A 72,089-nucleotide genomic window follows, 5' to 3' on the forward strand; every position below is an offset into this window, starting at 1 on the left:
CATCACCTGTTCGTAAGTTAAAAATACTTCATTTTTTCTATTTTTCCAAATTAACCCCCCCCCCCATTCCCCCTAGATGATTAATTCGGAAAACTAATTTAATCTGGTCTGGTCACTGATACACCTGCCAAGTTTTATCGTCCTAGCTTGCCTGGAAGTGCCTGAAGTAGCAAAACCGGGACAAACAGACAGACAGACAGACCGACAGAATTTGCTATCACTATTTGTCACTTGGTTAATATCAAGTGCCATAAAAACGACAATAGAACTTTCGAGTAAATAACTCTGTATCTTAAAAACGGCAATAGAACTTTTGAGTACCAATCCAATGAGCTCGCTTCTAAGTTTATCCAATCAACCTTTCTATACATACCTTAAATGCCCCTAGGGCACAAGTTATAACCCTTGTCCTGGTGCTTCGGGGTTGTCATCCTCAAAGACATTCTCATGATTTTTGGAACTTTCAAACTACGTTGAATAAAAAGGCTATCTCAAAATTTGATTAGATGTTTGTGGGGAAATGGTGGGCGTGGGAGGGAGGTTAGTTGTCCTCCAATCACTGTCAACTATTGAAAATGGCACTTGCTCTTTAAACTTCTAATCAAATGAACCCTTTTCGAAGTTTTTATGACAACAAATGGCCATCTGAAAATTCCTATCTAATGTATTTCGGGAAAATACGAGATTTGGGGGGTATCCACCCTCTGAACACTTTGAATCTTAAAAAGTGCACTAGACTTTCTGATTACCAGTCCAATGAACCCTCTTCGAAGTTTATACGATCACTCTTTCTATATATACATTATATGCCCCCAAGCCATAATTTACAGCCCTTGCCCTTAGGACTCTGGAGGTGGGGAGTGTCATCCTCAAAGACATAATTTTCGGACCTTTCAATTACGCTGAATAAATCACTATCTCAAAATTTCGACGTTTTGGGGGAAATCCTGTTCGCAGGAGGGGGTTAGTTACGCTACTATCCCTTTCAACTATTGAAAAGGGACCTTGCCCTTTCATTTTCCAATCAAATGATCTCTTTTTGAGGTTGCTAAGGCAACAAAACGCCTGCTCAAAATTTCTATCAGATGCAAATCGGGAATTACTAGGTGTGGGGTGGTGTCAACCCACGATCACTCTGAATCTGGAATCGGGTGCTAAAACTTCTGCCCGGAAACCAAATGAGCCCTCTCAGAAATTTATATGATTACTTTTTTTATATGAACCAAATACGGCCTTTGTCATAACTTACAACCCTTACCCTGAGGACTGTCGGAGTATTGTCATCCTAAAATTCATTATTTCTGAACCTTTAGACTACGTTGAACAAAAAGCATAGCTCATAATTTTGATTGGATGTGTTTGGAAAAGAGTGGGGTTGGGAGGGGGATAGTTGCCCTCCAGTCACTTTTGACTATTAAAAAGGGCACTAGCCATTTCAATTTCCAATCGAATTCGAACTTAAATATCTTATATATTCAGACATTAAAAAAAAATTGAATAGAGAAAGGAAAACATAATTCAAACTTATTACACAGCTCTCAAATTGACCCTCTTTTTTTATTATCCTATTGAACTAAATACAATGAACAGGCTAAAAAAAGAAATGTCACAGGAAAACCTGGTCAAATAGTTTGTGATAAAAACTGGAAGTAAAAAGTAGCTTGGGCCAATATTCACCAAAAATATAAATGGAATTCTCATGACAATTGCTAAACCGACAGTATTGGCTTTTTATGCTGATTCTAAGTGTATAAAATACTTGCCGTTTATTGTTAACCACCCGAAACTAATAATCTGAAAAAAATTGCCTGAATTTGAAAAAAGAAGAAACACCCCCCAAAAAGCAAGCGATCTTATTGAAAATCCCTTTGTTAGATACACCATATCAGAAAATCCTAACGTAAAGGTTTCAAGCTCCAATCTTCAAAATGTGAATTTTTGTATTGCTTTTCAGATAAAAAAAACATGGTCGATGCATATTTATTTGTTTTACTTTTTACCAGGAGTGATCAAACCGATGGTCTAAGATAATTGAGAGAGAGCCTATTCAAACGCAAATTTAAAGTTCTTTTTAAGAGACCATACAGGTTGGGCTAGGGGAAGGTTATGTTTTCTGCCATTTTAGGGCACCAAACTACAAATTTATGCCAAAGGGAACGAATTTGGAATCAATTTAAAATTCTGAGAAGCTAGTTGATTTAAAAATATCAATTACTGTATTTTAGACTTCCCAGTTATAAAAGAAGTAATGCCACACGATGGCAGTACCGGATTCAACAAATTTGAGTCGCTTTATTTGTAATAAATTTATCCTACATTTGGTAATCTGTAATTGTGGATCAGCTATAATGGGGGTGGGAGTGTCATTGTTTAGGTGGGGATAGGGTAGATTGGAAAAAAGTGCATTTTAATGGACAAACCGCTTACTCTTCAAGAGGCTTCAGATAAATGTTAAAAGAGGTAGGGGGAGTTGAAATTAATTAATATATTCCTCTATACAGCTAGAGTATTATATTTCCCTATCTACCAGCACAAAGGTGGAAAAGGCAAGGCAGGTCATCATCAGCCCCGTCAGGAAATTTTTTTGGGTGGCAAATGCTGCTTTTAGCTTAGTTTTCAGGAGTTTAAATGGTAATATTTTTCTTTCACTATTTATATGAAGTAATTCAATGTATTTACACAAATACATGTAATGTATTTATCGATAAGAAAATCCTATTTCTGAGTTTGTTATGGCTTCAATTATGTAGAAAATCAAAAGTTTCACAGAATTTCTATCCATACTAACAATAATACTCTTTTTCATCCAACCGAATTCTTCAGTAGTAATAATAACAAGGCCTTTGTACCAAAATTAGTATTCATCCCCAATAATTTAAGTTCATTCAAATTTATCCAGAATTTAAATAATAAATTTAAACGTAGGATGGTACTAGTCAACGTACAATTACTGATTTACAAATTTTAAAAGTAATTAACCAGGGTTTTAAGGGGCCGACACCTCAAATTATATCTTGGTTAGTCCTGGGTGTGATTAAGAAAACAATCAAAAATTGAATAATAAAAGAGCTTTCCATTAAAACAAGTAACAGATTTGAGACCTATTTGAACAGATTATTTTTTATGTAAAGGGGACTGTCTCCTCTTTAGCTCCTTACTATTTATTGTGAAGTCTGGCTTTTTTCCAGCATTTTAAAGAAAATTTGCAATTGGAAAAAAAAATTTAAAGCACTAGAAAACATTTGCTTAATGAGCATTGTAGAGAAGGGGGCAGTCCCCCTTATATACAGAGTAATTTCAATTTATTTTAAATTTTAACCTTGCTCCTTACTTTAGTTAAAATGCATAAAAAAACAATCAATATTTCAGTGATCTTCGTTTTGATTTTGATGAGTAATCAAACAGTTCGTGGTAACAAACTGCAAGTAAGGAGCGACCGGCTCAATAGTAACCAAAACAATAAAACGGAATTTTGATACCAATACATACATAAAAAGAATTGGCTTTTTATGTTGGTTCCAAATATATAAGTTATATAATATAAGTATGTCTTTTTAAGTTAACAAATTTGAGTGTTGTTTACTTATAGTTTTTGTTATTGGGGTGTATGCATACATTTTTCGGGTGGGTAGGAAGAAAGAATTTTCTGCTAGGAGGATTTTGCATGGGGATAATTTTCCATGGAGAGGGAAGTTTTCAGAGGGTGAAATTTCATGGGAAATTTTACACTGGGTGAATTAAGAGAATTCCAATACAAAGTTTCTTTATATGTCTTGCTTTCTCTGTACCAATTTAATTTTACGCGTGTAGATTTTAAGGGTAATTGTCCGGGGTAAATTTTCGTCAGGATTGAATTATCCAGAAGATATTTCTATGGGGAGGGAGATTTTCCCATGGAGGTGAAGCCGGATATTCTGGCGTTATTTAAAAGCGATTCGAAATTAAATTAAAAAAAAAATTCAACTTAAAGTAAGGAGCAACATTAAAACTTAGAACGAACAGAAATTCTTAGGTATATGAGGGTGGTTACCCCCATTTTCAACACTTTGCTCTTTACGCTAAAGTTTAAATGTTTTACAAATTCTTTAAAAATGACTAGCGAAAGACAACGGTTCTTTAATTAAAACAATAAATAACTTTTTTTTAAAGTCCTGAAAAACTGTAGCGTGAAGAGCAAGGTGTTGAGGAGGGGACAATCCCCTTCATAAATGTAATAATTTCTGTTCGTTTTAAGAAGCAGCATTCTGTTCATGGGAAATATTTCTAATTATAGCGACTTTATAAATCACCTTATGGGTACTCTTGAAATACAAGCAAAAGTTGAAGCCATATTTTTAATCAAATTGTCCCTTATTAAGAAGTTTTCTATAATTATACAGACTTTCTAGTGACTTGCACTAATTACTAATAATCAAATACATATTTAGGATTACCATAAAAAGCTGATTCTTTGTTTTAACGTTATCAATAGTTAGGCTCTTATACTTTCGTTATTGACAAGGATCGTTATTTACTTACCATTAATTACTACGAAGAATTTTTTTTTGTTCCAACCAAATCATATAGAAAAAGTGTTTGTGGAAAACTATAAAAGGGTCATTCAGTCACAAACTAGAACGAATATTTTCTTTATTAAGGATCAAAATCTATTTGAACGCAGCCAATAATGGGGAACACACATTTTGTCCATGGATTTTCCCTATTCCGCTCTCTTTCCTTTGGTTTCCTCATAATTACTTTATGCTCCCAAATTTCCAGGAGACAATGCCCTCTACCGGTGCCCAGGTTTATTCCCACCTTGCTTCTAATGAAGAAAACTCAACTATTTCCAGTTATAATCAACTTGAAGTGAACGTACAAATTGACATTGTAAATTCGCAAACCGTACCTTGTGTTTCGCGTAATGACATCAGTAATTCTCCTGGATTGGTTGATTCTTCAAAAAATCACTACCACAAATTCTACAAAAAATACAGCTCGTGATACTGAACTGTAAGTAAGATACTGAACCCAGTTCAATATTAATCAAAACTCTAAAAAAACAGAACTTTGATACCAATAGATATTTCAAAAGAATTGGATTTTTATGCTGATCTCTAACATATAGTTTAATTAAGTGTAGCTTTATCCATCAAAAGTTACGAGCCTAAGAAAAGTTCCCAGATTTTTGAAAAAAGAGGGAACCATCCCATAAAATTCAAGTGATTTTCATACCATCAGATCAGATCAATTATCTTATCAGAGAATCCTACTGTATAGATTTCCAGCTCCTATCTGCAAAAATGTGGAATTTTGTATTTTTTTTTGCCAGAAGAAAGAACGAACAAAGGTGTTTAATTATTTGTTTTTAAGTGCTCATTTGAACGGACACTAATAATTATAGTACCCTTTGTAAGTGACCAAAAAATGGGAGGGCAATAAGGCCCCCTCATCCGCTCCTTTTTTCCCAAAACAGTCTGATCAAAATTTCAAGATAGCCATTTTGTTCATCGTAGCTGAACGACGGGTTTGTGTTATATCCATAGGTATAGTTATTGGGCCAATAACTATACCTATGGATATAACACAAACCAGTCAAAGCCCCAGGCAAAAGGTCGTTAAGCTATAAAATTTGTCCATTGTTTAGGCATAGTATTTGTTATTGGGATGCATGCATATATTTTCGGGTGGGAGCAATGAGAAATTTTCTACTGTTTTTTTCCAAGGGGTAATTTTCCATGGGTAGAGAAGTTTACAGGGAGTGAACTTGTTAGGGGGAATTATACACTGCTGGAATTTGCCAAAATTCTTATACAAAATTCTTTGATATGTCTTGCTTTTTCTTATCCGTTTCAATTTTACGCGCGGAGCGGTTCAAAGTAATTGTCTGCCGTAAATTTTCAAAGAGATTGAATTGTCAAGAGGATATTTTCATAGGGAGGGGGTTTTTCCGTGCATGTGGGGCCAGATTTCCTGGAATTATTTAAAAAACAGTCATAAATTAAGAGCAACATTTAAACTGAAAGTAAGAAGTAACATTAAAACTTAAAACGAACAAAAATTATTATGTATATGCAGGGGGTTGCCCCTCCTCAACACCTCGTTCTTTAAGCTAAAGTTTGAATTTTTCCCAACACTTTAAGAATTACTTCTGAAACTCAAGGGCCATTCAATAAGGCGCTTTTTTGAAAGTAATACAATGTTTAGCAAAAAGAGTGAGGTGTTGAGGAGGTGGCAACCGCCTACATATACGTAATAATTTCTGTTCGGCTCCTTATTTTCATTTGAATAAACTTTTTTTTTTATTAGAATCTAGTGAAGACAAATTGTCAAGCAATACAAAAACGACTAGTGTCTTTGAGTCCCATACCTGTGAAAATTACCTAAACAAAGACGTAGAGATTGTCAATACCAATAAACTAATTATTAATCTTGAATTTCTTTATGATTGCTTATCTTATCTTTCCAGCACCAGAAAAGTAATGAAGATAATTTATTCTTGAAATCTAGAGTTCAATCAATCAATTAGTTTATTTACTCAAAAAACTTACCACAAAAACCACAAAACCACAAAACACAAAAACAATTTAACCACAAAAACCACAAAACCTTACCACACCTTACCTTACCACACCACAAAAACAATTTAACATAGACTCCCCTGCGAGGCTCTATAACCAGAGAAAAAAAGAGGGAAGAACACAAAAATGAAACAAATAGTAAAAAAAAAGATATTTTCAATATAACGCATTTCAACCTTTCGAAGACTCAACTCATGCACACACAACACACACACAAACACACACACACATAATTAAAAACTCACAACAATACACACAACACACACAAAACAAAAACACACAACAATAATTGAAAGTCTCAAACATTAAGAGATTTTAAGAAACCCAAGCAAAGGGCGATAATTAGCCACATTATTTCGTTGTCCGCCTTTACATAAAACAATTACTCTAAATCGCTTAAGAGAATTGAGAAAAGTCCCGTTTTCAAAATGAAGATTTATAATCTCCGTGAATGGCGAAATAATTGAAGGAAGAATGGACTCAGCTGGCTCAGTTGGAATGCATTCAGGGTCAGATGACGAAGAACCTTTCAAGCTATTTACAATCCTGGCCACTTTAAAATCAGAAGCAGTATACAACACAATCAATTTGAGGCAAGGCAAACCAAGATAAGATTTGTAATCTGGTTGTGACTGTGAAAACCTAACTGAAGACGCGGTAGTTTTTCAATGTTGGCAAAATATTATGTACACGGTTCTTGAACAGATGGAACACCCTCAACAACTACATCACCAACTGCAAGATTTGGAGGGATAGAAGGAGCTGGAAAAGAACCTTACAGGACAGAATTGATCTCTTGCCGGGTTTTTTGAACATCTTTCTCACAATCCAAGAACCTTTTGGAATAATACAGGAATTTGGCCTTCCGGCACAAGGAGTTAAATTTGTTAAAATTTAACAAATTTTAGTTGCTGGATAAATAAAAACAAGAGCTAAGAGCTCATATGGCACTTGTGACGGGGCAAGAAGAGCTAAGAGCCAAGTTAAGGGGCCTGTTAAGGCCCCTCCTGCCCCCTGGATCTGCCCCTGTTCCTATTTGACGAAGCACCCATGCTTCCGATTGGCTTACAAAATATGGATCATTTGTTTTGTCCATTCTAAATCTAAACTTGCCATTTGGTGGGAAAATTTTAGTTGCTGGATAAATAAAAACAAGAGCTAAGAGCTCATATGGCACTTGTGACGGGGCAAGAAGAGCTAAGAGCCAAGCGATCATATGGTATGAGCTCTAGCAAAATTCTATGAATCAATAGATTGATTTAAAAGGAAAATTAGGGACTTAATGCCGGTCAGGATTTAAAATAAGAGCTCTGAGTCATGAATTTCACGTTTCCCCCCCTCTAACTCCCCCCAATTTCACAGGATCTGGTCGGAATTTAAAATTAGAGCTTTAAAGCGCAAGATCCTTCTAAATATGTCTGCGATGGTAGACTCGTAAAAGGAATTAAACTTTGAAAAAAAATCATGTCTTCTCAAATTTTCCATGTCTTCTCAGCTAAATGGAATCTGAGGCGGATCAATTCAGTCAGAACAAACCTAAGAGAAGCTGAAGCAGATGCTGGAGTATTTCTACACAACGTTTTTTCATGGCTAAAGCTGGAAAGTACAGGAAAATAGTCTGAAATATCACTCACTACAACAGGATTGCAAACCGAATTAAGAGATGAAACAATATTATCAATTAAACACGCTGACGTATCAGTTAAACGTGTCGAAAAGGGAACCTTTTTGGGACCACTCATATTTCTAGTTATGATTACCAATATTGATCAGGAATTCTCCCAAAGGTGGAAGTATGTGGATAAGTTGTCGATTAAGGTCAATTACTGCTCTCTAGCAGTATTTTGGCATAGTCCCGGCTCGGTGTCATCTTAGCATATCAATTCTTTAAAGTAAAGTTATGCTTTCAGGAAAAAGAGCTAGAGGAGAATTTTGAATATGGATAAATAAATAGCTAAAAATACTTACTCGGTAGTCAATACAACCATTACAGTCACAATGCCAACTTGTCGATCCGCAACGTCCCCATCTTGTACAGCATGGGTAACTCCCATCTGGATCACACTGGGCAACTGTTATATTGTCTGATAAAAGATATAATGTCCGTCCATAAAATCCACACTTACGGTCATGTCTCCAGAGTGAATGGTTATCTAAAAAGTAAAAAAGAAAACAATGGCGCTTAGAAAACGTGCTTGGCCTACACACCTTCTCCACGTGGCAAAAGATAAAAGAATATCTTAGCGTTTAAAATCATAATAACTCCTTATTTTGTAAGCATAAAACCAACATAAAACTTCCAGGCGTAAAAAAAATCACCATCAATAAATAAATGAAATACAAGACAAACAACAAATTAGAATAAATAACCAATTCAAACTCAAGACGAGTATAAATTCACATGAATAGGGCTGACAACTGTTATGCCTCCAATAAAATAGCATAATTTTGTAAGAATCCTGGGGGAGAGGGGAGGTAAATTTGGAGCCAATTTTTCCAAATCAAATGAGAATGACAGAGGAAACTGCAATTGAGCTTTATAGTAACAAAAGAGACAAAATAGAAAACTAACAGCCACTAAGATTGCTTAGATTAGACAGGCTTATCATAGTTTTGATAAAATTTTCGGAAAAACTAATTCTCAACTGAAAAGAGGGGGGAACTGGGGTTTTTTCTAAATAAAATGAGAATGAAAGTGGAAACAGAAAAATAAGCCACATAGTAACAAAACAGACAAAGCTATAATAAAAAAATCTAACCCTTCATTAAGAATGTTTGGATTATGCAGGTTTGTTAAGCATTCCTCAAAACATGCCCTGTTAGTTTCAGATTCATACACTAAACTGTTCCTAAGATAATATTAAGCCCTTTAGAAAGCCTACAGACAGACGGCGAGTAGTGATTAAGTTCATTTTCACTCCCAATAAAATTCCTTGGATGTTTCATTATCACACCCTTACACATAGTTGTAATAGTAGTTACAGTAGTGGTATTGGTGTAACAAGGAGTAGTATTGATAGTAATATCGGTAATGCTGGAAGCAGCAGTAGTATTAAGTGTTGCAATGATAAGTAGTTGCAATACAATTTCCTCAATTCCTCAAAAAGTTTTAAAATTGTCCCTAACTCTCAGTTTAAATTTTCACCGGCTAATAGCTTTCAAATGGTATAGTTAGAGATTTAATACATGCATTTAGAATCCGTGGAAAAAGTTAATATTTTTGCCATATTTATAGATATCCTAATTGTGTTTTTGGAATATCGATTAACATTTGGCAGTCTTTCTTTAGTTACATTTTGTAACTGTTCTTTGTAATAAAAGAGCAAACAATACAATTTTGGAAAAACATGTTTCTAATATAAATATTTTAGGTATTCGTCACATAGTTTCCATTTAAAACCTTTGAGGTCCAAAATGTTTTCACTTAAATTTCTTCCTTTTCAAGTACCATATTTCATAAACATTCTGAAATGATATACGGAAACTTGAGCAATAGCACATTTAATCACTGTTACTGAACGTAAAATTTTAGCAACGGAATTAAAATGAGTAATTGCGATTACTGATGAGTAATTATAGATGAGTAATTATATGAGTATAAATGAGTCAAGTGAGTCAATTACTTGAGTAATTGCACATTTAATCACTGTTACTGAACGTAAAATTTTAGCAACGGAATTAAAATGAGTAATTGCGATTACTCATGAGTAATTATAGATGAGTAATTATATGAGTATAAATGAGTCAAGTGAGTCAATTACTTGAGTAATTGAACATTTAATCACTGTTACTGACCGTAAAATGTTACCGCAACGGAATTAAAATGAACAATTTTTTCCAAATAGAAGAGATTGAAATTTGGGTAATATCGGGGCAAGCGTATTCTATAAATTTCAGAAGAATAATCTTATCACATCATTACTTCATGACTGAGGAAGGAGTATCTCGGTATGTTGGTGATAAAAAAAATTCTAAAAGTTAGCCCCTCCACAAAAAGTACTTCCCAGAAAACAGGCCCCGTCGAAAATACCCCCCTCCTCTCTCTACAAAAGAAAACAACAAACTGTAAAAGAAACTTTAAAACGTTTCATAACGGTCCAATTATTTTCTACTTGCTAATGCTTTCCGAGAAAGCAGTTATTTCTGGTTTAAGCAGTTATTATGACAGTAAAGAGCAACAATAAACCCCAAAATAAGCAGAGTTTATTCCATAGAGGAGAGGAGCTGCCCTTTCTTCATCCACCCCATCTCCTCATGGTTGCAGAAACTTTGGAGGGTGCTCATTACATCAAAAACCAAGATTTCTAGCCCTTTTTTATAAGTTGAAAGGGATTGTAGACTAGCTAATCTTTTCATTAAACAGGTAACAAAATAAAAGCAAACTATATCATATAGATTGTCAAAAGGGTGGCAAGGCAATATCACAATAACAGCTTACATTATAAAGTTAGACCTTTCTGGGCAAGTTTTGGCAAAATTTTGAAATAGCCAGAAGAAACTATTTGTATACTTTTTATAATGCCTCTACGTTTACTGTAGCTAATGCAATTAAGAGCATTAAGATGAAACTTTTAGGGAACATTTAGGAGAAGTTTCAGTTAAAAGAAAAAAATTATATGCATGGAAACATCAAAAGGGCATATAGGCAATATCATAGGCAGTACTGCTCAATCACAGCTAGTAATATGATTGATATTTTATAGGAGCTTATTGGATCAGAAATTAAAAGTTCTAGTGCACATTTTAAGAGTAAAAAGGTATTGGAGGACAATCAGCTCTCTCGTTTAGCCCATAATTTTCCAAACACTTTCAATCAAAATTTTAAGACAGGCATTTTGACAACTTAGCTGAACAGTCTACTATACATATATCTCTAGGGTTATTGAATAGGACAACCTCCTAATGTTATACAATTTACCCATTATGCTTAAAAACTAAATATTGCGTTAAAATTAAATCAAAACACAATTTTTTTAAGCTAGTTGCCAATAAGACATCTCAGCAATATCCCAAGAACGACTGAGGGTATTAAGTTCAATTTTTTGGGGCTACTTCTATTACTACTTTTGCTCATTAAATTTGATTAAATCAAAAGAGTGTAAGTTTATCCATGTTGTCAAGGAGCATAGGTAGAATTGTTTGGGGATGTTATTGAGTTTTATTTTCAGATCAACAAGAGGAGTTATAAAACTAACTTAAGGGTGAATCCTGCTAAAAAAATTTGAAAAAGTTTTGTGGTAGATATAAGCTAAAAATGTGACACATTTTTTTGTGCAATGCTTTGTTCAATATGCAATTCAAAATAATACCCCTTAAGGGGTATTGGCATGAAAATTAAAATTTCAAAAAGGTCAAGAGCGCTAGAACTCACGACTTTCAAACACATGTGCCCAATCTGATTCGAAATTTATGTAGCCACTCATTCCATATAAATTTTATATGTCCCGGGGCATAACTTACAACCCTTGTTCCTGGACTTTGGGGGTTGTGTCAACCCTGAAGGCATTGTTGCAAGCTCCTTATGGAAATTACACAATTCCGATTCGATGCGTTTGGGGAAAATAGGCTGTCTGAGAGCAGGGAGTGGGGCTAGTCACCCTCCTTCACTTTTGATTAAAAAAATAGAACTTTAAATTTTCAATCAATTTAGGCTTCCTTAAAGTTTACACAGCCATCCCATCCATAACAACCTTGAATGCCCTGAAGCATATATTACAACCCTTTCCCCCAGACTCTAGAGAATTTTGTCAACCCCAAAGGCCCTGTTATGTGATCTTTGGACTGTTTTTGAACAAACAACTATTTCAAAATTCCCATTGGATGTATTTTGTGGAAAAAAAACTTAAGGGAGGAAGCTACCTTCGGATCAATTTGACTCCTAAAAAGGGCACTTGAGTCTCTGAGTTCCAATCTAATGAGCCCTCTTTCCTAAGCTCATACGACCCTCCTTTTTATAAGAGCCTTATATGCCGTTGGGGCAAGACTTACAGCCCTTCCCCTCATGACTGTGGGTGGAAGTTGCCATTCTCATATATATTTACTGGACCTTTCGACTACCCTTAATAAAATGACTATCTCAGAATTTTGATTGGAAGTGTTTGGAAAATGATTGGCGTTGGGGGAGGGATGGCTGCTCTCCGATCACTCCCGAAATCTAAAAATGGGACTAGAGCTTTCAATTTTTATTTCCAACCGAATGAGCCCATTTCACAGTTTCTACTAAAATTCCTTGTTTACAGAGTTCCCTAGTCTAAAAACCAAAAAATAAAAATACATTTTGCCCTGATCGCTCTTTGCTGTGGCAGCGCTATTGCCCTATCTATGGTGCTGGCGAAACTTATCTATGCTACGTTTATAATGATCTTATTAATTCGAATCGTTTTAATTTTTGTTCACCAAATCATATTTCAAAACCTAATAGGATTTCTGATAATAGTAAAAGTTTGTTTTTATTTTGCATATCATGTATATCAAGTATATCATGTAGATTGTCAAAAATGTCGCAAAGCGATATCACAATAACAGCTTACATTATAAAGGTAGACCTTTCTGGGCAAGTTGTGGCGAACTTTTGAAATAGCCAAAAGACGCTATTTGTATAATTTTAATATTGCCTTTATGTTTACTGTAACTAATGCAATTAAGAGCAATAAGATGAAACTTTTAGGGAATGTTTAGGTGAAGTTTCAGTTAAACAAAAAAATCATGTGCATGCAGGTATTAAAAGGGCACATAAGCTATATCATAGGCAGTATTGCTCTATTATAGCTAGTAATATCATTGATATTTTATAGGAGCTAATTGGATCAGGAATTAAAAGTTCTAGTGCACATTTTAAGAGTCAAAAGTAATTGGAGGACAATCAGCTCTCCTGTTTAGCCCATAATTTTCCAAACACTTTCAATCAAAATTTTAAGACAGGCATTTTGTTCAACTTAACTGAACAGTCTATTATACATATATCTCTAGGGTTATTGGGCAGGTAAACCCCCTAAAGCTATGCAATTTACCCATTATGCTTAAAAACTAAATATTGTTTTAAAATTAAATCAAAACACATTATTTTTATGCTAGTTGCCAATAAGACATCTCAGCAATATCCCCAGAACGACTGAGGGCATTAGGTTCAATTTTTGGGGGCTACTTCTATTACTGCATTTGCTCATTAAATTTGTTTAGATCAAAAGAGTGTATGTGTATCCAGGTTGTCAAAGAGCATAGATAAAAATTTTCAAGAATGTTATTAAGTTTTATATTCAGATGAACTAGAGGAGGTATAAAACTAACTTAATGAATGCTGTTAAGAAATTTTGAAAAAGTTTTGTGGTAGATAAAAGCTTAAAAATGTGACACGTTTTTTTGTGCAATGCTTTGTTCATAGAATTTGGTGATTCAAAACAGTTCGTGGTAATAAACTTTAAGCAAGCAGTGGTGTGGGCTAGCAGTAACCGAAACTCTAAAGAAAAAAGAACAATGGTAAACTTTAATCAAGTTTAATGTTAACGAAAAAAAGCTCCGAGCCTGAGAAAAATTGCCGGATTTTTTAAAAGGCAAAAGAATACCCCTCAAGGGAGTAGTGACATGAAAATTACACTGTCCAATTTGGCAGATCAGAGAGCAGTATTGTAGAGGTTTCAGTCTCATATCTACAAAAATTTGGAATTTCGCATTTTTTTTTTTCGAGGAGGAAGCTCACGGATACGTTTTTTTTATTATTTCGGGGTTTATATTACCAAACGGAACCCCCTGCTCCCCCTCCTCCTCACCACGAAAAAGTCCCCCTGAAAACATCTGTACAATTCTCAATAATCATTACTATATGTAAACAATGGTCAAAGTTCGTAACTTGCAGCCCCTCCCCTGGGGACTGTAGGGGATTAAGTCGTCTCAAAAGACAATTATTATGTTTTTCGACTATGCTGAGCAAAATGACTATTTCAAAATTTTGATCCGGTGACTTTGGGAAGAAAATGATTGTGGGAGAGGGCCTTTTTATTTTGTCACATAAAAAGCGCACTAGAACTTGTAATTTACGTTAGAATGAGCCCTCTCGCGACATTCTAGGACCATTGGGTTGATACGATCATCTCTGGAAAAAAAACTAGACCTACGTTGCCCAGGCAACGTCAAGTGTTGCGAGAGCAACACTTTGGTTTTGTTTCTTCGCCATCGATCAGTAATCACATGATCAAAGGCTATTCCTCAGCGTTAAAAAAACAACAACAAAATACTATCGAAAGAAGGGACTAAGCTGACTTTGCAGCCAGTTGAACTTTATCCTTTTCAATCGTAGACATCGTGACGGATGAAAACTCGGAACAATATCTTCTATAATCTAGTTGGTATTATAAAGCTATCCCTAACTTTTCAGGATCAAAATACCACAGATGACATTCTATTAATTATTCTGAAACTATCTCATTGTTTGTGCTTGTTTCTTCACTATCTGTTAAATGAGGAAATTGTCAGCCTATCGAAGTTTTTAAAATTGTATGTTCAAACAAGAACGCAATCAGTTATCACCTGACCAAAGGCTATTCCTCAGCGTTGAAAAAACAACAACTACAAAATAAAATCGAAAGAAGGGACTAAATTGACTTTGCAGCCAGTTGAAGTTTGTCCTTTTCAATCGTAGACATCTTGACGGATGAAAACTTGGAACAATCTATATATATAAAAATAAGTTGTCTGTGTGTGGATCTGTGGATCAGGTGACGTCATGTTTGTTCGCATATGACGTCTGAATTATTTCACACTAATACAAAAGAAGAAAAAAACTAAAAAAGGTAAAAACTACAAAAAAAAACTACAAAGAAAAAAAAACTAAAAAAGCTAAAAAACTAAAAAAAAACTAAAAAAAAGGTAAAGATCTAATAACTAAAAAAAAACTGAAAAAAATAAAAAAAAGGCAAAAACTACAAAAAAAATAAAAACTAATAAAAAAACTAAAAAAGCTAAAAAACTAAAAAAACTAAAAAAAACTAAAAAAAGGTAAAAAACTAAAAAAAACTAAAAACTAAAAAAGAAAAAAAATAAAAAAAAGGAAAAAACTGAAAAATAAAAGAGAAAAAGAAAACTAAAAAAATATGAATAAATATATATAAAAATAAGTTGTTTGTGGGTTATGTCTGTCTGTCTGTCTGTCGAGTGACGTCGTGTTTGTCCGCATATGACGTCTGAATTATTTCACACTAATACAAAAGAAGAAAAAAAACTAAAAAAGGTAAAAACTACAAAAAAAACTAAAAAGAAAAAAAACTAAAAAAGCTAAAAAACTAAAAAAAACTAAAAAAAAAGGTAAAAAACGAAAAACTAAAAAAAACTGAAAAAACTAAAAAAAGGCAAAAACTAAAAAAAAACTAAAAACTAATAAAAAAAACTAAAAAAGCTAAAAAACTAAAAAAACTAAAAAAACTAAAAAAAAGGTAAAAAACAAAAAAAAACTAAAAACTAAAAAAGAAAAAACTAAAAAAAAGGAAAAAACTGAAAAATAAGAGAAAAAGAAAACTAAAAAAATATTAATAAATATAAAAAATATAAATATAAATATAATACAAATTAGCAATCAACAAAGCACCAAGACACAAATGACGACCGGGACACAGGGAGTATAAATGACGACCAGGACATAAGTAAAAAAAAAAACTAAAAAAACTAAAAAAATGGTAAAAACTACAAAAAAACTAAAAACTAATAAAAAAACTAAAAAATCTAAAAATCTAAATAAACTAAAAAAGAAAAAAAAGAAAAAAGGAAAAAAATAAAGGAGAAAAACAAAACTAAAAAACGAATGTATATACAGACCGGGACACCGGGATACAAATGACGACCGGGACACAGGGAATATAAATGACGACCGGGACACAGGGAAACAACTACAATGGGGACGCCGGGGGGCACAGGGGGATATAAATGACGACCGGGACACCGGGACACAAGGAATATAAATGACGCCCGGGACACTCAAAGAGAAATCACAGACTGGAACACCGGGACACAAATGACGACCGGGACACAGGGAATATAAATGACGACCGGGACACAGGGACATAACTACAAAGGGGACGCCGGGGTGCACAGGGGGATATATAAATGACGATGGCGACTCAGGGAATGGTCGATTAGCAATCACCATCAACAAAGCTCAAGGGCAATCATTAGAATCATGAGGTATAGATCTGAATACGGATTGTTTTCCCATGGACCATTATATGTTGCATGTTCAAGAGTCGGTAAACCTGACAATCTATTTATATGCACAGACAATGGGACAGCAAAGAATGTTGTATATTCGCAAGTTTTACGTAGTTAAAAACATATATATATATATATATATATATATATATATATATATATATATATATATATATATATATATATATATATATATATATATATATATATCTATATTCACAGGTGGGACATAGGGACACAACTACAATGGCGCGTAACGACTTACGCGCGCGGGGGGGCTTGGGGGGGGGCGCGAAGCGCCCCCACCAACTAGGTGTTGGGGTGGCGCGAAGCGCCACCCCAACAGCTAGTATCTTATATAATCTAGTTGATATTATAAAGCTATCCGTAACTTTTCAGTATTAAAATACCATAGGTGACACTAATTATTACGAAACTACCTCATTGTTTTACGTTATCGTTTGTACCCGTTACGTAAACATTTAATTCTTTCAGATTTAAAAGATCGAATACAATGTGCACCAATTTGCACAAATTGTGTTGCGAGAGCAACAGTTTGGTTTTGTACCGTATTTTTTTTTTCTTTGCCGTCGATCTCAGCTTATTCCTGGAAACTGGTAAGGGTCCAACCTGTGCAGTTTTTACGGAAAGTGTGGACCTCAGGCCGGATTGATGAATATGACATTATATTTTGGAAAGCTCCGCAAAACTCTTGCCTGGGGCTACAAAGGATGGTTTTTGCTTGTCCGAGAGCCGGAGCCTATGGTGTGTAAAGTGAAGTGGAGTTATATAGCCTATGTCAGAAAGGATTATCTGAAGTTGTGCAGCCAATCTTTCGTTTCATCAAACCATGTTTCTCCTTTCGAGCGGAAAGCTCCGTTCTAGCAGGCAAGCAGGCAGGCACCACTTTCATATTAAAGATGGACTAAAATCTATAAGTATTATATATATGCGATAGTTACCCGGCCCCACAGCCAATATATCTTCTTTGAGTGATAAATAGAAAAATTTACAGAAGCAAAAATGTAGCATTTTCCCACGGGTCCGAAAGTGCTGCCATCTATTGTTTCTACCCGTTTCTGTTCGTGATTTCAGCTGAGTTTATCATTTGGTTTTTCGGACTTGGGATTGCAGTAGAGATATGGTATCAGATGTGCCTAATAGACTTTAAAATTTCTCTCATTGCTAAAGAGATTGGAGCTTATCCTTTGCTCCTTTCAAAGTGGTGACGTTAGAAAGTTGGCCTACGGCAAAAAAAATCAACTTTTGAACTAAGACAGATAGGATTTTTTTTCGACAGCAAGCGATAGCTCTTTATGAGCTGATCAAAGTATATGGCATTCATTTTTGGTACAAAAATTCCTTCATGGGGTATACCTGTTTGAAAGTTTCAAGGGGCTAACAACTTCAGTAGTAAGGTACACACTGAAACGAAATGTAGGCCGATACAAATTGTGAAACATACAGAGGACTTGTAAGCAACAGTCGGCTGTTATGTAATAATCACCTTCGGCAATGAGGGGCTAGTAATTTTTGCTAGTTGGTGTATCTATTATGTGTTTCCAGTGTATTTGATGGTAAAACCAATTTGGTTCCAGTGGTAAAACATGTAGGGGATTTGTAAGTAATAATCTTCTGTTAGACTACAGTCAGCTTCAGTGATGAGGGCTTTGCAACTATGCTAGTTGGTGTACCCGTTTATTTGTTTCCGTGATGCCTATCACGGGAGAGAGACTTATATGCAAGAATCGGTTCACTTTGGGCGAGAAACGGCTGTTAGCTTACAATCATCTTTGGCAATGAGGGGTTTGCCACTTTTGCTAGTTGGTGAACCTATTATTTGTTTCTAATCCTCTTTGGCAATGAGGGCTACTTTTGCTAGTTGGTGAACCTATTATGTGTTTCCGGTGTATTTGATGGTTAAACCAATTTGGTTCCAGTGGTAAGACGTGTAGGGGACTTGTAAGTAACAATCGGCTATTGGGCTACAATGATCTTCAGCGATGAGAAGTTTGCAATTTTTTCTAGTTGGTGTACCCATTTATTTGTTTCTGGTGAACTTGATGTCTATCACGGGAGAGGGAATTGTAAGTAAAAATTTCCCAACTCATTGTCGTCTACTACCCAACCTTGAGAGCCCCCCAACTGAAGGACCAGTTACTAGACTCCGACAAATAAAAAAGAATTGTCCATAGTTACTGACTTGCTCAGCCTATAGTACTGAGAGATATCGCAAATCATTTGTTCCATATTTTACCCGTCATTTTAATAATACTGACGCGACTAATATTTAATGTTTGATTCATATGTGTTTGATTAATATAATGTTTGTTTAAATTTTCCTGTGAGTGTTTTTGAAGGTATAAACTATTTTTGTCATGACATGCTAATGCTAGCTCCGGCTATTGTAGTGAATAAATATATTCTATTCTATTCTATGTGAGGCATTTCTGAGCCACTTGGAAGCTCAGAATATAAAACCTAGCTGAGAGAACAGAGTTCAGGTTTTTATTCACCAATACATACAAATTAGAAATACAATACCCTTAATCCCCCTCGTAAGACTTCGTGACCAAAAGTCTAATTAAGAGTGTTAATCTCTTAGTTAATAAACTAATTTTTAAATTAAAATTTTACAGCCGACACCTATCTCTGTCATTATTTTTAACTTCCCGCTTTTGTTTTGGGTTTCGAATCTTTGGGTCAGTCTTTTAACTTTGTGATTTGAAGTGCATTGAAGAACTGTCAGGATTATTCTTACTTCAAAAAAATAGACCATAGCTTGTTGTTGCTTCTTTTTTTTTTAACATAGCTAGGCAAGAGTAATCTCTTCCTGTGATGGTTGAGGCTTATAGGCTAGCCTTCTTCCCAGGGTCAGTTTTAAGATAGTTTAATTGACTTTTTTGTTTAATGAAAACCTTATCAATTGCATGTTGATAGGGTAACATTTTAGACAAGCTACTTTTTACTATCGTGGAAAGGGTATAGAGTAGGAATATAAAACTTTCAGTAATCAATCCAGGGCCAAAACCATACACTGAGAAGGTAGTGCCAAGCTACTATGCTAACCCTCTTCTGATTTCTAATTCATAGAAATTGGCCTAGCCTACTTGAAAGGTCTATTATTTAGCTTATTTAAGTCTGATTAAGTTTCTAGCCAATCTAGCCAAGCACTTGAAAGAATCAAGGTCAATCTTTTGTCCAAATATTATCGTTTTTACAGCTTCTCTTTAAACCATTTCGGGCATCATAGGTGGCGCATCATGACAAAGCAAAATGTTTTAGATGCCACATTAATTGCATCATTTCACAGTTGTATTTCATATCCATCGTGAGTTGCTTCTTATAAACAAAAACCGACACCTCTCAGCAGTGTTCCTATGACAATGTTACAGGCATTGTTATATAACTTTTTAAATATAATGATATTTTCGCCATCTAAATATACTCAACTGTTCAAAATAATTAGGAACATCTGAAAATAAGGTAATAATTTGGATTTAATATAGTTACATAGCTAATATAGATTATAGTTAATATAGTTATATAGTTAATATAGAGTTACTATAGAGTAATGATACAGTTGTCTTGGAGAAATATCGAGAAAAGTAAAAATTACTAAGAAATACTTGAATTCGTTATCTATTTTGGAGTTAGAGACACCTAACGACAGCTACATTAGACTCAGCGAAGAACAAAAAAGTTTGTTCTTTGTATGTATAGTTTGTTATAATTCTATTTCATTTTCCAAGCTTCAGAAAAGAAACTGTATAGCAATGACCGTACAGCCCAATTTTGAGCTCATAAGTAAAAATCGATTTGCTCTACACGGCTGCTAGTCAATATGTCCAAATATTCGGAATTGCCTCCACCAATTTCCCAAAGAACTGCCCTCAAACCAACTGTAGTAGATTTTATGCCAACCCTTTAAAGATACAGCCCTCTAGATCTTGGACTAGTGGAATGATTGCCAATGATATTTCGATAGTTTTTTTAATACTAAATTTTTGTTATTACTAAAGCAATGTAAGGGCATTCGTCTTTTTTCTAGTTTTGTTATCCTTCATTTTTGCGCTAAGCATTATAGTGATATTTTTAGTTAATTATTTTAAATATTTATTTAATTAATTATATTTCTTACTTCTAATTGTTGATATTATATTGTATTTCGAGTGTATTGATTTAAAGGGGTATTGGAGTATCGTATATCAATTTAAAAAGTAAATAGCGGAAACAAATGATTTTAATATACAATGATCTACGCCATTTTCGGATATTTTCTAACCATATTCTATTCCATATTCATAATGTATTTTCTAGCCATTTTCTAGGCCAAGTTCTAAGCCATTTTAGGCCATCTAGGCCATTTCATGGATGAAAACATGTAAATAATAAGGTTATGTAAAAAAACATTCAAAATAAAAAATAACCGAAAAAAGGATATAACAATTATTAAACAGCCTGAATCAAATGCCAACAATTCAAAGGCTACAATTTCTTAGCCAAAAATTCCAGTAATAATGTTATATAAAAATAGTTATGAAAAGAAAAAATTATCCGTAAAGTTTATCTTCTTTGCTATAGGGAAGGGGAAACCCCCTCATATACAGAATAATTTCTGTTTTAAAGTTTTACTGTTGCTCTTTACTTTCATTTGAAAACAAAACTTTTTTCTTATTTAATAAGTGTATTATTAATATATGTACCAATCAATAAATTATTAAACTAATCAAAATACTAAGCCTTTGAGTAAAAAAAGCTAAATTATTGGTTTTACATACCTATATATGTTATGTCAGCCTACTGAAGATTGTTGATATATTTCATTTGTTGAAGCATTTTTGTGATTTCCCTTATGTGTTTTACATCCTTAATTTCAAGGCAAACACTGGATCTCCATTCAGCCTACGATGCGATAACCCAACGATAGAGACAGTCGTGGAGTTCAAATACATAGGAAGTACCATCCACAACTCAGGATCATGTCAGCGAGAAGAAGTCAAGCTAAGAATCGGCCAGGTTAATGCGTCCTTCAGAAAACTCGCAAATTTGGTGCAGCGGGAAGTACTCTGTCCAACCCAAGTTGAGGCTGTTCAACACCAACGTTCTCTCGAAGCTTTACTATAGTTCTGAAACTTGGCACCTAGATCAACAGCTAGAAAGGAAACTCCTCGCGTTCGAATACACGTGCTTAAGGCTTTTTCTAAATATCCATGGTCCCCAATTTAGCGAAAGCTACTACACGACAGAAGACGTCCTAGCCACTGATAGCCGAGGTGATCAAATACAGGAAGTAGAGATACCTCAGGCATGTCATCCGCTTGCCCAAGACTCGACTACCAAAGGACGTCCTTCAGTGGCACCCACGTGGAACCAGAGGAAGAGAGCACTCCAAAAACCTAATTTACACAGCTGCTGGGTTGACCTCACAAATCTCAATACCTCAATCCAATCCGAATGGGAGGATGTCTGGGCGGCTGCAGTGATAAGGTATGAGGCAAGGTTAATTTGGAGGACAAAAAATTGTTTCTTTTTAATTTGTAATGCCACTTTTCACTCTCATCAGAGAAAAAATAAAACCCGTTTTCTTATATAATACATCTATAAAAATACGTATCAAATAGTAAATTATTAAACTAATCAAACAAACGAGGAATTTTGTAAAAAAAAATCTTGGAAATCACGCGAATTTCGGTGATTATTCTTGTGTTTAAGCGTGTTTTAGATCAATTGGTTTATTTTTATTATGTCGCACTTTTATTATGTCACAATTTTTATTACGTCACATTTTTTCTTTTAGTCAATAACATTTTCTTTAAACGTATATCAGAAAGGGAAGCCAAAATAACCCCAAGATCAGAGTCATTGTTGCCAAATACCAGTAAACCTTATGCAAAAAAAAAAAAAAATCGAGCAAGCACAAAAAGGTTCTTGAGTCAAAACATCTTACAAATAACTTATTTTTGTGGAATAAACTTAACTAAAACATTTGATTTTGTGCTACATTATTTCAACATTATTCTATTCCTAATATTATTTCATTTTTGAAAATGACCTACCCAAATAAGAATCTGGAGAAATGATGCAGCACTGCTCAGATCATCAATGGAGGATCTTTGGCATGCATCACTCGTGAGGTTATCATGGAGAGGCACCGTTGTCACCTTTTGCGCCAGCCGGCGTGGGAGAGACTTAAGCATTCCAAAACATAGGGAGGGTGGGGGTGGGGTGGAATATCGTTTTTTTTCAATTTCTTCAATGAAAATACCAAAGTAAGATGTTTTCAATGAAAATTGCCCAAAGAGAGAGTTTTTCAATATCTAAGAAGGGAGCATATACCCCCCCCCCCAAAAAAAAAAAAATGACGCCACTGAGCTGTAGGATTAACATTTTCTGTATAAAACATTTTCTTTAATTCTTCAACATTGATGATTACTTGGACCACACTGGCTTTTCACTTATATTTGAAACGAAAATATATCAAAAATGGGTAAAATTTTACTGTACTGTTAAAAATTTCAAGCATTTTGAATATATTTTCGCTTCAATGTTTAAGAAAGTTATTTTGGAGACATGACATAAAAAAATGCTTTAGGACTATCATGCTCAATTACCTGGAACTTCCACTCTATATTTGGGGTCGACAGTATCACGTTCGGGTTTTTCAACATCCAAAAAAACAAGTGTGGTTAATGGTTCAGCATGTGGATCATCTATCCACCAATCATATGGATCGTGTTCAGCCATCATCATTATGTCACCTGCAACGAAAAAAAAATAATAAGACACCTGTTAAACGACAAAAGATACCTGTTAAGAAAGGAAAAATAAATAGACATATATAGCATAGGACATTGCTTTGACTTTCAATCCCCTTTAGCCTCCGAAAAGAAAGAAAGAGAAAGAGAGAGAGGGAGAGAGAAAGAGAGGGAGAAAGAGATACAAATGGGGGCGGGGTAAATTCCTGTTTCGATGCAAAGCAACTAACTTATGGTATAGGGTCCTTTAGTAACCCGTTGTTGAGGTCATTTTCTTTGTCCTTTTTTAAGGAATGTTAGTAGTCATAGACGTAACCTTTATCTGTTCCTGGCACGATGACATAATTCCAGCAGCACTGCCGCAATGCGGCAGGAGTCACTATGGGAGCCAAATGGGGACAGGAGGGGTCAATTGCGCCCTAGATTTTGAAAGATATTTTTTTATATTTGCACTGAAAAAATTGACCCCTCTCCTGGATCTGAAAAAACAAATTTTTTTCGTATCTTCATTTAGAAAACTGAAAAAAAAGATACATCTCCCGCTAACGTTTTCGTAAATTATTGCTTCTGCTATCCTTGATGAGCTCCAGAGAACGCGAAGAAGAAGAAAGTTGAATAAGGGCATTTTTTGGTATTTCATTAAAAAAAAAATGCCCCCTAAATTTTGAAAAAAAACTACTTTACTTGAATTGACACCCTTGTAAGAACCTGGATACTTAATAAACAGATTTGTAGAAGCTGGAAGTATGAAACGAGATGTCTAACAAGTGTTTCTGAAACCGTCTAAGCCGAGTGGTTAGCGCGCTAGATTCGAAATCTCGAGGACAGGGGTTCGAGTCCTGGTGTCACTGGTTATTTGGTTTAGAACGAGGGTCAATGATGTCACTCTGTAACCTCAGCAACAGTCGACCCAGCTATAAATCAATGCCTCAAGAATTATGGGGGGAAAACACACGAAACTAAGATCAGTATAGAAAATCTGGAGGTCAGTACCTGCTCTACGAAGACCAATGGTCAGCGTGCGAAAAAGTTTTTATTTTAATTTTAAAGTACTTCTGGAACTAAAAAAACTGTTTTGAAAGAGAATTGATAATAATAAAACGAGTTAGGGCCATTACAATATCCGTTCTTCCTTATGGTTGCAAGGTCTAGCCACTCAAAGCGTCACAAGCACGACATCGTGACGCATTTGATCACAAATAGCCTTAGTCCATAGCTTATGTTAATGGCCATACTCATAGACAAACAACAATAGATGGAACTCAGCATAATTCTATTTCCAGACGTTACGCTACCACACAAGATATCCGTAATATATTGAAGTTTTTGTAATTCAAAATGTGTCCTGACGTGCAAACCAATTTCGTAGTTTTGCAGACGCATGGCCTATAAGTCCTTCTGAAAATATTGTCCCACTGAGCGCTATCCTCGTTCTTCATTAGTTGAATTTTATATTTGGTTTATTTTTTATAATTGGTTATAATCAAGGTTGGTTGAACGTGAAGTGTTGCGGCAACCTTTTTCCGACTTCGCTGACTAAAATGTTGCGAGAGCAACACTTTGATTTGGTTTCTTCACTATCGATCAGTAATCACATGATCAAAGGCTATTTCTCAGCGTTGAAAAAACAGCAACAAAATAGTACCAAAATAAGGGACTAAATTGACTTTGCAGCCAGTTGAACTTTATCCTTTTCAACCGTAGACATCGTGACGGATGAAAACTCGGAACAAAATCTTATATAAAAATAGGTTGTCTGTGTGTGTGTGGGTCTGTCTGTCGGGTAACGTCATGTCTGTGTGTCGACTGACGTCATGTTTTCAACAGACGAAATTACAGACCGGGACATCGAGACACAAATGACGACCGGGACACCGGCACATAGGTAATATAAATGACGACACTCAAAGAGAAAGCGACCGGGACAAAAAGAATGTTCGATTAGCAATCACCATCAACAAAGCACCGGGACACAAATGACGACCGGGACATAGGGAGTATAAATGACGACCAGGACATAAGTAAAAAAAACTAAAAAAAACTAAAAAAAAAGGTAAAAACTACAAAAAAACTAAAAAGAAAATAAAACTAAAAACTAATAAAAAAAACTAAAAAAGCTAAAAAACTAAAAAAACTAAAAAAGAAAAAAAAGAAAAAAGGAAAAAAATGAAAAATAAAGGAGAAAAACAAAACCAAAAAACGAATGTATATACAGACCGGGACACCGGGAAACAAATGACGACCGGGACATAAGGAATATAAATGACGACCGGGACACAGAGACACAACTACAACGTGGATGCCGGGGGGCAAAGGGGGATATAAATGACGACCGGGACACCGGGACACAAGGAATATAAATGACGCCCGGGACACTCAAAGAGAAATCACAGACTGGGACACCGGGACACAAATGACGACCGGGACACAGGGAATATAAATGACGACCGGGACACAGGGACAAAACTGCAAAGGGGACACCGGGGGGTACAGGGGGATATATAAATGACGATGGTGACACAGGGAATGGTCGATTAGCAATCACCATCAACAAAGCTCAAGGGCAATCATTAGAATCATGAGGTATAGATCTGAATACGGATTGTTTTCCCATGGACCATTATATGTTTGTTGTTCAAGAGTCGGTAAACCTGACAATCTATTTATATGCACAGACAATGGGACAGCAAAGAATGTTGTATATTCGCAAGTTTTACGTAGTTAAAAACACACACACATATATATATATATATATATATATATATATATATATATATATATATATATATATATATATATAATATATATATATATATATATATATATATATATATATATATATATATATATATATATTCACAGGTGGGACATAGGGACACAATGGCGCGTAACTAATATGGCGCGTAACGACTTACGCGCGGGGGGGGGGGCTCTAGTTTCATCCCGATTCCTCCACTCTAAGCGTTTTCCAAGATTTCCAGTTTCCCCTCCAGCTCCCCCTATGTCTCCAGATCCAGTCGGTATTTAAAATAAGAGCTCTGAGACACACTATCCTTTTAAATATTGAATTTTATCAATATCCAATCGTCCGTTCGTAAGTTAAATTTACCCTCTTTTTTTATATTTCCGGATTAACCACCACCCCCCCCCCCTCCTCAGATGGTCAAATTGGGGAAAAAATTATTTCTAATTTAATCTGGCCTGGTCCCTGATACACCTGCCAAATTTCATTGTCCTAGCTTATCTGGAAAAGCCCAAACTAGCAAAACCGAGAAAGACCGACAGACCGACAGAATTTGCGACCACTATATATCACTCGGTAATACTAAGTTCATTAAAAACACACACAAAAATCAAGAAAATGCATAAGAACTTAGGACGGTATTGATGGCGCAACGTTGCAATCACCTAAAGGAATATTCAGTTTACCTGTTCATTAGGAATCATATTACCTGTTCATTATGAATCTGATGGAAATCTTCTTAAAAATACATACTAAAAAAATACTAGTTGAAAAAAGGTCAAATTATGACATAATATAAATTATACCTGTCCATTATGTTTATTAATAGAAATTACAATTGCTTGATGTGAAGCATCTGATTATGAAGCACAACTCATTTTAAAAACCAGGCTTATTTTTATTTTAACCCTGTGAACTGAAGCAAGTGGCTTGAAATATATTGTTTCTAAAAGAATGAAAATAAATCTGAAATGAATTATGAAAATTGGCTTAAACTTATTAAAAATATAGATAATACCAAGAGCAAAATCATGGAGAATGGGTCACAAAAAAAAGCGCGAAAAAAAAGAAAGAATATGCACAAGAAAGTTGGATTATCTAAATTGAGAGAATAATTTTGCACCTACCCTACAAAAACTCCAAATTTAATGGATTACCTATTCATGAAAAATCTGATGAATATCTTCTAACATAATATAAAAAAAGTGGTACTATGAAAAATAAGATTAAAAAAATGAGAACTCTATAAATTTTGTTATAAAAGGATTTTACCTAATTATGACATACGATACATTACACATAAACATCAGATTTACTTATACAAATTACAACATTTTTTCATGAGGCATTCCATTATTAAGCTGTTATTAAACTAACACAAATGATGAAAAAACACTAATTGTTCAAGCCTCGTGAACCAAAAAAGTCATTTAAAAATGCTGTTCCATAATATTAAAAGTTCTTACGGATCTTCTACGAACGCAAACAAGTAGCTTGCACTCGTTGTAAAAAAAAAAGAGATAAAAGGAAGTGTACAAACTTGAACAATTTGTCTGTAGTATTACAAAAAAATACAATGGCCCTAAAAAATAAATGCATAAGAAAGATGCAACTAAGTTAATATTCAGTCTAACTTCCATCCAACAAAATTTAGTTTCAATAAATCAACGATCAAATCGGAACTCAAAGAAGATACTTTTGAAATTTTCTTTATAATGTCATGAAAAAGGGTTAAAACACCATGAATTTCACCACAGATTAACTACATAAACTTGTTTTGTAATCTTCGAATATTAAATACAAATTGCAAGGATTATTCATAAAATTGTGTCTAATTTAAACTTGAATCAAATAATTCGTGGTAACGACCTGTATATAAGGAGCGACGCGACTCAATACTAACTGAAACCATCAGCAAACCCTAAACAAGAGCTTTTATGGCACTTGTGACGAGGTCGGAAGAGTTAAGAGCCAAGAGCTCATATGGCATGAGCTCTAGTAAAATTCTATGAATCAATAGAATGATTTAACCAAAAAACCAGAGACTTAATGCTAGTTGGGATTTTAAATAAGAGCTCTGAGAAACGAGGTCCTTCTAAATATCAAAATTCATTAAGATCCGATCACCCACTCGTAACTTGAAAATACATCATTTTTATGTCTTCTATCCCTTCAGCCCCCTAGATGGTCGAATCGGGGAAAACGACTTTATCAAGTCAATTTGTGCAGGTCCCTGACACACCTACCAATTTTGATCGTCGTAGCACGTCCAGAAGCACCAAACTTGCCAAAGCACTGGACCTCCCTAACTCCCCAAAAGAGATCAGATCCAGTCCGTTTACATCAATCACGTATCTACGACATTTGTTTATTCTATCCACCAAGTTTTATCCCGATCTCTCCCCTCTAAGCGTTTTCCACGATTTCCGGTTTCTCCCTCCAACTTCCCCAATGTCACCAGATCTGGTCGGGATTTAAAATAAGAGTTTTGAGACATGAAGTCCTTCTAAATATATAATTTCACTAAGATCCGGTCACCCGTTCTTAAGTTAAGAATACCACAGTTTTTATAATTTTTTCGAATTAACACCCCCCCCCCAACTCCCTCAAAGAGAGCAAATCCTTCTCAATTATGTCAATCACGTATCTAGAACTAGTGGTTATTCTTCCCATCAAGTTTCATCCCGATCTCAACACTTTAAGCGTTTTCCAAGATTTCCCGTTTCCAAGATTTCTGTTTACCCCCTTCAGCCCTCTATGTCCCCAGATCCAATTCGCATGGAAAATGGAGTATCTGAGACATAAGATCATTCTATAAATCAAGTTTCATTAAGATCTGATCACCCAATCGTAAGATAAGGATACCTCAATTTACACGTTTTCCAAGATTTCTGGTTTCCCCTCCAACTCACCCAAATGTCACCGGATCTGGTCAGAATTCAATATAAGAGCTTTGAAACACAAAATCCTTCTAAATATCAAATTTAATTAAGATCTGATCACCGTCACAAATACCTCATTTTTTGTAATTTTTTCGAATTACCCCCCCCCCCCCAACTCCTCCCAATGACACTGGATCCGTTCGGGATGTAAAAAAGAGATCTGAGATACGAGGTCCTTCTAAATATGAAATTTCATTGAGATCCGATCACTCCTTCATAAGTTAAAAATACCTAATTTTTTTCTTATTTTTCAGAATTAATCCTCCCCCAACTCCCGCAAAGAAAACAGATTTGTTCCGTTTACATCAATCACGTATTTAGGACTTGTGCTTATTTTCCCACCTAGTTTCATCCCGATCCCTCCACTCTAAGTGTTTTTCAAGATTTTAGGGTTCCCCCTCCAACTCCCCCCTCAATATCACCGGATCGGGTCGAGATTTAAAATAAGAACTCTGAGACACGATATACTTCTAAATATCAAATTTCATTAAGATCCGATCACTCGTTTGTAAGTTAAAAATACCTTGTTTCAAATTTTTCCGAATTAACCATCCCCCCACTCCCCCCAGATGGTCGAATCAGGGAAACGGCTATTTCTAATTTAATCTAGTCTGGTCCATGATAAGCCTGCAGAATTTCATCATCCTAGCTTATGTGAAAGTGCCTAAACTAGCAAAACCGGGAATGAGGGAAAGACCGACAGAATTTGCGATTGATATATGTCCCTTGGTAAATACCAAGTGCCATAAAACTAAGATATAAACTCCCAGCATTCAGTTCTATTGAGCAATGCCAAAGCGTTGGACAGATATTTTTTTTAAAATATAGAGAGTTTTAAACTCGTTTGTCAAACACCAAATTATTCGATGCCTTTAGACAGTGTTTATAAAAAGTAACGCATTATCAACGTAGTTTGTTCAAAGCAAAATTTTGAAGTCAATATTTTTAATTTAATTTTGGATACCGAAAACCAATATATTTGACACCTTTATGTTTCATAACTGTGAAAAATTTAATCTTTTTCAAAGTGACAACTAAATAAATAAAATCCCTCCTGGAAAAATTATAATAAAACACAAAAAGCGTGTCTGGTCAGTGGGAAAATACGGAAATTCCCAGCATTCCGCTCAGGGGAAACATTTATGATTATAGTCGCTTCCTATATGAGCTCATGAGTACTCTTTCAATGCAAGCAAAAGTCGAAGGCATGTTTTTACCGAAATTGCCCTTTATTAAGTCTTTTTCCTTGTTTTCTCTATAATTATACGAACTTTCTTGTGTACTAGTAACAGCACTAATTACTAATAAACAAATGCATATTTAAGATCACCATAAAAAGCTGCTTCTTTGATTTAATGTTATCAATAGTTAGGCTCTTATAATTTCGTTATTGACAAGGATCAGTATCTACTTACCATTCATTACTATTGTTGCTCCACCCAAATCATATAGAAAAATTTTTGTGGAAAACTCGAAAGGGGTGACTCAGTCACAAATAAGAACTTTTATTTTCCTTATTTATGGTAACAATCTATTGGCAGGCAGCCAACAATGGGGCAACACACATTTTTTACACGTTATTTCCCTATTCAGTTCTCTTTCCCTTGGTTTCCTCATAATTATTTTATAGTCCCTAGTTTTCGGGAGGACCACCCACCCTACCTCCCTGCCGGTGAAAGGGTGGGGAACGTCATGGCGGTGAAAAGGAGGGTGAGTTGGGTAAAAAATGTGCCTTATTTTCTTAAGAACTACGAAGATCTTGCAATCACACATATGTAAGTAAAAACTTTTAATTTTACAAGAAAATAATACAGTTTCCTAGTCCTGACCCAAAAGATAGTTATATCCCCCCCCCCCAAAAAAAAAAACTTATAGAAGTACAGAAGAATTTATCGCTTGTGCTGGAGGGCTATTTTGGCGGTATTTCCCGTCCTATATTTGAAACTACTGTTTTTTGGTATTTTTACTGAGAAAAAAAGAAAAAATATTCTGTGGTTATATGACATATGACGACTTAATATTATTCATCTAAGAAGAACCTGTTTCTCTGACGCTAAATCCCAATGAAATATAACTAAGTATGAACAAAATACAATACTTTAGAAACACATTTGGGCTAAATATTTGCACATTCAAAGCATTATTCAAAGCATCATTCAAAGCATCTCCACAGGGAGTTCATCTCCACATGTAAAGTAAAGTCACCGACGAGAAATTAAGACCAATAAAACGAATTCGATATATCAATTCTGGCAAATTCCTACCGTGCAAAATTTTCCCAAAAGCATCTTTACATTTAAATCAAAGCCTACTTCGCGTTAAAAGAAGCTGCTAGTCTGTCAAGTGATTCGTCCACCTGGAGGCTCTTGGTCTTATCGTTCTCTATGCCAAACCCTGACCGGAGCCTTAAGTCAAGTAGTTCCAGCCTAATGTTTGATAATAGCTATTTGTACTTCAAACTCTATTTTACAACTCTTTAAATACAACTATTTGTAAACTCTTTTCTTGAAAAATCTTTCCTGCTCTTTTATTTTTAATTTCGGTTTTATTATTGATGATATACAGTTGATTCATGTAAATATTCTAAAATTTTTAAGGTATTCTGTCGTTTGGTTCAGAAGGAACATATTTAGAGGGGGATAACATATTTTAAAAATTAGTTGAATGGGCTATTCTGACGCTTTTTTTTAATGAAAATACAAAAAAGGGGCATTTTTCAATGAAAACTGCCGAAAATATAGTTTTCAAATCTGATCGAAAGGGAAGAAAATCCTCCCCCATTGACTCCACTGCTTATTAATGTCCTATATAACCATAATTCTATTTGTATACACAAACATTTTGGGCTTGTCAACTTAGTTGTGATTCCCCTAAAAATCAAAGATCGACCTAGTAAATCAACCTTCTAAATCGAAAAGTAAGCATTTTTATAAGGGGATGACAGGGTTCTTTTTGTAACTAGAGCTTGAATTCAGTTGAAAATGAAACTATTACCAGAACAAAAATAATTTGGCAAAAGTAAGCAGTAAAAAGTAACTGATTAAAAATGATAAAAACAGATCCTTAACAGAAGACTAATCAAAATTTTACCATACAAAAAAAAAGAAGGAAAGAATATCAAACGGTTCATGGTAACAAACTGTAAGTAAGGAGCAACCCGGCTCAATAGTAAGCGAGACTCTCAAAAAGGAATTCTAATACCAATAGATAATGAAAAGATACCAGATTTGAATGGTGATTTCAAATAGATAAATTTGTTTCATTAGGATTAGTCTTACCCATCAAAGGTTACAAGCCTGAGAAAATTTGCCTGATTTTTGAAAAAAAGAGAAAAACATCCCCTAAAATTCATAGAATCTTAGTGAAATTTACACCATCAGATCCAGCGTATCAGACAACCCTACTGTAGAGGTTTCAATCTAATAGTATTCTAACATAACTTCGGGTTTATACCAGAATGCTTTATCAAAATATTACATCCTGGAATGATCGAGATGTTATTCTAGTATTTGGCTTACAGTTATTTTATAATTTCTTGCAATTCCAGTCGTTTACAAGTGAGCCGGTAAATGATAATTGATGAAGAAGTTGTATTCCAGGGCTTGGGATAATAAGCACTTCTTGTGATGACTTAGGATTTTAAAATCCTTTTGGGATTTCTCCCAGACCCCTTTATATACCTTTCTTATTTCAAATCCGTTTTCCTTCTTAAGGTAAGAACCGTAACATTTGTTCTTCATTGCTTCTTTATCTATTAAGGACACCAAAGAAATTATCCCAACGCTAACACGGAGATTATAAAAAGTAAAAAGTAAAAAAAAAGCCTATATGAGGCCATTAAAGAGGGGAAACAAATTATACAAAACGCAAAAATGAGCCTTCTAAAATGCCTCTATTCTTGCTTCAGCCATACTTTCATAAGATAAGCGACTGTTCTGAAACTTTACCCCCCTTTATCCCCCAAAAATAAAAACTTACCAGCCAAAGCAAAAATGACTATTCCTGTCCAAAGTTTCATTGTGAATTTTACCACTCTCTCACTCAAAGCTTAGAAACCAATAGAGTAAAGTTATGAAAGATCCTATCTTGACCACGAGAAGCTTTTGGTACAGAGCTCTGAACTTAGCACCTCCTCCAAGCCCACAATACGTCATGTCGGAAATGCAATTCTGTTTGTTGCATACGTGATAAAAAAAAAAGCATGGGAAGTCGCGCTAGAAGTCGCGCTAATAGAATAAGCTGTTGTGATATGGAACGTTGATTGCTTGACAGAGAAAAGCAGCGAGAATATTAACTATAAACTGTAACTATAACTAAAATACAATTTGACGAAAATTTTCTTAAACTAAATTTTAGCGATACAAGACGAGTGTGACAGCGAAACATCCTCCCAAAACCTCTATTACGATAAATTAAATCATTGATTAATAAAGCACATCGCCACAATACTTTTGCCAACAAGAATTCGCACGACATAAGTCACGAAGGTATTCTTCTTTAATCACTTTTATAGTTTCGTGTTCTTTTAGCAGAAAGTGATGCCAAGTGCTATTTGACAAGAATTTTCTTACCAAAAGACGGTCAGAAATGGATACAGAAATGGAAGGGTCACTTTTAGTGCTTTTTTGACAATATTTAACTCAGGGTGACCCCGCGCCACTATTGGATAAAAAAGGCAACTTTTTGAAAAATGGACACTTTTCGGCATTTTTTCAAAATCAGTACCATAATTTTTTATTTTCAGTATTTTTTAACTGCGACTGCTTTTAATTTGTGCTTTACGTTTTCTGCTTCGTTTTCAGCTTAGGTATTTTTTTCCCGTATCCACACTACTTTCCTTTTCAAAACCGCGACAAACATGTGGTTTCCGAGTGGTTTCTTGTTTGAAATTAAATAAAAAAAAAACAAGTTTTTTTAACTGAAAGTAAGAAGCAACATTAAAACTTAAAACGAATAGAAATTACTTCGTATATGAAAGGCACTGCTTCCTCATCAACGCCCCGCTCTTTACGCTAAAGTTTGACTCTTTCTCTCAACTCTCCTTTTTAAAACAGTAAAAAACTTTAGCGTAAAGAGCAGGGCGTTGATGAAGAAGCAGCCCCTTTCATATACGAAGTAATATCTGTTCGTTTTGAGTTTTAATGTCGCTTCTTACTTTCGGTTAAAAAAAAACTATTTTTTTTCTCTAAAAAGAATTCAAAACCATTTTTCGGGTTCCTTCGAAATTTTGGTTGTAATAGTTAGTCTTCTTCCGAAAACTCCGTGTTTTCTGCCAAAATGTCTACTCTGAAACGGCGGGAAAACGGAAAAGGCGATAAAACCCTTCTTCACTATAAGCCGCCTCAGCTATCTCGGCCGGAAAACGCCATAATGATGACAGTGCTTACAAGTTTCGCGCCAAAGATCACCTCTTGCCAGAGAAATTTCTAGGGGGGTTAGAGCGTTCAAGGAACGGCTAATGTATGACGCATGTGGACCTAAAGGGTATTTACCAAAAGCCGAATGTCTTAATTCGGGAAATCAACCAACTTCCAAAAATGATAAAGCAGCAGCAAACCAGATCAGGATCAGGTAGGCCTAACCTCTGCATACTCATGTAGGCTATAAGTTATAAAACACCTTAAGCTTCTACTTAACAGCTGTTAGTTATATACCAACTTAGTTTTTTTCAAACAGTTAGTGGTAACGAACTGTAGTAAGGAGTGACCCGGCTCAATAGTAACCAAAACTCCAAAAAATGGAATTTTGATACCAATAGCTACATCAAAAGAATCGCATTTTAATGCTGATTTTAAATATAAGTTTTTTTTTTATCAAGTCTAGTCTTACCCATCAAAAGTTACGAACCTGAAAAAATTTGCCTTATTTTAGAAAATATGGGGAAATGCCCCCTAAAAGTCATAGAATCTTAACAAAAATAACACCATCAGATTCAGCGTATAAGAGAACCCTATTGTAGAAGTTTCAAGTTCTTATCTACAAAAATGTGGAATTTTGTATTTTTTACCACAAGGCACATCAAGGATGCGTGTTTATTTGTTTGTTTTTTCTAGGGCTGATCGTATCGACCCAGTCATCCTAGAATGTTGCGAGAGGGCTCATTCTAACGGAAGTGAAAATTTCTAGTGCCCTTTTTAAATGACTTCTTTAAGTGAATTCTTTGCGTATTAAGATATTTGAGGTTTTACATGTGATTTTCCTTATTTGAAGTCTCAAAAAGTTTTGGCAGCCCTGGATTAATAGTAAGTCGATGAAGTAAATTCGATTCTTTATATGTAATTATTGGTATCAAAATTCCTTTTTTTAAAGTTTCGGTTACTATTGAGCCGGGTCGCTCCTTACTACAGTTCGTTGACACGAACTGTTTGATAGCCTATCCAAGCCAGGGTCCTTAGCCAGAGTTCCAGTTTCTGCTGTGTTAACCATTACCCAGTAACTGCAATAGTTCACGGGGCCGTGACACGGCAAGTCTAGTTATTGCTTTTGTAGAATCAGTGTTTTTCCCACTTATAGAAGAAATTAATAATTTTCCATGTCTGATTTCTACCTTCGTTTGTTTTTCTATCGTCACATGAATGTCACATTAATACGAATTCTCGTATATGCTCTTATTTCAAATCCTTAAAAAAGGCTTTGATTTCCACAAGAAAAAAGCTATTCTTTCCATGTAAAAATTTCAGTTTAATTACCATATGACGTCATGCACCTGGCGCCTTTATCAAATATTTCCGAGACGAAATATGAAACTTAACCTTGAAAGTCATTCCAAACAATGGGGGTTTTATTACTGGATATTCTGTCACTTCTAAGAAATTTATTTTACTTCAATGATTTATTCTAGAACTCATTTTAAATAGAATTGCTCACGCTATTGTCTTAGTTAGAAATGGGAAAATGTGAAATGTGAGGTCGGAAGAGCCAAGAGCTCATGTGGCATGAGCTCTAGCCAAATTCTAAGAATCAATGGATTGATTTAAAAGGAAAATCAGAGCCTTACTGCCGGTCGAGATTTAAAATAAAAACTCTGAGACACGAAGTCCTTCTAGATATTAAAATTCATGAAGATCCAAGTTAAAAATACCTCATTTTTTCTAGTTTTTCCTCTCCCTTCAGCCCCCCAGATGGTCGAATCAGAGAAAACGACTTAATCAAGTCAATTTCTGCAGGCTCCTAACACGCCAACCAATTTTTATCGTCCTAGTAGGTCCAGAAGCACCGAACACGCCAAAGCATTGGAAATCCCCTAACTCCTCCAAAGAACGTAGATCCAGTCCGGTTACGTCAATAGCGTATCTACGACATTTGCTTATTCTACCCACCAGGTTTCATCCTGATCTCTCCAGTCTAAGCGTTTGCCAAAATTTTTGGTTTCCCCTAGCTCCCTGCAATGTCACCAGATCTCGTCGGGATTTAAAATAAGAGCTCGAAGACACAAGTTTCTTCTAAATATCAAATTTCATTAAGATCCGGTAACCCATTCGTAAGTTCAATTCCCTCAATTTTTCTAATTTTCCCCTAACTCTACCAAAGACAGTGGATGCAGTCCAGTTATGTCAATAACGTATCTAGGACTTATGCTTATTTTCCCCACAAAGTTTCATTCCGATCTCTCCCCTCTAAGCATTTTCCATGATTTCAAGTTGCCCCTCCAACCCCCCCCCCCCCAATATCAACAGATACAGTCGGGATTAAAAATAAGAGCTTTGAGACGGGAGGTCCTTCTAAATATCAAATTTCGTTAAGATCTGATCACCCGTTCGTAAATTACAAATGCCTCATTTTTTCAGATTTTTCCGAATTATCCCCCCCCCCCCTTCCAACTCCTCCAAAGAGAGCCAATGCAGTGTGGTTGTGTCAATCATGTATCTAGGAATTGTGCTTATTCTTCCCACGCAGTTTCATCCCGATCTCTGCCATCTAAGCGTTTTCCATGATTTCCATACCCTCTCCAACTTTCCCCAATATGCTCGGATACGGTCGGGATTTAAAATAAGAGCTTTGAAAAACGAGTTCCTTCTAAATATCAAGTTTCATTCAGATCCTATCATCCATTCGTAAGTTAAAAATACCTCTTTTTTCAATTTTTATCTCTATCCAGCAACCCAGATGGTTGAATCGAAGAAACGAATGATATCAAATCAATTTCTGCGGGTCCCTGACACGCCCAACAATTGTCATCGTCCTAGCACGTCCAGAAGCACCATTCGCCAAAGCACTGGAAATCGCCCCTCCAACTCCCCCAAAGAGAGCGGATCCAGCCCAATTATTCCAATCATGTATCTAAAACTTGTGCTTCTTCTTCCCATCAAGTTTCTTCCCGATCTCTCCACTCTATGCGTTTTCCAAGATTATCAGTTTCCAGCATTTCTGTTTCTCCCTCCAACCCCCTGTGTCTCTGGATCCCATTCAAGTTGAAAATGGAGAATCTGAGGCATCAGATCTTTCTATATATCAAGTTTCATTAAGGTCCGATCACTCAATCGTAAGATAAAGATACCTCAATTTTCACGTTTTCCAAGATTTCTAGTTTTCCTTCCAATTCCCCCTAATGTCAGCGGATCTAGTAAGGATTTAAAATCAAATCTTTGAAGCACAAGATCCTTCTAAATATCAAATTTCATTAAGACCTCATAACCCGTTTGTAAATTACAAATACCTCATTTTTTCAAATTTTCTCGAAATATACACACCCCCCCCCTCCAACTCCCCTAAAGAAAGCCAATCTAGTCTGGTTATGTCATTCACGTATCTGGAATATATGCTTATTCTTCCCATCAAATCTCATTACGATCTCTCCACTCTAATCGCTGTCCAAGATTTCCGGTTTTCTCCTCCAGCTCCCCCTAGTGTCGCCAAATCGAATCAGAATTTAAAACAAGAGCTCTGAGACACGAAGTTCTGCTAAATGTCAAATTTCATTAGGATCCCATCGCCCATTCGTAAGTTTAAAATCCCTAATTTTTTCTAATTTTTACGAATTACCGAATTAGCCCCGCCCCCCCTCATCTCTCCCAAAGAGAGCGAATCCGGTCTGGTTATGTCAATAACGTATTAAGGAATTGCGCTTATTCTTCCCACCAAGTTTTATCCTGATCTCTCCATTCTAAACGTTTTCCAAGATTTTCGACTTCCTCCAACTCCTCCCAATAACACTGTATCCGGTCAGAATTTAAAATGAGAAATCTGAGTTACGAGGTGCTTCTAAAGATTAAATTTCATTAAAATCCGATCACTCCTTCATAAGCTAAAAATACCTCATTTTTTTCAATTTTTCAGAACTAGCCCTCCCCCCAACACCCCCAATGAGAGTAGATCCTTTCCGGTTATGTCAATCACGTATCTAGGACTTTTGCTCATTCTATCCATCAAGTTTCATCCCGATTCCTCCACTCTAAGTTCTTTCCAAGATTTCCAGTTTCCCCTCCAGCTCCCCCTATGTCTCCAGATCAAGTCGGTATTTAAAATAAAAGCTCTGAGACACACTATCCTTCTAAATATTGAATTTCATCAATATCCAATCTTCCGTTCGTAAGTTAAATTTACCCTTTTTTTATATTTCTGGATTAACCCCCCCCCTCCTCAGATGGTCAAATTGGGGAAAAATTATTTTTAATTTAATCTGGCCTGGTCCCTGATACACCTGCCAAATTTCATTGTCCTAGCTTATCTGGAAAAGCCCAAACTAGCAAAACCGAGAAAGACCGACAGAATTTGCGACCACTATATATCACTCGGTAATACTAAGTTCATTAAAAACACACACAAAAATCAAGAAAATGCATAAGAACTTAGGACGGTATTGATGGCGCAACGTTGCAATCACCTAAAGGAATATTCAGTTTACCTGTTCAATAGGAATCATATTACCTGTTCATTATGAATCTGATGGAAATCTTCTTAAAAATACATAGTAAAAAAAATACTAGTTGAAAAAAGGTCAAAAAACTGTTGTTCTCCAAATAAAAGGAATGCATCTAATTATGACATAATATAAATTATACCAGCCCATTATGTTTATTAATAGAAATTACAATTGCTTTTTGTGAAGCATCTGATTATGAAGCACAACTCATTTTAAAAACCAGGCTTATTTTTATTTCAACCCTGTGAACTGAAGCAAGTGGCTTGAAATATATTGTTTCTAAAAGAATGAAAATAAATCTGAAATGAATTATGAAAATTGGCTTAAACTTATTAAAAATCTAGATAATACCAAGAGCAGAATCATGGAGAATGGGTCACAAAAAAAAACACGCGCGAAAAAAAAGAAAGAATATGCACAAGAAAGTTGGATTATCTAAATTGAGAGAATAATTTTGCACCTACCCTACAAAAACTCCAAATTTAATCGATTACCTATTCATGAAAAATCTGATGAATATCCTCTAACATAATTAAAAAAAAGTGGTACTATGAAAAATAAGGTTAAAAAAAATGAGAACTCTATAAATTTTGTTATAAAAGGATTTTACCTAATTATGACATACGATACATACATTACACATAAACATCAGATTTACTTATACAAATTACAACATTTTTTCATGAGGCATTCCATTATTAAGCTGTTATTAAACTAACACAAATGATGAAAAAACGCTAATTGTTCAAGCCTCGTGAACCAAAAAAGTCATTTAAAAATGCTGTTCCATAATATTAAAAGTTCTTATGGATCTTCTACGAACGCAAACAAGTAGCTTGCACTCGTTGTAAAAATAGAGATAAAAGAAAGTGTACAAACTTGAACAATTTGTCTGTATTACAAAAAAATACAATGGCCCTAAAAAATAAATGCATAAGAAAGATGCAACTAAGTTAATATTCAGTCTAGCTTCCATCCAACAAAATTTAGTTTCAATAAATCAACGATCAAATCGGAACTCAAAGAAGATACTTTTGAAATTCTCTTTATAATGTCATGAAAAAGGGTTAAAACACCATGAACTTCACCACAGATTAACTATATAAACTTGTTTTGTAATCTTCGAATATTAAATACAAATTGCAAGGCTTATTCATAAAATCGTGTCTAATTTAAACTTGAATCAAATAATTCGTGGTAACGACCTGTATATAAGGAGCGACGCGACTCAATACTAACTGAAACCATCAGCAAACCCTAAACAAGAGCTCATATGGCACTTGTGACGAGGTCGGAAGAGTTAAGAGCCAAGAGCTCATATGGCATGAGCTCTAGTAAAATTCTATGATTCAATAGAATGATTTAACCAAAAAACCAGAGACTTAATGCCAGTCGGGATTTTAAATAAGAGCTCTGAGAAACGAGGTCCTTCTAAATATCAAAATTCATTAAGATCCGATCACCCACTTGTAACTTAAAAATACCTCATTTTTATGTCTTCTATCCCTTCAGCCCCCTAGGTGGTCAAATCGGGGAAAACGACTTTATCAAGTCAATTTGTGCAGGTCCCTGACACACCTACCAATTTTTATCGTCGTAGCACGTCCAGAAGCACCAAACTTGCCAAAGCACTGGACCCCCCTAACTCTCCCAAAGAGAGCAGATCCAGTCCGTTTACATCAATCACGTATCTACGACATTTGTTTATTCTATCCACCAAGTTTTATCCCGATCTCTCCTTTCTAAGCGTTTTCCACGATTTCCGGTTTCTCCCTCCAACTTCCCCAATGTCACCAGATCTGGTCGGGATTTAAAATAAATATTTTGAGACATGAAGTCCTTCTAAATATCTAATTTCACTAAGATCCGGTCACCCGTTCTTAAGTTAAGAATACCTCAGTTTTTATATTTTTTCGAATTAACACCCCCCCAAAATCCCTCAAGGAGAGCAGATCCTTCTCAATTATGTCAATCACGTATCTAGAACTTGTGGTTATTCTTCCCATCAAGTTTCATCCCGATCTCAACACTTTAAGCGTTTTCCAAGATTTCTGTTTACCCCCTTCAGCCCTCTATGTCCCCAGATCCAATTCGAATGGAAAATGGAGTATCTGAGACATAAGATCATTCTATAAATCAAGTTTCATTAAGATCTGATCACCCAATCGTAAGATAAGGATACCTCAATTTACACGTTTTCCAAGATTTCTGGTTTCCCCTCCAACTCACCCAAATGTCACCGGATCTGGTCAGAATTCAATATAAGAGAATTGAAACACAAGATCCTTCTAAATATCAAATTTAATTAAGATCTGATCACCGTCACAAATACCTCATTTTTTCTATTTTTTTCGAATTACCCCCCCCCCTCTCCTCCCAATGACACTGGATCCGTTCGGGATGTAAAAAAGAGATCTGAGATACGAGGTCCTTCTAAATATGAAATTTCATTAAGATCCGATCACTCCTTCATAAGTTAAAAATACCTCATTTTTTCCTTATTTTTCAGAATTAATCCTCCCCCAACTCCCGCAAAGAAAACAGATCTGTTCCATTTACATCAATCACGTATCTAGGACTTGTGCTTATTTTCCCACCAAGTTTCATCCTGATCCCTCCACTCTAAGCGTTTTCCAAGATTTTAGGGTTCCCCCTCCAACTCCCCCCCAATATCACCGGATCGGGTCGAGATTTAAAATAAGAACTCTGAGACACGATATACTTCTAAATATCAAATTTCATTAAGATCCGATCACTCGTTTGTAAGTTCCTTTTCCGTTGTTCCTAGCCTAAGTGACTTAGTATTCTAAACATTCATTTTCAAAACCTATTCTAGCACCCTGAACTCTTAAAATCTCCAAAAGTTTATTTATTTGGCTCAAACTTTCATCTAGAATGCTTAAATCATCAGCATAATCCAAGTCCAGGAAAGTTTTTCCTCCCATTGGATTCCGTGTTCTGCCATTTCCTTTCTTGTGCTCCTTAAGACAAAGTCCATCAAAATGATTCATATAAAGGGTTATAGAATACAACCCTGTTAAACTCCTGATTTAATACGAAACCAGCTGCTAAACTAATTATCATCTTAACTGCAACAGTTTTGTTCTCGTACATAGCAATAACCGCTTTAATGTATTTTTCTAGTATACCATACAAGGATAAGATCTTCACTAAAGCTCTTCTATCAAAAGGATTGAAATTTTGCCCATAATCTGTAAAACTTAGGACTAAAGGTGTTTGATGACTTAAGTACTTCTGAAATATTAGCCCAAGAATGAAAATTTGGTCGACACATCCTCTACTCCTTCTAAAATCGCGCTATTCTTCTCTTAAAGCTTTGTCTACCGCATCTCTCAGTCTAAAAAGTATCATAATTACTAAGTAATTTGCTACCTACAGAGACTAGGCTAATACTTCGATAATTACCACACTCACTCTTATCACTTTTAGTGGTTTAATTAGGGTTTTCCTAAAAATAGCTAGGTACTTCCCCTTTTTCAAAAATCATATTCATAATCTTCATTAACCAATTTCTAACCTCAGAGCCACCATATTTCAGAAACTCATTTACCACACTACCACCACCTGGAGCTTAATTATTTTTAATCCTTTTAGTACTGTCGCTAAATCTTTATTGACGTCCAAGCTGTGACAAGCTTATTCATTTTCCTCAATATCTTTTCCTGCAGCTCTATCTTGGTTTAGCATACTCACAAAGTATTCTACTCATCTCTGTTTAACTCTTTCCTCACTACTTATTGTGGCCCCATTCCTATTTTTAACTAGGACAAGTCCGGATTGACTACTCCCTCTCAATTTATTAACATGCCAGTACAATACTTTACTATTATGCCGTCTAGCTGTATCTTCCAGATCCAAGCCAATTTTATCCATGGCCTCTGTTTCACATGTTCTTTGTTCATATATTTTAATGCTTTCACCACTTTCTTTACATTCCCCTTGTTTTCATATAATCTATCACACAGGTACTATATAAGAATAACTTTCATTAACGAATAGATGAATAATTGAGTAAACATACTTTATAATATGAAGTGTATTCCCAACACAGATTTGTTAAAAATGCATTTTCGAAGGACAAAACAGGGCACCCAATTCCGATCGTACCAGATTCATTAGCTTAACATTTATTACTTGAAACAATGAACGAATCGCATCCAACAATTTAATGTTGCATTATTACCTCTATGGCGAATAAAATTGAACTCACCTTAGTTTGGATTAGCTCTAATAAGGTGCTCACACACCTTTCAGTGGAGGTTTCGACTTTAATTGCACATCTACCTATGGCTCGGACAGCCTTGCGCAAGAAATCAACATCAACTTCAGTAGCATGCTCTTTCAGTTCACTCAGAACCTACAAAAATAAACAAAAAGATCTGATTCATCAACAGAGAGATCTATCAAATATATTGAACAAAACAAATATTTAAATTAAACATACTGCCTAGTCGATATCGTCCATTTTGAGGAATCTGTACCAATTCTGCGCCGATCTTAGCAGTGAAGTAGCAGTGAAGCAGTGATCTTAGTGGTGAAGAACGAGTCTGCAAAGCTGTGTTGGCCTCCAACAGTTTAGTACTGTGATTAGTTATTAATAGCAATAATATTAAAAGTACTGGACTAGTCAATGTAAATCAATTCTGGCAAAAACATTAAATATTTGAAAAATACAGGGCGCGAGACCAGTGGCGTAATCTAGTCAAAATCTTGGGGGGGGGAAGTTGGAGCCAATTTTCGCAAATCAAGTGAAAATGACAGCAAAAGTTGATAAATGAGCCGTTTAGTACCATAAAGGTGAAAATATTCTAAAAAAAGAAACTGGCCTGTTTCTGTGGATGCTTGAAATTATGGATGTTTATCTTAGTTTTGACAAGATTTTTGGAGAAACCAAATTTTAATTAGGGGGGGAGTCTAGGGGAGGCATTTGATTTGAATAAACTGACCTTGTGTACGGACAATTGTTTATTTTCCCTTTTCTTATTCTGTTGACTGTTGAATCAAAATCAAATTGATGGAAGTGATGAAAAACTTGAGAGCCACGGCTAATTAGAGTACAGTCAAGACAGAGAGTCTCTGTGAGTCAGTTAACTGGGTCTCAGTCCTCTTAGTAGTAACAATTTAGAGCCACAAACAATTATTTTAAGAGGTGAAAGTACGCTTCCTTGGGAATGACTTTGCGTACATGTTTACCACCTAGCTCCAGGGGGGAAAGAAAGGAAAACCATGATCTTAGCATCCAATCCTAATTGTTTTAGACTTATAACCAAGGAACAATTTTTTTATGATGATTTACGAGGAAGAAGGATGCCTGTGGGTGACACTCCCGTCATTAACTGCGTAACCTGAATAAAAATCCTTGCGCAGCCAAATCCCCGTACTAGATATTACATTTTTTTTTTTGCTGACGAAATGAAATAGGGGGAATAATTTTTATGTAAATTTGAATAATAAGAGAGTAAATAGACTAGAATGAATTTGAAAAATAACTTTTGGGCCAAATTTTTAAGTTTAGGAATAAGTAAACAAATAGATTTTCCTTCTTGATATTTTCGGTCGGTTTAATTTCCGAGCGATTCAAGACTTTTGGTTTAAAAACTATTGATTTTTCCTCTTAGTTCATGTTCAGTTTTTACATTCGGAAATCACTTATATAGGTATTCATTAGCAATCCAAATTCAACGTATTTTAAGCATCCAAATTCCCAAATTCCTGGGATTCTCCAAATCCCAAGGTCTTGAGATTTCCCTCTGAGCTTAGAATTCTGAGAAAAGTATGAACGCCAATAAAAACAAAAAGAAGTATATAAGGTGTATAATCCTATTATCAAATAGTTTCGAATTTTTTCTTCAAACAATGGGAAATTCTGCAAGTGAATACTCGAGATATTATTAAATTCTTAGCTGCATTCCTTAGCCACACCTTTTTACAGTTGCAAACTATGACAAATTTCAAATTTCAAATATAATTGGTTAAGACTCGATTACTATTCAGTGTCATAAAAAGAAAATCAATTATAATGGACAAATAACAAATTTGAGAAGCACAAAAATATGTGGGAGGAGAGGGGGCTTAGCAAAAGCCACCTCTTCCTCCAGAATAAAAATATTATTTTTCGATTTTATCCGAGTCATTCATTCATTATTTTATACGTTCCGTTTTATTTTGTATGTTTTTTTCAGACTTTCCCTAACAAAAAAAAATAGAATTTCTTGTATGTCTAATAGTTGATAATGTTTTGGTGATTTGAAGACAAGGTAAGCCACTCTTTTCCTGCTCTCCAAAGCGTTTGCTACAAGAAGCAGTGTTTAAGTATCTCATTATTACCACAGCTGAACAATCCTATGAATGAATGGCTACAAGACTTTGTAGTCCATTAACTACTCAAATACTTATGCATGTCTTCAGAATTTCAAAGAAAAAAACCCTTTTCAGTCATAACCAGGAACAATTCTTGATTTTAAATAGTCACTACTACCACAACTAACAACACACCACAGCCCCCCAGCCACCTGGGTACGGCAACGCACGCTCCTCTATCCTAATCTATTCAAAGCCTCCCTCTTTACACCCTCCGAAAAACTTCCCATTTACCTTAGATCTCTCGTTACGGAATCTTGCCACCTCAACCATGGACGACTTATTTTCTGTTTAGCTCTAGACGGTTGGAAAAAAGGGACAGTCTAGTAACAGATAATTACACTACTCAGAGAAGAACAAATCATTTGGGCTAGTATTTAGTGAGGGCAAAGAGCAGATGATAGGTAACGAGAAAGTCGATCAGGTGGATGGCTTCCCTTGCTTCGGTAGAATTGTATGTAAAGATGGTGGATATAGCGAAGATACAAAAAGCAGAATAGCCAAGGCCCAGGAATTATTTTCGCACTTGAAAAAAATTCTTGGGAGATATATCTGCGAACGAAGACTAGGGTCTTTTTGAACTATTATGTTAATGTTCCGCAGGGCTACGTATTGAACCTGGAAAAAGAAAAAGTAGATCTCCCAAGAAAAAAAATAAACAAATTGATTAAGAATTGTTTCCTTAGTTGAAAACCTAATGTTTCCGTCATTTTCCTGCTCTTGGTATAAAAACTAAAAAACGTGAAGATACCTGAAATTTCTTGCTTTAAAATTTCAGGAGTCCTCTCTAGATTATTTTCAATTCAGGGGAAGATACTGAATTTTATTCAGAGCTTGAGTTTATAAAATTCCTTGTTTTTTCATAGTTTTGAACGGAGTATCGTACATTAAAACTTCTAAAATAAAGGATTTTTGGACACAAAACACCTACCAAAAATACGCAGTTACGGTCTATGACCTATTGGAGCTGAATTGCTATACCTTTTCGGGGAAAATTTGATCTGATTCCAGTTAATTTTCAGGGGAAAATGGCAATCGCAAAATAAAGAATACCAGAGCAGTTGAGAAAGCTTGTACAAGCTTCAGACATTAAAAAAAATCTTATTAGTCAACTGAGAGTTGCAATCAAGCCCATTTACGATAGGCCTCAAAGAAAAAACATAATTCTTTAAATTCACCTAAGAGCCCATAACAGACCAAAAAGGAAGGCGTTCATTTGGGGAACTTAAAGCATTTGGATGTAAAGAAGCAAAAGGATGAAGGGCATTTATGGTAAACAGATATTTCAGAGGAATTGAAAAAATTGTTTCTTCATTTTATTGTAATTTTGGTTCCATTGTAGAAAGCGCCTCCTATGACAGAAGGGTGCCCTAAAAAAAGGCTGACGTTAGACGATGGTAATTGGATTTAAAAAACAAATAAATAAAAAGAATAAAAAAGTTAAATCTGAATACTTTTTAGCAGCAAACATTTTGGGATTAAGTTACAAGGTAAAGATTTCACTTTTGTTTGTTTTTAAGCATAGACGGTAAATGAAAAGAACCATTTTAAATATGAAATCACAGCTTACACCAATCTTGACTCATTTAGTTCCGTTACCTTTTGACTTCCGAACTTTTGTGATTGCACACAATTGTAAGATAAGGAAGTATACAGTCTCTTGATTTTGGTTTTCCTTTTTTAGTTCTTTATCTTTTTTTGGTCTTTGTCTCCTTTATTCTTTGTTTTCCAGCTTTTACTGTATTTTAGTAATTTGTTTCCCTAGTTTGTTTGACTGCAGGAGCGAGCGTCTCGCAACTAACCCAACTGTAATCTGGAGATTCATTGGGGGAAAAGTCAAAAGGAGTCGCTTCAGCGCTTTCAAGTGAGAGTGACTGGATCAACTATTTCACCAGCAAATTTTCTCCACCTCATCCAGTGTTAGAAACGGACTATGAATCACTACTAGTGGATAGTCTAGTTGATACTGAACCAGATATTTGCTTCAGTCACGACCTCTGATATTTATAGCGCTATCATTCACCTTCGAAAAAAGTTTTCACGTGGTTATGATCAATTATGTGGTTTTCATTGATACATGCAAGTGATAAGCTGCTGCAGTATCTATATTTACTTTACCCTATCACTTTAATCCTGGTACTGTCCCTGATTCTTTTTGTGTTGGTACATTGATACCTGTTCCAAAAAAAGATAGATAGCCAGCAATATTGTTCCTATAGACCAATAACAATTTCTTCTGTTCTATGTAAATTGCTGGAGTTACAATGATTAAGGACGAAAATAAGGCTTGTTCAACTCCGGACAACCAGTTTGGATTTAAGGAAGGCTATAGTGAGGAACACGTGCATTATATACTTGCCAACGTTCTGATGGATATAGAGAATAGTGGCGAGTTTCTCGTCCTTGCGGCTCATGATGTTCCTCGTGCTTTTGAATCTAGTGTGCATTCCCATTTACTGTATAGTGCGCAGCAGCGAGTTCTCAATCGTCCATTTGTGAGGGTATTTAAAAATCTGTACGCGAAATTATGCGTTGTCGTGAAAGTACCTACTCGTCATGGTTACGTAATGAGTAAAGCCGTAATTCGAGTTTGGAAAGGAATCCGCAAGGGTGGGGTAACTTCGCCACCATTGTATAATAATAGTGTAGTAGCACCCTAGAAAAAGGTTAGAATTAGTTTTGTTTTGGACCTTTCCATATTCAATTACGATGAAGACATCCTGAGTTTAAGTAGAACTGTATCGTCTGTGGAGGAGAATTTTTCTGTGCTTAGTAGGGAATATGCCGAAATTGGTCTTAACTTTAATGCATCGAAGAGCGATTTCCTTGCTTTCGGCAAATCCGTCGGTGATGTTGGATGCGTACAGTTAGGAAATCAGAGTGTTGTTCAGTTATCTGCTTGTATTAATTATCTCGGTCTCCAGATATGTGATAGTGTAAAAACGACAAGGGTTCTCTTTATCTCTCATCTAAGTAAGAAACTTAGAAAAGCACAGACGTTTTCTCGTCCGTGTGTACAACGACTTTGCAATGCCTCATATCCTAGCATTGGCTCCATTTTGGAATACGTTTACGGCTACTGATAAGAAGACTAATAAATCCATATATTTTTGTTTCGTGAAATTTCTCTTGTGTATACACCTATGGGCTAGAAACAACAGATTAGTGTTAGGCTACGGGTTAACTGAGCCACAAACCGTGGCTGAGCAGCGTCGTGGTCGCTATTTTTCTAATCTAGGACATACAGCCTCCGTCCTGCTATGTTAGTGCCAATATTTGAATCTATTCTATGCAGTATATATTTATATTTCTTTGTGAGTGTCTTCTTCTGTTTTTTCTTTCTTTTTTGTCGTGTCATCTACTCCATATTGAACCCTTGTGCATTTTTTTGGGCAATAAAGATATTGATTGATTGATTGCTTGATATTCATTTTTATATTGAGGACATGAGTTTTTTTGGGGTTGAATACAAAGTGTGAACATTAATCCAACAAATTGTCAATTTCTTTCGCTATAAGTGGTAGAGTACAGTTTTTCAAAATTTATAAGTCTTGCCTTCGGTAAAAAAAAAAAAAAAAAAAAAAAAAAAAAAAAAAAAAAAAAAAAAAAAAAAATCGTAAAAAAGTATATAACGTTTAATAAAAAACACATTCTACCTTTCTTTTTTAAATAAATAATTGTCTTTAGGAAATATCCTTGTGACTGTATAAAGTTAATAGTGCGCCCAGTGCTTGAATACTAATCCAACAAAAAATTTTCATGTGTTTTTATCAAATTTGGTCTACTCAGGCTTAATTAGAGAGATTTCTTTCTATTCTAAGATCCAATCCCGAGCTTACATTACAATAACAAAATAATCCAGCATAGATCCTTTCAAAAATACTGGTTGAGCTGTGAATACGTAGGTTCGGTTAGTGATTGCTGTCATTCAACATGTTTTAACGATAACTGAATTTTTACAGCCAGTCAAGGATTTGAGAAATCAGCATCTGAACATGAGAAAAACAGGAAAGGTATCAACACGCAAGTCCTTCTTAACGAGCGCAAATTCTAAGTAAAAAAAAATACATGAAAACTGAGAAACTAAGGAATTTACAGCTAGTGAAACAAGGAAAAAATTCAAATTATTTCGGCTAAGACCTCCACTCAGATGTCATTGGTGCAAAACCAAAAAAAAAGTAGATTAGAGTCCACAAAACAGAATTTTTGGACTTTCATCTACTTTTTCGTAGTCATTGATTCCACCAAATCCAGGTCTAAAAAAATAGGTTAAGCACCAAAATTTCAGAAAGTCCCACCATTTTTACACCCTTATACTATTCGACATTAAATAAGCACAAAAAAAAAACTAATGAAAATGATATTATCAAAGAACCCGGTATAAAAATATTTCGTTCAGACTAGTGGCATTACTTGTTATGCGTTATTCCAGGCTATATTTAGGACGTTCTGTCAGAGGCATATACGCAAGGATTTAGGAAACAAATTCGAAAATTTATAAGCAATTAACAAGCTGTAAGGAGAATATGAGACACTAAAAATTATAGATCCTACAAATTACAAAACTATGGAAGGTGGAGACTTGGACCCGAAGGTGAACAAAATATGCAGGTGTAAGGTCTACCGAAGGTACTTATGAATGTAAAGCAAGTTTGCTTTTGTTTTTTAGAGCGCAATTAATTCTTACTCGTTGTTATTTCTTCTTTTTAGATATGAATTATCTAAAGTTTTTCTAAAATTATCTAAAATTATCTAATTATCTATTAAAGCTTAGGTAAGCTTATTACCATCTATCATTGCTACAATTAAGGAGCGTTCGTACATTCTAAGCAGAAATAGCTAGCAATATCGGTGTAATACATAAGCTAAAGCGTTTCATTTTTCACTGATAAGTTTTGCGACTTCTTCACTTTTCTTTATTGAAATCCATATATTCTGCATTGTAGAAGCATTTGGCTTAAAATATTTTCACCTTTAGTAAAGCAGATAAGGGCAATTCAACTAATACTGCTCAATTTCTGACGGTTTGGTCACTAGATGAATCAATTAGGAGGTGTTACAAGAAAATTAATACCAGCTTAGGAAACTAAATACTCTTTTGTATGTTCACCAATCTATATTTCCCCAAATTTTATGTTCACCAATTTCCCCAAATTGGAGTAGCTGGATGTTTTGAAGGATTATTTAACAAAGCATCGTCATTGCAACATCATGTTACATATTCTTGTAGTGATTTAGTTGTCCCCAAGATAATGTCAACCTGATCATCTTTTTCAATTATACACAATACAAAAAAAAATTGATGAATACGGCTGGACCTGCCTTCACAGCACCAATGTCATCAAAATAAAATATTGCTTACTCCCTCGGACCATCTAGGTCTATTCGCATCTGAAAATTGAGATTTTCTAAGATATATGTTTTGGTTTTTATAAGATTGTAAATATTTACGGCAGATCTACATTTTCGTCAATGTTGCCACGTTGAGTCGAAAAAATAAAAGCAAAAGTAATTAGTTTAATTCGAGGACGGCTTTCGTTTGTAAAATCAAATATTAACAGTCTGTTGAATCCCAAACGTAACTAGGACCTTTGAAGGAAGGCCACCTCATCGGAAAATACTTACAGCCATTAGAGTTTAGCTTATTTTTTGCTGATTTTCGCCCATGTTTCTCATTTTTAAGTTGGAACCTATTATTATCAAAAACTGCATAACAGCATATGGAAGTAATTTTCATTTTAAAAAATTTCCTAATTTTTTAATATATAAATGACTAAAAATTTTTCACTTAAACAGTTCAACCAGATTTCATTTTCACTGTCCTTGGTGCTTGATGATTATAGAAGATTTTTAGTCTTTCAAACGATTAGTAAATCAAAATGTTCTATCTAGTTATGAGTCTCGAATTTGATAATTAATTAATTCGAAATTATTATTATTATTATTATTATTATTATCATTAGTTTTTGTTTAGAATTCGTTGAATTAATGTTAATTGAGCTGAGATGCTAATTTGGATTGTTTGAACTTAGAAGAAGAAGAAAATATAAGGTTGTGAGCTTTTTTTATGCAGGTGTATTTTCAGTTGCGAAAATAAATGTACTTCGGGGCTTTGAAGTGTGCTGGCGTGGTTTGAGGTGACCATGACGTATGTTTCTTTGGTTTTTAATTTTTACTTTCTTATTACCAGGAACAACCCCTTAAAAAGAGCAGTAGCTTTAGGGGTTTTACAAAAGTTTTGTATTTTCTTTTTTGAGCATTAATGGAGATATTTCTCGCTAACGAAAAAATACATTAAATTAGATGCACTTTTCACGGGATTCAGACTATTTCTCCTAAAACTCAAGTATGCCAACTATCATGTTTAGTTTGAAATACTTAAATACAAAAACATTAATATAACAAGTAGGCACATGCATTCATATCAACTTTCAAGGTTGGACATTTAAACAAATAAAAACAAATAACGATAAATAAAACATAACGATACATAAAAACAAATAACGGACCCGGCCGTTTTCAATGCCTACCACGAGTTCTCAACTGGCGGCATACGTGTTCTGGATTACACGACAAGCTAGTTGAGGGCATACGCAAAACAGTTTTTGGAAATTGCAGAAACTTGTAACATCCTTGCCGACCGCATTTTACGTCATAGCCAAAACAGGCCAAGAGATGACCGTAGAAACTTGAGAGGATACTCCTTCGTATAAAAATAGAAATTTCTACTACACTTTTGAAGGACCTAAAGTCATCGGAGGGCAACCTGTCCTCCTTCTTTGCCCTTTTTCGTTCAGACACTTTGGTTGTAAGATCACTCTGAAAACCAAAAAGTTCAGAATCTGTCTTTGGAGAGGGACATGCAGCCTCTGCAGCCACAAGGGTAACAGCCGTAAGATAAGCAATTGACCCGCTCTTCACTGAAATAACTTAGTAGGACATATGGGTATATTCAAATAGCCAAAACAAGAACGCATACAATATAATCTGTGCGATTTAATGTAGATTGTAAGTAAAAATTGGTTCTGTGATCTCTGCAGCCTGCATCCCTCCTCAACACCAGCTTTTTAGCAAAAAGGTAGGCATATTGCACCATGTTTAAAACAGGGTCATGCGAGAATTCTCAATATCATAAGAAGTCCTGACTAGGTATAAAACAAGCCAAATCATGATTCAGAACAAAGTAAAATTAGTTATACTAGAAAATGACAAACACAAAAACAAATGTACTATCTCGATAATCAGGGTAAATATCAGTATATTTACCCTGTAAATTAATGTATAATCAGGGTAAATATGAGCTAAGTTCAAGCTGTGGACTGACTTGATATGAGCTGTCCTGACTTTTCGCAAAATTGGCAAGTCATGAATCAAAGTAAAAACGAGCCGAGTCGAAACTTGATTGAAAAACGAGCAGTGTTTAGACTTGGTGCAAAAGCGATCCAAAAGTCCGATGGGCACATAGCTTAGGTCAAATAGACCTTTACATAAATTTGGGACTTCTATTTTTTTTTTTTTTTTTTTTTTATCAAGGCCTTAGCAGGCTTCTAAGATTAAAAATTTGGGTATAAAAACGTAAAAAAAACTTTTTTCGCATGCCTGGCCAATAGTCTGTGCTGCGCAGGATACCAATCTCCTGATTCGATGCCTTTGGTCGAGAGTGCAATGTGTGATTGGGGGCAACATCCGACATCCCGTTTTTTTTTCCTCAGATTTCTTTAGGTACCCATTTAGAGCTGGGTTGACTCCGGCTGAGCTTATAGAGTCACACCATTGACTCCGTCTTAAATCAAATAAGCAGCAACGCCAGGACTCAAACCACTGACCTCTGGGTTTCAAGTCCGGAGCACTAACCATTCGGCCAGGAGGACTCAAAATTTGAATATCCCTAAAATGTATTCTTTAAAGCCAGCTAGCGCGCCTAGGCTGTAAAGGTCATTAATATTTTTTATGAAAAGTTTTTTTCGGGCGTAGAACCCTGAGTATAAAATTCCAATTGAGTCTCAGCAGTTTCAAGATGTATTTCACTTTCTGAGCAACCTTCCACAGAAAATACCAATATCAGACAACTGGCCTAGAGCAAATCAAGTCAAAAACATTCCAATTTCCAAATTTTGTCTATCATGCTTTAGTCTACGACTATTTCCCTTGGCAAACTGGGTGTATCTTCACACTTGAATCTCCTTATGATTGTACTGTATGATTGTAGACCTCCTCCATCCCCATTCCCCCCAATAACGGCCAAAACTCACCTCATCGTTTCTTGATCAGAACTACTACTTCTACTACTATTAACAACTTACCACAGCACCAAGCCACCTGAGGCCAACAAAGCTACCTCCTCCATCCCAATCTATTCAGAGCCTCCCTCTTTACATCCTCCCAAGAAGTTCCCGTTTCCTTTAGATCTTTCTTTATGACATCTTCCCACCCCAAACAGCGACGACCTGCTTTCCGTTTAGCCCTAGACAGATAGCCGAAAGGGACAATCTTCGGCAATCTGTCATCCTTCATCCGCAGAGCGTGCCCTAAACATCTCAATCTTTCTTTCATTATAGCCCTAGAAAGCAGGATTGAAACACACTTTTCATACAGCCTATTGTTGGAAAGACGATTAGTCAGCCGGGTACCCAGAACAATCCTTAGGCCATTTCTCTGGAAAACATCTAGTAAATCATCATCCACGTTTCGGAGCGCCCATGCTTCACAGCAATATTTGACCACTGTCATCACCGTACCTTCCAATATTCTAATCTTGGTTTTAGATTAGAATATTGCTCCCACCTCCCACCTCCTTTGCTAATTTTACTACCAAGGTAAATGAAGCTGCCCACCTGACCAATCTTTTCGTTACCCAACGTCATCTTTTCATGTTCACTTATTTCAAGCCTTAGTGACTTATTCTTCTTAAAATTAATTTTCGAAGCTATTCTAGCACCCTGAACAAGCAAAACCTCTAAATGTTCATTCATTTTGCTCTCACTTTCATCTAGGAAGCTTAGATCATCAACATAATCTAAGTCCAGGAGAGTTTTTCCTCCGCATTTGATTCCGTGGTCTCCCATTGCATTTACTATACTCCTTAAGACAAAGTAAATCAAAATGATCCATATAAAGGGGGATAGAGCACAACCCTGCTTAACTCCTGATTTAATACAAAACCAGCTGTTAACCTCATTTCCTATCTTAACCGCAGCAGTATTATTCTCGTACAGAGCACTAATCGCTTTCATGTATTTGTCTAGTATACCATATAAGGATAAGACCTTTGCTAAAGCTCTCCTATCAACAGAATCAAAAGCTTGCTCATAATCTAAAAACAAGAGCTAAGAGCTCATATGGCACTTGTGACGAGGTCGGAAGAGCCAAGAGCCAAGAACTCATATGGTATGAGCTCTAGCAAAATTCTAAGAATCAATAGATTGCTTTAAAAGGAAAATCAGAGGCTTAATACCGGTAGGGATTTAAAATAAGAGCTCTGAGTCACGGAGTCCTTCTAAATATCAAAATTCATTAAGATCCGATCACCCATTCGTAAGATATCTCGTTTTTCACGTTTTCCAAGATTTCCAGTTTCCCCCTCCAACTCCCATCAATGTCACCGGATCTGGCCGGGATTTAAAACAAGAGCTCTAAAGCACAAGATCCTTGTAGATATCAAATTTGATTAAGATGTGATCACGCGTTCGTAAGTTACAAATACCTCATTTTTTCTAATTTTTCAAAATTACTCCCCCCCCCCCCAACTCCACCAAAGAGATCGGATCCGGTCCGGTTATGTCAGTCACCTATCTTGGACTTGTTCTTATTCTTTCCACCAAGTTTCATCCTGATCTCTCCGCTTTAAACGTTTTCCAAGATCCCCCCCCCCCCTATTGACACTGGATCCGGTCGGGATTTAGAGATCTGAGTTTCGAGGTCCTTCTAAATATGAAATTTCATTAAGATACGATCACTCTTTCGTAAGTTAAAAATACCTCATTTTTTCTATCTTTTTAGAATTAACCCTCCCTCCAACTCCCCCAAAGAGAGCATATCCGTTCCGGTTATGTCACTCCCGTATTTAGGAATAGTACTTATTTTTCCTACCAAGTTTCATCCCGATCCCTCCACTCTAAGCGTTTTCCAAGATTTTAGGCCCCCCCCCCAACTTCCCCTTCACCGGATCCGGTCGGGATTTAAAACAAGGCCTCTGAGACATGATATCCTTCCAAACATCAAATTTCATTAAGATCCGATCACTCCTTCGTAAGTTAAAAATACCTCTTTTTTCCAATTTTTCAGAATTAACCCTCCCCCTCCCCCAACTCCCCCGAAGAGAGCGGATCCGTTCCAGTTATGTCAATCACGTATCTAGGACTCGTTCTTATTTTTCCCATGAAGTTTCATCCCGATCCCTCCACTCTAAGCGTTTTCCAAGATTTTAGGTTCCCCCCCTCAATTCCTCCCAATGTCAGCGGATCCAGTCGGGATTTATAATAAGAGCTCTGAGACACGATATTCTTCCAAACTTCAAATTTCATTAAGATCCGATCAATCCTTCGTAAGTTAAAAATACCTCATTTTTTCTAATTTTTTCAGAATTAAACCCTCCCCCCCCCCAACTCCTCCAAACAGAACAGATTCGTTCCGGTTATATCAATCACGTATCTAGGACTTCTGCTTATTTTTCCCACCAAGTTTCATCCCGATGCCTCCACTCTAATCGTTTTCCAAGATTTTATGTTCCCCCCTTCCAACTCTCCCCAATGTTACCAGATCTGGTCGGAATTTAAAATAAGAGCTCTGAGACACAATATCCTTCCAAACATCAAATTTCATTAAGATCCCATCCCCTGTTCGTAAGTTAAAAATACTTCATTTTTTCTGTTTTTCCAAATTAATCGGCCCCTCACTCCCCCCCCCAGATCGTCAAATCGGGAAAACGACTATTTCTAATTTAAGCTGGTCCAGTCCCTGATACGCCTGTAAAACTTCATCGTCCTAGCTTACCTGGAAGTGCCTAAAGTAGCAAAACCGGGACAGACAGACCGACAGACAGACAGACAGACTGACAGAATTTGCGATCGCTATATGTACCTTGATTAATACCAAGTGCCATAAAAACTGGGGACCAAAGGTGTTTGACAACTAAGGCAGTTCTCAATTATTAGCCAAGAGTAAAAATTTGGTCGACATATCTTCTACCTTTTATAAAACAGCACTGTTCTTCTCTTAAAACTTTGTCTACATCATCTCTCAGTCCATAAAGTATCATATTACTAAGTAATTTGCTACCTACAGAGACCAGACTAATGCCTCGATAATTCCAATAATAAGATTTTTGTCTTGGCGTAGAAGCTTGTCTTCGCCAAAGATAATCGCAATTATTTAATTTACATCTTATAATGAAATGACACTGCTTAAGGGTACCTAGTTTCAATTATAGAATGAGATTAAACATTTCGGTGCACCATACGGTGCAACATGGAAAACCCCGTTTAAGGTTCAAGTTACCTCTGAGCTTCTCTTTCATCTTTTGGTGTATATGTAGCAATAGCATCTAAAATGAATACTTGGCCCCACTCAGTGCATTCGTTTAGAGCAGGGAGAAGTTTATTGATGATTTGGGTGTTCATCTCAACCAATGGCGCACCAGTGCTGCTCGCCTCATTGATCTCGGATATAGGAGCCACTGCATTTGCAACAACCTGTAAAAACATACATTTTTACAAATATCAAATTAACCTGAGGGAAGACAAATTGCTACTGCAGCACAATTTCAAGACCTTTTCTGATATCCAGCACGATAGAGCAAACTTGCATATAAGGGAAGGGGATGTCTCAAAGGCACAATCTTCCATAAGGCTTCCTCTTCCCTCTTTTTGTTGTTATTTTCAACATTCCTCCAGAAAAATCCTTTCAGCCTCTGAACAGTGTTGCACTCCCTGATTGCTTACACTTTTGAATTTTAGATTTTTGGCTCTCTTGTTTAAGTCATTCCGTTTGGGCTCTTGTAAGCAAAATGCTAAAATTTCAACATGTCTTGGTTAGTTCAGGATAATTTGAAGTTTTTGTTTTTTGTCAGATGGCAACCTTAAATCAAATAATCGACAAGCTCCCATATTTCCCAGCTAGTCACTAATGTGAAAACAATCACCTATATTGTCTTGCCTTTTATAACTGAAGCAAGAAGGCAAGCGAGCTCTGCATACGGTTTAAAGAGATTGTATACACACAACAGCTTTCATTAATGGGTCTGTGTAGCTAATTTATCACATTATGCTGCTTTGCCAAATGATTTTATGCAGTGGTGTTGGTTCTGAATCCTTTTAGTTTAGGCCTTACTTCCCCAATCCCAAAAAAACAAGGATACACATGTATGTTTGTCACACCAACCAATTAATCTTTTTTTTCTGCATTTGCTAAGGTATTTGAACTGCATATGATTAAACATTTACGCTACTTGTCGGACTCCTTATCAGTTTTGACGCCATCCTAAGCGCCGATGTGTTTCTGCTTTAATATGTTTGAAATGCAGATGAGCCAGATGGGAGCCTTGCCCTTTAAACGTATAACGACAGTAAAGTACCTGATTCGTCTTGGCATCCCCTAGCAATAGATACACTTTTGAACGGTGGAGTGTCCCCAGATTTAGTTGGCCCATTGTTTAAATGTAGTACCAAACAAAAGCTACAATGCGCATTCCTTGAAATGATTTACTTTCTGAAGAAATACCAATTCACGTTGGGTTCAAACAGCATGCAATTACTTCACTCATTTTGTGCATTAATTCAATACCACAGCTCACTCCCAACTGCCTTCAGGTTGTATGTATAAGGGTACTAATTTACGATAATGCGTTACGCAGATGAAGTTTTTATGTTAGTAAGACCTCTAATGGAGTTGAAAAATGTTTCCAAGACATTTATCAAAATTATCGTGAAATTAGACTTTCACTAAATAACGTAAAATATGATGTTTGATTTTCAACGAATTCTAGACACGAGTTGTCGTAAGACAAAAGACACGGACTATATATACGAAAATAATTTATAACAAATCTATTGATTTGAATGGTACTGCATTAACACCTGGTAACAAGTTCACACGCGCTGGTCCCCCAACTAGAAAAAGAGTATGAGAAAGCTAAGATACTAATGTTGGAAAAGATTGAAATTAAAACCCATTGTTCCTTTGGTACGACTGTAAGTTCACAATTCCCTTTGAATAGGACCTTATTTTTGCAAAAATTCATAATATTGTAGCCATGCCACAAATTATATATTTAAGGCCGTTTTACCGTATATTTAGTGACCTAGCAGAAAATCCTGTCAGATCAGAAAAGCGAAAACAAAAAACCGTAGCATACACTCTTTTGTAAGGATCGGAGAAAAACTGTTTTGCTCCCTCCTGTGACAGAAAACTCTCAAGTTGTCTTGCCCCCCCCCCCCTCCAACAGTAAAAACATCTGTCACTGGAAGTTTCAAACAGACCCCAAGCCATGATACAAAATAGGGTGGATCAAGCAAAACAACAACTTCAGAAATATTCATTTACGAAGAGAAAATGACCCCCTTCCCATTTCTCAAGAAATTTTTATCCATCTGCATAATTATAACGGTCTAATGTATTTTTTTTTCGCAAAAACCACAACTTTTACCCAAAAAGGAATACGTTCTAAATATTTAACTTTTTAGCAACTGAAAAAAAAACCGTCAGACTCAAACCAATAATCTACTTGGTTTCACAGCTTTGACGCATTATATATACAAGGAAATAGGTTTGCTATAAATCAGTTTTCTCCAGAATTACTAACATTACAAAGCTATACGAGCTTGAGACTCACTTAAGGCTCGCGAGCTTATTAAACAAACAAAAATGTATTAAAATAGAGCAAACTTAAGATTTGGTAAGTGTACCATGTTTTGTCTCACGGCAGTGGAACCAAGCTGAGATTAACAGGAATTTTTTTGGGTGAAGGGCAAGGAAAATCATGATTTTGTGCTTGATAGATTGGAACGAAACATTCTTTGGTGCTCCTCACAAATGAGCATAAGCTACACTTTTTTCATACCTGTCGTTCAACAAGGTCTAAATAACATAAAATGTGATGTTTGATTTTTAACGGCTAGTTTCTTAAACAGAATATATTCTTGATTAGGGAATACGCACTCCAGTTCTTGTGTTGAACTCTCCCCACTTTTTTACATTTGATTTGGTCATAGTTAGTCCTTCTGGCCTTAGATCTTTCATGGTTATTTTATTTACCAAATTTTCAGCTTTCATACTTCATCTCAAGACTGTCCTTTAGTAACGAGTGTATATCTGTATTATACAGCAATAAAAAAAACACATAGTGACAATGAAATTGGGCTAAACCCTTGCCGAAAATTGAAGCAGTCAGTGGGCTAAAGTTGAAGAAAACTCTCTGCCTTTTTGTTTTGACGAATAACCTTAACACTAAAATCCTTCTAAGAATATGAATTATATGTCCGCTTCTTATCCAAATATTAAAGAGCATTTTAAGTGTTTAGCAATTTTTCAATTGAAAACTATCAATTGAAAGTTTTCAAAATGGGATGTTCCAAAAAAAATGGCAACAGCAGCGAATTAACACTCAATATCAAAAATAAACATAAGAAACTATTGAGGCCACAATTTAGTGAAGACAGGTGACTAAAGAGATAGAAAAAAAACTGCATGGTGACGTATCTACTATTGTTAGTCAGCACATTGGATGAGGCGGCACATTGGCCTCTTCTCTGTACCTTGTATACAGCCAATCAATGTGTCTCGAAACAGATGTTTGGAAAAGCTTTGCTCCCTCATTTGTAAAGTCTTTTAATGTTACTGTTAGTAAGCAAGAACAGCTACAGCTGTAGTTCGCTAGTTATATTACATTTTCACTAGTCAGTTATTGTGCACTGATTTTAAGTGGACGATTGGATTTATTTCAAATTATTTCAAAAGTGTTGACTATGGATTGTACATGTATTTCTGTTTTGACAACTAACACGATTATTTGGCTTGTCCGCTGCTTTAGTTCATTCGTTATATTTTATTATATTTTGACTAGTCAGTTATTGTGTACTGATTTTAAGAGGATAGTTAGAATTATTAAAAATTATTTTAAAAGTGTTGACATTAGATTGTATATATATATATATATATGTTTCAAAACGAATATTTGGCTTGTCCGCTGCCCGTTTTGGAAATAAATTGAACTGAATTGTCTAGTTTAAGGCTCTGTTCCATTGTTGCAAAAGTTTGTCCAGCAAAAAAACGTGACACTCAAAACAAGTTAAAGCAAAAAAAAAATCAACATATCTTTGTGCGGACCTTGCAGTTGTCTTTATTTTATGTTATAATAATGTTCCTATTCACTCACTATTTCATTCCTTTTATTTACTACCTTCCTCTCTAATTTGGAACAAGATATTTTCTCAGAAGAGAGAAAGGAAATATCTCTCTTTAAAAAACAACAACATACGTTTCATCAGTTGTCACACACTGCTATTGGGGGCTATGTAAGTAAGTAAATAAGACAGAACTAGACCCTTAAGATCCAAACTGGCGGTGCTGATATCCGTTTCATGGCCCTTCAGCGAGGAAGTGTAATGGAGGGCTGAGGGCCAACAATCCTATGCTTTCACACACCCTTCCTACTTAACTTCCTTAGATTTCTCCATGTACCCATTTAGAGCTGGGTCGACTCTGGCGTTACAGAGTCACGCCACTGACCCCCGTCCCAAAATAAATAACTGGTCACAACTGGGATTGAACCCGTGCCCCTATGTAAAATAGGGGGCTATGTAAAACAAAGATAATAATTAGTGCGAACGTTATCTAATGTTCAAGTTTTCAGCATTTAGGACGAACACAGAAAAATACAGCCCATGTTCAAAAACAAAGATCAAGAAAACAAATGGCTGTAGAGCTGCACCAAGTTTTCAAGACAAAACAAGCAAGATTTCATCACAAGTTTTGAACAGGTAACAAGTTTTTTTTAAATATGTTTAGTGGGAGAAATATTGCCAGGATACCGTTTGGGCAGGCGTCAACCACACTTTGGGCGGGGGGAGTGAGTTAACCACTGTAACCGCATTTTTATATATGTCATATACTCAGGAAAATATTTATATTTCTACAATACTTTCAAATTCCAAAGCGGGCGGGGAGGGAGTCTCCGATGCGATCCTGTTGCTGTACCATGGCATCAAGAAAATAAAATTTAAAAAAAAAACAAAAAAGAACAGATAAATCAGCAAAAACATGACAAATACCATAGAGTTAGAGTCCGAGAGCAACTCTTTCAGCTGATCTAAGAATCCTTGGTCTTCAACTAATGTTGCTAAGATGTCATGCAGTTTTGCAACACAGACAGCTGTAGTTTTTCTCACATATGGGTCTTCATCTTTCAAACACTTCCTTAAGGGCTCGCAAAGGTATTCAGTAATTTTATCAACTCGAATACAGCCCATGGTTCGAACAGCAAGTGCTCTGATCAAAGGATTTGGGTCTTCACAATCCTAAAAAATTGAATAGTATTATGAACAGAAAAATATACGATGACGAGTTCACACAAACAGGGAACACGGTCTGTCACCCATTAAAAACTGTTGCTTTCCTTGAAAATACCCTACCTAAGTTGTCTTTAATAGAAAAAAAATTCAAAATTATTGTTTTCTTTCTTGTATCTAAACACACTTCAACTGTTGCTTTCCCAAGGGAAATGATTTAAAATTACTCCTCCCCTGTTTTCTCCTGGCCATGGACCCTTAGAGGGAGTCTATTTGAAGTGTTTTGTTCTGAATTTATTGGTTGAATAAATTAATTGATTGATTGATGACAAAAAAAAACATATTGAGACTGTTGCAAACTATCCAAGAGGGTATTAAAAATGGTTTCTGAAATGGTAAAAGTAAAAGAATAGGAATTAATTCCAAAGTGAAAATGTTAATGATTCCAAATACAAAAAAAAAAAAAATTAAGCTTCCCAATTGGTGACTCAAAGCAGCTAGAAAACTCCTCATAGATTAATTTCAGTACTAGAAATCCAGTGCCTACTGCGGCCAACTATCCAAAAAACTGTTTTAATCCATGGCTAATAGATAAGTTGTAGTGTATAACGCATGCATGCTTCCAAATTTTTTTTATTAACTGCATCTTTTTAGCATACTTTTTCGGCAATAGAAATAAAAAATTCTGGCAAATTTGCTACTTGTATACAACGTATCTTCTTTGCCTCCAATCTTAGGTCATTAATTTTTTAGGCCACCGGGAGATATGATATCATAGATAACGCATCGGAAGAATGTCAATTTCCAATCAAATAACCTTCCTCTAAAGTTTATACAGCCGTCCCTTACATAAAACCTTAATATGCCCTGGGGCATAACTTACAGCCTTTTCCCCTGGGATCAGGGGGGAGGGTGGTTTCAACCCTGGAGGCACTGTTATATGATCTTTGGACTACCCTGAATAAAATGACTATCTCAATATTTTGTTGGATGCATTTGGGGAAAAGAGGACCGGGGGGCTATGTACCCCACAATCACTTTTGACTCTTAAAAAAGATCTAGAAATTCCAATCGAAAAAGCCCCTCCGAAGTTAATACGACCACCCCTTCTATATACAGTGCCTCTGGGAACAAATATAAAATATTCAAGCCTCATGGCCTTTACTATAGGCACTGCTATAGTGTGGTCTCTGACCTTATGGACCATGGCCTTTACTACAGGCAAAACTGTAGCGTTATCTCTGATAAAGTACAAGTAATAAGAGCCTATTTTTAAGGAGCCTGTGTACCCAGCCAAAACTGAGCTTGTGCATCAGTTTCCTTAGCTAAAGACTTATAGATATACATTTATAACCCATCAGAAATAAAAGAGGCTAGGCTTTTTCAGGTCCCCTGAAACTCTTTTCCCTCCCACAGACAAATATAAACTCCCTTGGACCAAAGAATAGTACCTAAGGTTTCAGTCTTACTGTAAAGCCAAAACCAAGGACACGTGCCTTTTTCTCCTAAAACCACCCTGTGAAAAATGAAATATCTAGATGCCCATGACCCAGGTACTGCGTGCATCATGCCATCCTCAGAATCATTTTATTAGGCTTCTTGACTATTCTGACCAAAACAACCATATGCAAATTTTGATCCAATTCCACATTTGGTTACAGGAGAGGGGAGTCTGGGAACAAAAAGGCTCAGTAGACCTCCCTAAGGGTGCTGGCCCTTATAAGGGGAAGTAAGTCTTTCAGTAACCAAACAAGGATTCTTCTAAGTTTCTAGAACCACCCATTCCACACAAAGTGGCTGGATAAAAAATACATATCCTTGATTAGGATATATTGGAGTGATTATTGAGGTGACCAATTCAAGTTCACAGTCAATGCCAGTCTTAAGCATAAACAAAAACAATAAACAAAAATAGAAGGAATTTCAAACCAGACCCTTGCTTTAACAAGGGTTGTCCCTATTTATACATGACTTAAAAGTCACTCCACCTCTTCCCTCTCCCTTTCTCTACACCTGGGGATGTACCTAATTCATCTTCCTTGGCCAACTAGGCAGCATACCGAGCATCTTATCACCATTATCTTTTGCACCCACAAAGGCTTTGTCCCGTGTGGTGTACCAGATTACCAGAATCAGCGCTCTCACCCACCTTAGCTAAGAAAAACACTCCATGAGCCTACCAATGTCTGGGTCTTAATCAAAGTGTTTCTTCCTTATCTAGACTATAAATATAGAAGAGCTAGCAGAGCATGTCCCTTGCTTCTTCAATAGGATTTTTAGTACAATAGCAATGAAGACACAAGTTGAAGCCCACCAATCAAAACAAAAGTGCTATCTGAGATTCAATCAAACCCAAGTCCTTGTCAATCATCTAAGATCAATTACAAATTTTCCATTTTTACTCCAAACAATGATTTTTTTTTTTTCAATGCAATCAAAGAGACCAGAGAAGAAGAATTGAAACCTACGAAATATTAGAATTTGAGCCTATCAATGAAAATTTTTCTGGAAACAAATGGCGGCTATCCCTTCCTCTTTTGGAATAGAATAATATGGCTAATCCCCATTTCATCTCCTTACTGCTAAACTTTTTTTTATAATTTAGACCTAATGCTTCCATTCAGAAATATAATTAAGCTGTCTTACCTTGACAAATGTATTGACAGCCATAATTGCCATATCAGGTTGGCTTTTTGCATAATTCATCAAATACAAGTAGACCAATTTTTTCAATTCTAAATTATCAGTCTGCATACTAATTAACAACATCTGGAAACAATGCTGAGACATCTTTGCCAACTGTCATTGAAGCTATTACTTTCTTGACTGCTTCTCTCTTCTTTTCTTTCTTGTCACTATTCAGCTCTGATTTAAGCTCAAAAATCTCACCTTTTTTGGTGGTTCTGAAGTATTTGGCATCAGTCATCTTGTCTGAAAATATGGAGAAGTACTATTTCTGTTATTTCAAATGTCAATATAATAGTGTTGGGCAATAATTTGTTTCAACAATATATCGATATTTTTACTTTTGATATTCAATAATCCATATATCAATTTCCGCATTTCTGATCAGTTTCTTGCTCAGGTTAACTTTAAGTTTTGGCGAAATTCGATGACAAAATTTGTAATAAAAGAATATTTTGCACAGTTTTTTTTTTACAAATTTTGAATAAAATACAAAAAACTTCTATTACATGAACGAATATTACAAAAATCATGATTTGGAATTACTTGGGCTCAGGGTAGAGAAAAATAAGCTACTGGTTATTCTAATCAGCAACATGTCAATTTGTTTCCCTGAGAATTTATTCAGCATTTCAGTGGTTAAATTAAAACCTTTTTTTTCAACTAAAATTATGCAGTAACACTTAGAAAATGTTCCAAATATAAGGGAGATATCCCATCCTCAACACCCTACTCTTCATCCCAATGTTTCTTTTTTTTATTTTGATAATTTCCTTGCTCTAATTAGATAGCTCTTACAGGGGTGTATCTACAGCAAAACCTTGGGGGAGGCAAGGGGACAAGGGCACCAATGAGCAAAATGTTGGGGGGGGGGAATGTGATGGTATGTGAAAGGTACCAGTAAATTACCAAATTGACAAATTTATTCTTATCAGAAACTTTTCAGTCCTAAAAAACTGTTTCTATGTAATAAAAAGAAATTGCAAATTATTGGCTGTGTGTGAAACTAATGTTACCAGATAGTACACAAGAAATTGGGAGACATCATTCTTTTCCAAATTGGGTTTTGCAAAAAAATAATATGTATTTTTCAAGAGAATCCTGACATTATGGGAAAAATTGGAGCCATTTTTGGAATTAACATATCAAATAGCATGAAACTTGGCAAAATCCTTTATGGAATTTTCGAAACTGTAATTTTGGAGGCCATTGTCATCTATGAGTAAATTTATTAATGCCAAACCTGAAGAAATTAATTCCAAGAAATTAGAAGTTTATTCTACAAAGACAGTGATAGGTGATGTAGCCTATATGAATATTTCTGCTATTTAACCACCATTCTTTCTTGGGAAAAAAGAAAATAACTAAATGAAAACCATAAAATAGCCTAAAGTCAAAAACATAGTCAAATGAAGAATATTTCTGCTACTTAACCAGCAAAACAAAATTAGCTAAATAGAAAGCATAAAACAGACCATAGCCAAAAGCCAGGAAGCAAAAAGAGACTTGTTGGTTGTACAGGCTGTCAGGTATTTAGTCAAAATGTTCCTATTAGGTTAGTCAGTCTATATGTATGGTAAACTTTTTCTTCAAATACACACATCAAAATAAAGACTCACAATGACTGTATACAAGATGACATCTTTGTATACAAGATGATGAATAACATCATAATTGCAGGTTAAAAGAATAAATGACTTTCTAGCAAAACAAAATAATGTATTTTTAAATAAAATCAGAATCCTTTTTTCTCAGTCCTAAAAAATTGTTTCTATGTAATATAAAAAATTAAAAATTATTAGTCAACATAATACTTGTCTCCACTCCAACATTCATTTATAATATACCCCACAATAGAGAAAATGGGGTAGCTAAGTAGTAATGCTATTTGGCAGTTGCTGCTAAAGTGTCAGCAGCTTTTGGAATTCTGTTTAATTGTGCTATTGGCAGCTTTGGAACTTTGTCCATACCTGAATATACAAGATTGTTTCTAGAAAAAGAATAACTTGCAAGATTGAATTGAATATTATATTACAACTTACCACCATCAATTCTTCATTTTCATCTGATCCTATATCAGTATCCATTATTTCATCAATAAGCAACTGTAGAACTAAATAACGTTGTGCCATTTCTGATGTACCACTGGCAGAGTTCATTGTATGAGGATTTGAAAAAAAAACTGTGTAATTGTAAAATCTAAAATTGTCCATATTTTAGGATTTTGTAAGATGTCTGTTTTAATAATAGTGAGTGTTTAGAAGAGTATCAAGTATTTGAGATGAAAGGAATGCATACAAAGTCTATATGTCCAGTTATTTTTGTTTTCTACCTATCAAAAGACAGCAGTGTTTGAACAGCCATCAGAAGAGAGAAATTTCACTTCACAGAAAAATCCTAAATCAGTCATTGAATTTTTATGCACCCATCTCTATGCTATATTTTTCATGAATCTTGGAATATTTGATGGAGGCTGTAAAATTTTGTTCCTTTATTGGGCTTTGAATAAATCATTTTATCTTGGACTGTGGTCTCAAAGAAAGCCTAGATTTACTTAGAAGCAAATACTGTAAACTGAAACCTGTGTTGTGACTACTCTGCTTTTATAAAGGTTAAACTTGGTGAACTGAATATTTCAAAAATATGTCATCCACTTTACTTTAAATTAAATACTACCTGCAAGTTTCTATTTATTTCTCTTGTTAAGTTTAGGACATGGGCCTAAATATGAGCCTGATTTAGTTATTAAGCAAGTTTCTGAAAATCATATTGCCCTAACAACAAAATGTCCCAAGTTCACAAATTAATGCCCAAGAAAACATGTTTAATTTTCATGTAAAATTGGCATTTTTTATATGCTTATACCTTTGATTGGATACAAGTTTAACCTATTCATAAGCAAATACTATAAAATTCTGCAAACTAAAAAACAAAAATTCCATAAAATTGAAGACATGAAACCCTTACAATTTTCTATGAATAAGCTGAAATCAGTCAAGTATAAAATAAAAGAAAATCCAGGACAAAACCAAAGTCTTTCTGCTATGCTAATTCACAAAACTGTGAATGGGAGGAGGAAGGGAATATATTTTGAAAATCTGGCAAGGGGGGTTCCTTGATGGATATACCAAAATATATATATTTCAATGAAAATTCCCAAAGTATTTTGCCAAATGTAGGGGAATTCCCTCTCATTCGATACAGATCCATAACTAAAAATCATTTAGTAAGCTCAATTACTTTTCAAGATAGCCTAGTGAAAAGGCCATCATTTGGAAATTTTAACTAGCCTAGTCTAAAATTATAACCTTAATAGTTCAACTGAATGTCAGGAAGTGATAGGTCTGCTCAAAAGAGTTTCAATAATCAACTCTACTGTATGCTATATCAGACACTAATGCACTGAAATTAATATAGAAACAGGATATTTAAACCCAATCTAGGTTAATGCCCACAGATTTATTGCAAAATTAATAGGCTACCTTTCCATTATGAATTTGGCATTAAGTTATTTAAGCAACATTCTACTTTTCTTTTTGTGAACAACATAGGTCAATTTTAAGATGGGCCTATAGGTTAGCCTAGCTTAATCAATCAGGAAACAATGCAGAAAAAACAATTGTGGAAAAATTCTAATTTAGCTACTTTTTGCTATCTTGGCAAGAGGTTACATTATTCAAACTATACCCAAGCCAAAGAAGTTTAAACATGCAACTAGAATATCCTATTCATACACCCCTAGAGTGTATCTAAATTTTTTGATTTCAACATCAGTTCCAAAATATTCTAAGAGTATCCTCTACTGGTCAGTGGCTTTAGCTTGTAAAATATTTACAAGGACTTATGCACAGGAAGTTATTCTAAATTCAGACCAAATGAGTCTAAAGCACATGTTATCAAAATCTTGGTCGTAATATTTTTTTCTATCTTAATAAGACCTTAGTCACTTCAAAAGCTTTCCTGGTGAATGTAAAATTTAAGTAACTTCTCTAGTTACTTGATTTTTCACCTGGAACACGCTCTATGTTTAGTTGTTGTGAGGGGGATGATGGAGTATACAGAATTGACTCTCTTCACTCCAATGTTTAGTTATCAGCAATGACTTCGTTTCTTTTACAAATGATTTACTTTTTAACGATCACTTTAATAAAAATCGATTTTTACAATAGATGGCATAGCAGTATGTCGTTACTTCACATATTCTTTTTATTTTGTTTTGTTCGTGTCTTTTCTTTCCACGTTTTAATCACGTTCCTAACCATATTTCAAGCATTCCATTAAGATTCTGCATCTTACAATGAAGAATTTGAGACTTCACTTTCTTTCTCATAATTCTAGCTTAGATTTGTCACACGGAAGTAATTTACAATATTGTAACATTTGAAAGCTTTCTGACACCAAAAGAGCTTAGTTTGAGCTCTGTACTTGAAGTCATCAAAGGCAACGGCTTACTGTTGCCTGAGTAAAGACCCAAGTTTAAATATATGAGCAGTCCACCACATAATGTAGCATGTTGAGAAAATAATTCTTATTTCATAATATACAAAATAATCCCAGTTAGCATATTTTGCACTAGAAAAACCTTTATCTTCACTTATTTCCTTGTATTCCCAGTTTTTCAATCACATTTTTCAATATTTGGGTCTATTCACCAAGTCTTGAAAATCGTTTATAGACAAACACACAAGAGCCATCTAGCTAATCTATTCTAACCTAACTTAACCTAATTTATCAGTATTTCCCTATTAACACCTTTATGCTAGATGGCAGTGATGGTGTTTAACTTTCATGTATAGACTATTTGAAAACGAATAAATGTAATCAAATCTGTTTATTTTTCCGAGTTTTCTTTAAAAAATTGTACAACAGTGAAAGAAGTGAAGACAAAGATTCTCTCACTGTAAAACATGTTTACTGAAATTATTTTGCATATTATAACGCAAGAATTGTCTTCTTAACATGTCTCCTTATGTGGTAGACTGCCCATACATTTATACTAAGACCTCTGGTTGATAACAAGAAAAACTCGTATCTGTTCTTTTTTAAATTTTGAAAAAAAAACGATTGAAAAAAAATAATTTTCGTGGCGCTGAATGTATGGAAGACGGAAAAACTAGATCTCTGTTGCATTGACACGTCGGCGCTGTGGCAGCCTTTGTTCGGCTTTGGCTAGTAAAGTATTGCGAAAGCAAACTTTGGTTTTGTTTCCTCGCTTTGATTAAACGCTGAAGTTGTTAATCTGTAAGGATCTTAAAATAAATACTAGGTGCATCAACTCGCAAAAGTTGCAAACCCCTCATTGCAACTAACAAAAGTTGCAAAATCCTTATCGCTGAAGATGATTGTAGCCTAACAGCCAATCATTACTTAAAAGTTCCCTACATGTCTTACCACCGGAACCAAATTGGTCTTACCATCAAATTCACCGGAAACAAATAATAGGTACACCAACTAGCAAAAATTGCGAGCCCCTCATTGCCGAAGATGATTATGAGCTAACAGCCGACGGTTCCTTAGAACTCCCCTATATATCTGACAATTGGTATTGGTCTATTTCTGGTTTCAGCGTGTACCTTACTAGTGAAGTTGTCAACCCCTTTAAACTTTCAAACTGGTATATATCATGAAGGAATTTTTCTAACAATAACTGGATGACATATATTTTGATCAGCTCAACAAGAGCAATCGACTGCCGTTGACAAAAAAATATATCTGTCATAGTTCACAAGTTGACTTTTTTGCTGTAGGCCAAGTTTCTAAGGTCATCACTTAGAAAGGAGCAAAGGATAAACTCTAATTTCCTTGGCAATGAGAGAAGTTTTAAAGTTTAAGAGGCCTATCTGATGTCATTTCTGTATCAGCTTATTTTTGGTTTCAGTGTGTACCGTGCTACTGAAGTTGTCAACCCCTTTAAACTTTCAAACTTATATATCTCATGAAGGAATTTTTCTACCAAAAAATGGATGACACATGCTTTTATCAGCTCATCAAGAACTATCGACTGCCGTTGAAAAAAATTATCTGTTTCGGTTCAAAAGTTGACTTTTTTGCCGTAGGCCAAGTTTCTTTTGTCATCCCTTAGAAAGGAGCAAAGGATAAACTCTAATTTTCTTAGTAGTGAGAAAAATTTTAAAGATTAAGAGGCACTTCTGATACCATTTCTCTACCGCAATCCCAAGTGCAAAAAAACAAATGATAAACTCAGCTGAAATCACGAACAGAAATAGGTAGAAACAATAGATTTTTGGCCCCAGGCAAGGGTTCTACGAAGCCTTCCGAAATGCAAAGTCATATTCATCAACCTGGCCTATGGTCCACACTTTCTGTAAAAACCGCAGAGGTTAGATATTTACCACTCACCAGGAATAAGCTGCAATTAGGTTGCTAGAAAAAAAACAACAACAAAAAAACGACAAGATCAAAGCTTTGCTCTGGCAACAAAATGAATTAAACTTCAGTTTAAAGCTTTTAGTCTGGGAGACAGGTTCTGAGGATTTTTTGACCTGTTGATTGAATGAAAGTTCACTGGTGCACTCGTGGATAGAGCTTTCCGAATTTGTTCCCAGAAAAATTTAGATTCTGAATTGTTGTATTTGAGGGATATTTCATTTTGTAATAGATACCCAATTAAATTCATTGATAAAATAATAAAAAATGGACACATTAAACACAACAATAGGGTTATTTGGGTTTCATAGTGCAAAGAATTAAATATGCCAAAAAGTTTCATTTCTTTGCCTTATGTACCTATTTTGGGGGAGATGCTTAAAAGAATTTTGCGTAAACATAATATTGATGCTTATTTCCAATCAGTGAGAGAATTAGGTATTTTTTTTTTTTAATTCCGGGAAGGATTTAACCCGAAGAGGTTTAGTTAATGGGGTGTATAAAATTCCTTGTTCTTGTGGAAAATTTCATATTGGTAGGACCCACCAACAATTTATTGGAAGATTTAATGAGCATCACAACTCAATAGAAAAAACCCTACAATTAAGAAAGTGTCCTGAAACTTTTGTTTCGGCTCTGGCTGAACATACATTCTTTCATCCTGAACATTTTATACAATTTGATGAGGCTTCAGCTATTTCCAATGATAGGGGTTTTTCTCAGTGGGCGTGAGAGGCTATAGAAATTAAAAACATGTTTGCTAATCTTTCAATAAATAGAGACACGGAGAATTTAAATATTGACCTAATTTATGATTGTCTTTTGAAAAATGAACCAATTGTCAATAAGGGAATTAAAATTTTGCAAAATCACCAGGGGAAAAGATTACATACTATTCCAACAGAAGAGTTAATTGAGTTTCAATTTTCATAATTTTTTCTCAGGTGTTTTGATGTTCTCATTGAAGTAACTCTAATAGCTTCTTTTCCCTACGTGGATCGGTAGCGACAATTGTATTTATTGTTATTGGTGGTGTTTTTATTTGTTTTTAGTTTGGTGTTTCTTCTTTTTATCT

At 35.3% G+C, this 72,089-nt stretch overlaps 2 protein-coding genes across 2 annotated transcripts; both read right to left on the minus strand.

Annotated features, from left to right (window-relative positions):
• Positions 1-8,130: 8,130 nt before the first annotated feature.
• Positions 8,131-33,349, minus strand: LOC136039188 (uncharacterized). The gene is made up of 3 exons (XM_065722710.1): positions 33,176-33,349; positions 23,369-23,515; positions 8,131-8,713 (listed from the first exon to the last, which is right to left on the minus strand). The coding sequence occupies exons 1-3, from the start codon at positions 33,213-33,215 to the stop codon at positions 8,448-8,450; spliced, it is 453 nt and encodes a 150-aa protein (XP_065578782.1). The 5' UTR covers positions 33,216-33,349; the 3' UTR covers positions 8,131-8,447.
• A 12,655-nt stretch (positions 33,350-46,004) lies between these two features.
• LOC136039187 (AP-1 complex subunit beta-1-like) lies at positions 46,005-68,791 on the minus strand. Its single transcript, XM_065722709.1, is given in 6 exon segments — positions 46,005-46,058; positions 56,937-57,130; positions 61,706-61,951; positions 64,589-64,699; positions 64,701-64,873; positions 68,637-68,791. Coding segments are annotated over 5 exon segments (732 nt in total). The 5' UTR covers positions 64,869-64,873; positions 68,637-68,791; the 3' UTR covers positions 46,005-46,045.
• Positions 68,792-72,089: the final 3,298 nt, after the last annotated feature.

This window comes from Artemia franciscana, chromosome 19 (genome assembly GCF_032884065.1).
Source record: "Artemia franciscana chromosome 19, ASM3288406v1, whole genome shotgun sequence".
Taxonomy (NCBI): Eukaryota; Metazoa; Arthropoda; class Branchiopoda; order Anostraca; family Artemiidae; genus Artemia; species Artemia franciscana.

Excerpts from the sequence above, each read along its gene's own strand:
- LOC136039188 (XM_065722710.1), bottom strand. The coding sequence starts at position 33,215 with ATGAAACTTTGGACAGGAATAGTCATTTTTGCTTTGGCTG. Across the intron at positions 23,516-33,175 it reads AGTCATTTTTGCTTTGGCTG|GTGACATAATGATGATGGCT; the intron begins GTAAGTTTTTAT and ends TTTTCGTTGCAG. Across the intron at positions 8,714-23,368 it reads ATATAGAGTGGAAGTTCCAG|ATAACCATTCACTCTGGAGA; the intron begins GTAATTGAGCAT and ends TTTACTTTTTAG.